Raw genomic sequence first — 67,537 nt, forward strand, 5'->3', positions numbered from 1 at the left:
GTGGTTCGGGATTATCACGCGGGTGTAGAAATCGTTCCGTTCGACTATTCGCGGGACGAGTTTTCTGAGTTTTTGTGTTATACTCACCTCCTACAATCATAAACAACCCATAACACCTTCACAAACCTCGTAAAATCCAGAAATCTAACCTGCATATTCATCGTGTTCATCAGGCGAAGTTGCCGTCACTGTTCGTAGGGTTTCAGCGAAGATATAAGGTTAAGCGAAGTTATCCACAACTTCGCCTACCTTCTCAAGTTCGCCTTTACTAGCGAAGTTACCCACAACTTCGCCTACTTCACAAGTTCGCTTACCTTAAGCGAAGTTATACACAACTTCGCCGAATCAGGCGAATTTAAAAAGGAAGCGAAGTTCAGAATCAGCGAAGTTCAGACTTAAGCGAAGTTATCCACAACTTCGCCTACAGTACTGTTAAAAATAAAATTTTTATTTTTCGGGTTTCTGTGTGTTTCGTGAAAGATGTCTTCAATCAACATTTCGGAACTAGTTAAGATGGAAGTGGAAGCTGGTTCTGCTACAAAGGCACCAAAGATGCTTAAGAAAACCGATTATGTAGCGTGGAAAGATCGTTTTGAACAATATGTCAAGTACCAAGATGCTAAGATGTGGGTATGAATACAAGATGGTTACATTCCACCTACTGCTGAGTATGAGGGTCGTGATCAGATAAAGAAATACAAAGAGATGGAAGAAGAAGAGAAGAAAATGTATGAGGCCGAAAGCAAAGCTCATGCAGCAATTACAATGGCTCTTCCACAAGAGATTCTGCACACTTTCAGAAAGTACAAAACTGCCAGAGAGCTTTGGGAAGCGCTTGAAAACCGTTTTGAGGGTAATGTGGGAATCCGTGCTTCAAAGATTAAACTACTTAAAACCCAGTTCTCGGTCTTCAAGTATCTGAAGAATGAATCACTTGATGATATCATCACTAGATATTATCATCTGATGACAGAACTCAGCAATTATTCGATTACTTACAAAGAAGATGAGATTGTTGAAAAGCTTCTTGATGCTCTCCCACCGAAATGGGAGATGTACACCGTGTTGATGAGAGAAGACAAAGACTTTGCCGACTATGATTTGGAAACGGCAGTAACAAGCTACGAACTTTTGAACTAAACATGGTTCGAAAAGAGACACCTACTGATCAGGTTCAAGATCCAGGAATGTATGGTGCCAAGGTTAATACAAGTTCAAGTTCGAAGTCTGATTCGTCTGCTTACTACTCAAAGGGAGAGTCGGGTGTTAACTCAACACATGAAGGTCATGTATCTCTCAACATGAATGGAGATGTATGCTTTGTAGCTGGAGGATCAAATGCTTCTAACCCTCAAGCAACCAAGAGTAGTTTTTCCCCAGGTGTTTCGAACAACAACTACTCAAGGATGCCCATGAGTGTTAAATCTGCTGAACAGCAGTTTGCTCTCTATGCATCCTTCATTGCTTCGTATGAAAATTACATTCAGGGTAAGATTGTTGATTCTGCGACTTTGGATGAAGATTATGATCAGATCGATGCTGATGATCTGGAAGAGATGGATCTGCAGTGGCAGATGGCGATGATTGTGAGAAGGGTTAAGAGGTTTATGAAGAAGACAGGAAGGAAGTTTGTTGGTGAGAGACCGGGTTTTGACAAGTCAAAGGTGCGCTGTTACAACTATCAGCAGAATGGCCACTTTGCGAAGGAGTGCACGAATGAGAGAGTTGAACGTAGTCAGAACAGGTCGACACACCAGAATGGGGGTGGTAATGATAATAGAACCATGATTTCCAGACAGAATGGGGAATATAACTGGAATCTGCACGTTGAAGAAGTGTTCGAACAGGCAAATGTGGCGAATATCGAAACTGCAGATACTGAGGAAGTGACTGGCGAAAGTGAAGCTTACATGGCTGAGGATCAAAATGAAGCTTGTATGGCAGATGTGAAAGATCAGCTCACCGAGGTAAGTACTAAACTCCCTTGCACTAAGTGTGAAAATCTGTCTGAACAATTGACAACTATAACTGATTAGTATGTTAGTTTGGATGCTCAATTTAAAACCTTAAAAGAAGAACATCATTTCACTAAAGCTAGAGAAAATAGTTATAAAGTAAAAATAAAAGCTAGTGAAAAAGATATTAGAAGTCTAAAAGCAAATCTAGCTGAAAAAATTAAAGTAATTGATCTGAGCTACGAAGTGTTAGAAGAAAAAACCAAACTAATAGCTGAAACGGATAAACAGATAGCTGATCATCAGGTGAGAGTGGTGGAACTAAACAGGAAACTTGAGAAATTCAGAAATTCCATCGCTATACTTGATCACCTCGTTAGTGATCAAGGTTCCCCAGTTAAAAGGGGAGGAATTGGTTATCATGAAGTTCCACCACCTTACAATCATAATTACACTTATGATCCTAGTAATCAGAAATCTGTTGATGTTGATTATAGTCAGACAATTCCGGTTAAGGTAACTATTAAAGATCCAGAAGTTAGTAAAGGCGAAACGAGTAAGCCTGTGTCTAATGTGAAAATTTCTGTGCCTAGTCCTGTCTCATCTAACTCGGACAAGTCTTCCGAGTCGAGTGAGACAAAACAAGAGGCAGTGTTACCAAAAAGTGGGGAGAAGCATAAAACAACTGAAAAGGAATCTCCACTAAACCCGTATGTCCCACCTTATGTGAGACAAACGGGCAGTAATACAGCCTCAACATCTAAAACAACTATGGAAAAGAAAATTGAACACAGGAGTTGTTTCAGATGTAATCGATTAGGACACCTAATTGCTGATTGCCCTCTGAAGCAGAAATTCAGAGGTGTGAGGCCTTCAAAATCTGAGAAAAGAAACAGTAATCAATATAATGGAAAAAATGAAAACCCATCAAAATTTAGAAATTGGTCTAATTCAGGTTTTCAAAGAAATAGATCTCAGTTTTTCACTGCTAACAACCAAACCATAAGTAATAATTCATTTAATTCACGACGGTTTGGATGGCCTCATAGTCAATCTCCAAGAAGGTATCCGCTCAGGACTTACAGAAATTATTCTGATGCTAACTTTGGACAGCCAAGGTACGGGATGTATCGACCCAAGACCAAGAGGTCTTGGGTCCCCAGATTTTAACCCTCTGCTTTAATCGTGCAGGAACAGTTGAACAGAGCTGCAAACAATCTATGGGTTGTGGATAGCGGCTGTTCCCGGCACATGACGGGTAACAAGAATTTGTTACACGAATGGAAACCTGTTCAAGGAGGAAGAGTGAGTTTCGCTGGAGAGAGCGGTGGAAGGATCACAGGAATTGGGACTGTGACGAATGGAAAGATGACTTTAGAGAAAGTGAACTTTGTTGAAGAATTGAAGCACAATCTGCTGAGTGTTTCGCAGATCTGTGACAAGGATTACACCATGCATTTTACCAAGAATGAGGCGATTGTGTTGCATCCTGGTTTTAAGATACTCGAGGATTGGATTGTTATGAGGGCTCCAAGAGAGAAGAATACGTATATCATGGACATGAGGTCGACTGAAATGGCCTCAGAAGAATCGTGCCTTTTGTCGAAAGCGACTGAATCGGAGTCCGAATTATGGCATAGGAGAATGGGGCATATTCATCTTCGGAAGATGAACTACATTGTCAAGAATGGGTTGGTGTTGGGTGTTCCCTTAAAGAATTTCAACTTCGAAGACCAATGCTTATCATGCAAGAAGGGAAAGCAACACAAGAAATCTCATCACACCAAGAAGATTAATTCTATAGTCAGCTCCCTAGAACTACTTCACATGGATCTCTTCGGTCCAGTGAATGTAAAAAGTCTAGGAGGAACATCTTACTGCTTGGTGATCACTGATGATTTCTCTAGATATTCCTGGGTATATTTCCTGAAGTCAAAGGATGAAACTGTTCAGATGGTAAAGAATTTGATTACCAAGGTTGAGAATATCATGGGAAAAAGGGTTAAGTACATCAGAAGTGACAATGGGACTGAGTTCAAGAACTATGAGATGGAGATCTTCTGCTTACAGAAGGGGATTGAACACCAGTACAGCACTCCGTATACACCGCAACAAAATGGAGTGGCTGAGAGGAAGAACAGAACTTTAATTGAAGGAGCCAGAACCATGCTGGCTGATTCAAAACTTCCCGTGGTGTTCTGGGCTGAAGCAGTTGCAACAGCCTGTTATATCCTTAATAGAGTGTTAACTGTTAAAAGATTAAATAAAACCTGTTATGAACTTATGCATGGGAGAAAGCCCAACTTGAGTGGTCTTGAACCATTCGGGTCACCGTGTTCGATATTAAAGACCAATTCTAAATTTGGTGAAGTAGCCGACGAAGGAATCTTAGTCGGATACGTTGTTGGGACTCCCAACAGACGGGTCTTTAATACATCGACCAGCAAGGTTGAGGTGGTGTGTAACACTGATATCACAAGTTACAAATCACCAAAACCAAGCACGGGACCCGCCGCGGTTTTCGACTATGATAGACTTTTTAAATCTTTTAACATGTCTTATTTGGATTTTGCAGAAGTTGAGGAAAGAATTGCTACGAAGATGATATGCGATGAGGAAGACACTTTGGTGCAACGACCACAGTATGATGAATGTCAGCCTTCCTCGTCAAATGCTGTCAATACCCCTGCTGCCTCTACTGAAGAGGAATTCATCAATCCGTTTCACTCTCAACATCATTCACCCATTGATGAACTATCTTCGAACTTGGAAGATAATCTGAATGTCAGTTCGGTTCCGACTACGAGAATTCACAAAAATCATCCTCTGGAAAATGTGATAGGTGATCTGTCCGATGGTGTACAAACAAGACAAAGCTTGAATGAGCACACCTGTGTTTACACAAGCATTAAAGAATCAGGCATAATCAACGAATGCTTGTACACCTGCTTTATCAGCCAGATTGAACCAAAGAACTATCAAATGGCTCTCAAGGACAGCTCGTGGGTCGAAGCCATGCAAGAAGAATTAGCCCAGTTTAAGAAGATGGAGGTATGGAACTTGGTTGCAAAACCAAGGAATGTGCATGCGATTGGCACAACATGGGTCTTCAAATGCAAGAGAGATGAGAAAGGGATTGTTATCAGGAACAAGGCGAGACTGGTTGTTAAAGGCTTTAATCAGCAAGAAGGGATTGATTACAATGAGGTGTTTGCTCCTGTGGCAAGATTGGAAGCCATTCGGCTGTTTTTGGCATTTGCTGCTCATAAGGAGATGAAGGTTTTTCAGTTAGATGTGAAGAGTGCGTTCCTAAATGGTAAAGTCGATGAGGTTGTGTACGTTGAGCAACCTCCTGGTTTTCCTGACCCTGACTTTCCCGATCACGTGTACAAGCTAAGTAAAGCACTGTATGGACTACATCAGGCACCTCGTGCCTGGTACTCAACGTTATCCGACTACTTACTTGAGAATGAGTTTGAAAGAGGTAAGATTGATAGCACATTGTTCTTCAAGAGAAAAGGGAGCAACTTTCTACTGGTGCAAGTCTACGTGGACGACATTATCTTTGCTGCATCAAAGGTTGCCATGTGTCAGGAGTTTGAGGCCGTCATGAAGAAGAGATTTGAAATGAGTGCTATGGGTGAACTAACTTTCTTTTTAGGACTGCAGGTTGATTAGAAGAAAGATGGTATGTTCATTCATCAGACGAAGTATGTCCATGATGTTCTCAAACGTTTCAAGATGGAGGACAACACTCCATACGATACTCCAGTCTGCGTCAACTACAAATTGGGTGCTGAGTCAGACAACGATGCAGACGTGGACCCAACCCAATATCGGGCTATAATAGGTTCTTTAATGTACTTAACTGCTTCTAGGCCTGATATAATGTTTGCAGTTTGTCTTTGTGCTCGCTTTCAGGCAAACCCAAAGGAACCTCACTTGAAGGGTGCGAAGAGGATTCTACGGTATCTCAAAGGCAAGCCTAAGCTGGGGTTGTGGTACACGAGAGGAGGAGACTTGGAGTTGGTCGCCTACACAGATTCTGATTATGGAGGGTGCAATCAGAGTCGGAAGTCTACAACTGGTGGATGTCAGTTTCTTGGTGGCAGACTAGTGTCCTGGCAATGCAAGAAGCAGACCTCAGTCGCAATTTCAACATGTGAAGCAGAATACATGGCAGCATCCAACTGCTGCTCCCAGGTTCTTTGGATTCAACAACAGTTGCGCGATTATGGTCTGAATTTTACTCTTACTCCTATTTGCATTGATAACACTGCTGCTATCTCAGTAACTAACAATCCCATTAAGCACAGTAAAACTAAACACATTGACACACGTCATCATTTTATACGGGATTGTGCTGAGAAGAAACTGATTGAGCTCGAAAAGGTTGATACGCTAGATAATTTCGCTGACTTGTTTACGAAAGCGTTTGACAAAACGAGATTTCAAAACCTTGTTGAGCTGAATGGGATGATCAATCCCGAGTAACCATGCTTTATGTTTTTGTTTTAAAAAAAAAATAAAAAAATAAAAAATAAAAAAAAACGTAACTATCGCTTAGAAGTATGTCGGTTGCCTCAGTTTGAAGAACATGTCTTCGGATATGTTTGGTCCTCATTTCTACTTGTAGAATATGAGGATAGCCATTAACCAGATGACTGAAAGTGACCGGGGCGGTTTATGATGTGTTTTCATTCTTTCGCTGAAAATTAGTCGATCATACTTAGTTAGAAGGACACATACTTGTATGTGGTCGGTCCAGCTGATCCATTGGATCTTCGGGACAGCCGTTTACCTGAAAACTTCAATTTGATCGGGGCGATTGAAGTTAAAAATTTTTTTTTTCTTCCGGGAGATGAAATTATTTTTCAAGTCTACTACTTCGTAAGAAGTACCTTTACTATGTTTAACAAAAAATTGATCTAACCTTGGAAAGTGATAGATATACTGATTCTGTGTGCTTAACTAGTGAAGTTGTAAGGCCTAAAAGACTTTAGAACAATCATTGTATGTCATTGTAGCTTTTTATGGTGCGTAAAAGTAGAAGTGATACTAACTAAATCTACTCGATTTTATGTGGAGACTTCTTATGAGTTGTGCATGTCTCCATATATATCTTTCCGAATGATAGGCAGAAAAGCGATTACCCAGTCATACACGAGCCCGTGAGTGTTCTGATTCCCGTGAAGATAACGTGTCAAGAAACTGCAGTGATCCAGATTCGGGACTTGCAGTAGTTTATCTGAAGTTGTGTAAATACTTAAAAAAAAAAATTGAGATATTCTAGAGTTCATAATATTTATACTTCTCAATCAAGGTGTAAGAAATAGAACGGGAAGCAAAATCTAAAGATCGAAGAGTACTTACTATTTAATCAGACACTACGGGTCGAGGTCAACTCGGGGTGACTTGGGGAAAGCCAAATACGCTTTGAGAATAGATAGGAGGTATCATAATATCTGAGTTGTTGCCCATTTAAAATTTTGAGCTTAATTGAACCTAACCCGTATCACAGAAACGATGAAAACCATTCTAAGTTATTTACCTGCTTACAACTTGTTTCTTTATGTCATAATACAGCTAAACACGGATCTGTGTGACAGTCACGTAGTTAGTATGATTCCTGTTCGGATCTTTTCTAAAACATGGTAGTCCCTATCGAGACTGAAATTTGATCCCGTGTATTTTATTTTTAAAATTTTTCTGCTTATGTAGTTGTTTGATTTTATACCTGGTTACTTGGTCTTAATCGTATCATTTAATTCTTTAAAGGTTATTTTAAAACTTAATTGCAAATTGTAGGGGTTTGTTTTGAAAATTTTCATATATAGGCGAACTTATCCATAACTTCGCCTGCAATAGGCGAAGTTATCCATAACTTCGCCTGTCAAATTTTGACCCTATATAAAGAAGTTTTAAGGTCAAACAGTATCATTATTTCAAAAACCAGCGAACTTAACTTTCTTGTCAACCGGCGAACTTATCGTTACTCTAACCGATCATATTTCATCGATCAATCTGTGTTCTCTTTTCAGATTCTAATCCGATTAAAGGTGTGTAGGGTTCTAATATCAATGTTTTTGAGGTTAATCATCGGTCGTTTCGACTCGATTATCTACCTCGTCTTTCGAAACCTTAAACACCCGATTTCAAACTTGTTATTACGTGTTCGTAATATACCTGAATGTCTAAAACTTCATAAAATCATGTGTTACGGAGTCCTCGATCTCCAATTTCATCATCTACACGTCGTTCGATAAACCTAACTGTTGCCGATTCGAATTCGGCGAAGTTACAGTTTAGGCGAAGTTATCCGTAACTTCGCCTGAGGTTTAACTTCGCCTGATTATAGATTTTGAAACAGTTTATGAGGCGATGTTGTGGTTAGGCGAAGTTATCATTAACTTCGCCTGGACCTTATTACTTAACAGTTAACAGACGAAGTTCAAGTTGAGGCGAAGTTGTTCCCAACTTCGCCCCACCTCTAACTTCGCCTATACAGAATAAATCACAACTTCGCTCATGGTAACAGGCGAACTTGTGATTTGCCTTGACGTGTATCTAACTTAGTCTGTTTGATGCAGATATGGCTGCTGTAGGCGGTGCAGGCGGAGATGACGGTGGTGATAACCAGAGACAGTTCTTCCCGGGTCACAACATGTATATAACATTGAGATTTCCTCAATGTATATAACATTGAGGATTTTTGGCAGACCGTGGAATATGACTGTAGAGTCGAGCCCCAGTGATGCGCGCAACAGTCAACAATCAGATTGTTCAGTTCTCTTCTGAACAGATCCGGGCGGCATTACGATTTGGAGATGAGACGAGGGATGACCCGACAGAGTTTGTGGCTCCTTTCCGTGATGGAGCGTTTTTGAGGATGGGATACTCTGGTCCCTTGGGGGATACGCAGAGAAGGAAAGGGTTTTTGCTTGACCAGTGGCGCTTTCTCATGCATGTCATGATAGTATGCATGTCAGGGAGAAAGGCTGGAACTGATGGCATGGGCGCGACCATGCAGTCGGCAATGACTGCTCTGACTTACAACAAGAGATACAGCTTTAGTCAGATGGTCTTCTATGAGATTGATCGTCAGAGAAGGGCGATGGCGCGTGAGAGATTCATCATGTATCCAAGATTCCTACAGATGATCTTGAATCATGTTGCTCCAATGCTACCTCAGCGCCGCCCAATAAGATACGTTGAAAGTGTGAATAAACGGATCTTCGCCCAATGTAGATCTTCGAGTGCGAGGAGCAAACCTGAGCTCCGTCCTCGCCATACTCCACTGTTTGGGTACTTAATCAACCCGGGGTATGTGCCTGCTCGAGGGGACGAGTTTCGGGACCCGGCACCACAACAGGCAGGAGCACCTCAAGCTATACCTGCTGCTCCTGTTGTGTCACCGGAGGAGAACGTTGATCTTGACGCAGAGTTTGGCGGTCAAGGATTTTTTGACATGGAGAGGGTTGATCCAGAGGAGTATGTGCAAGTCTCGGTTGAGAGGGTGTCGACTGTAAATGTTACTAGGACAGCTGCTGCGGTGGCTGGTTCTGATGAGGCAAGAAGGATTTTGGTAACACATGAACGGACTCATGGGAAGAGAAAGAGAACTGATGATGACAGCGAGTCAGACTATGAGGAAGAGGTACAACAGTTAATACGCAGATCAAGAAGGGAACGGATAGGTGCAGGTTCTGGAGCTGGTGAGAGCTCGAGGGTGGTACGTTTCACCCCACCCGCACTATCCGGTATGACAATGGTTCCCTCATCATTACAGGTTACAAGGCCAAGCGCCACGGACGTTCCCGTGGTGGCTACCTCATCTGCCTTTGGCCTCCCACCAACTTCATTCCAACTATCGACTCCGAAGATCGTTTCGTTGCCGCCTCCGACTGTTACTCCAACGGAGGTCGTGGCACACTTTATTGAGTCGACTGTTGTGGCCACTGCAGGGTTATCGGTGACGATACCACCTGCGGTTACGTCTTTGCCTACTTCTGAGGTCCCGGTTACATCAGAAATCCCTCCTCAGTACACTCAAGATATATCACATCTGAGGTTTGATTTCGATGCAACCTTATCAGACTCAGAACGAATAGCAGCACTTGAACGGGTCGTGGCAGAACAATCAAGGATAAATCTTATCCAGACCCAGGCTATTCAACGCCTAGTTGCAGAGAATCAGATGCAGTCGTCCCTGCTGGTAGAACATGGAAAAATCATAGATGCTCTGAAGGAGTTCTTGGCATCTCAGGGGGAGACGAGCTGTAAAGGCAATGAGTTAAGGACCAAGAGACGCAATGATAGAGACGATGATCCCAATGCATCGAAAGGTGCAGGTGGTGAGTTGCCAAGAACTGTACAAGCTCTTGTTACTTCCACAACTCAGGGGGAGTCGACAACTGCAGCTGGTGATGATGATGTGGTGGTAGTGGATGTAGAGGAGATGGATGATGAGTTGGTTGGTGATGATGATGTACTACTGAGTGATGGGATAGAGAAGATTGGTGCAGAGATAGTGATTGATAATGATATTGAAGAGGGAGAGATAGTAGAGGAGAATGTGGAGCATGAGATACCGCAAGTCGAGAACGTAGATAGGAGTCAAGAGATTGGGAATGATGAGACTGAATGAGAAGAGCAGCCTAGATGGAAAGAAGGCTATGCTCAGTGGTTCGTCAAAACGAAGAAACCAGCGGTCCCTACAATGTTCAAGAAGAGTTACAACATTAGAGGCTATGCTGAAGCGAGAAAAGGGATTATTTGCTGGATATACGATGAGCAGTTGAGGCTCTTTGTTATTAAGAGGTATGATGGTGTTCAGTACTTCAAAAGACTTTTAAGATCGTTGAATACACTGCCAGAATGTGAGGTGAAAGACTTAGCCAGATTGGGATTGATAAACCAAAGTGATGATAATATGGCTAGAGTTATTGGGAAGATTGTTTGGAAGGAAAGTATAAAAGAGAAGAAGTTTGAGCTGTTGAAACCACAAAAGGGAAAACTTATCGAAGACAAATATCGTGGATTGAGAGCAGATGGTAAACCTTGGATGATTATGAAGTATAAGCCGATCCGGTGCCTTAAAGAAGTGCCGATGAAACAGATTCCCAAGGATGTGCTCAAAGATCTAAAGTGGTGGTATGTTGATTGTGAAACAGCTGAAGCAGTGATGGAAGACGAAGATGAACAAGAGCTGCTAAGAGTTTATGATCCGATGCATCTAGTGAACTTGTCGCAAGCTGATCTGCAGGTGCTGAATGAGAAGAAAATCTTTTATATTCCTGCTTGGAAAGAAGAAGCGAAGAAATATCAAAGAATTATATCAGTTTGTGTACGCGAAGGAGTTCATGCTTGAAGATGAAGATGCAAGGTCGTTGAAGATTACAAGACACGTGTTTGAAGATAAAGAGATGAAGCTACTGCCAAGGGGGAGTCTGTTGGTACATGATGTCAGTAGTTCAGTGTCTAGTGTCTGTAATCGAGTCGTTTGGATTTGAGTTTGTATGTAAGCGAAGTTGCTAACAAGTTTGCTAATATAGGCGAACTTGTTAGACAAGCGAAGTTAGGGACAACTTCGCCTGAACATGCCAGGCGAAGTTGTCGTGATATATATGTCCTAGGTTACGGCTTAGATAGAATTGAACGAGTTCATTATTCAGAGAACGAGTTAGAGAGAGTCTGTATTTTGGTGATCTTTGTATCACGTGTTTACGGTTGCAATATAACGTGTTTGTGTTTATTGTAACGTGTATAATCGTTTTGTCTTCTACGCTCGTAACGTCTTACGTAGGGATTCCGCACCTACGTAGAACGCGATATATCGTGTAGATCCGGCTGGGAACCTACACTCCTAAGGGAAGTACACGAAGGCATCTGTGGAGTACACGCAGGTCCACGCGCAGTTGTAGCTAAGCTAAACAATGCGGGATACTTTTGGCCGGGGATGCACACGGATGCGCTGGCCTACATAAGAAAATGTAGATCCTGCCAGCTTTACGCACCCAACACGCATCGCCCGAAAAACGAACTTGTTCCAGTCACATCTTCATGGCCATTCCAGAAGTGGGCCATCGATGTGACAGGCCCATTTCCCACAGCAGCAGGGAACATTCAGTTCCTAGTGGTAGCCATCGACTACTTCACCAAGTGGATATAAGCAAAACCCTTAGCCCAAACAACCGCAAAACATATCAAAAAATTTATCTGGGAATTTATTATTTGTCGTTTTGGACTTCCACGGAATTTGGTGAGCGATAACGGCACCAACTTTGCTGATCAGAAGCTACAAAAGTGGCTGAAAGAGCTCCAAATCACCCATACCTTTACCTCAGTGGCACACCCGCAGGGTAATGGTGAGGTGGAAAGAGCAAACAAGAGCATCGTCGACGGCATAAAGAAAAGACTCTTGGAGCATAGATCCGGCTGGGTGGACGAAGTTCCACATGTCCTTTGGGTAAACAGAACGTTGAAAAAAGCAAGCACGGGCGAAACTCCGTTCAGCCTAACCTATGGCACTGAAGCCATGGTTCCAGTCGAGATTGGTCTACCCTCACCAAGAGTCATAACTCAACCAGAAGACAACGATGCGGAAAGACGGTTAGACCTTATGCTAACCGAAGAACGCAGAGACTTAGCCGCAGCGCGTGAAGAGAACTACAAGCGACAAATGCAAAAGTACTACAACATGCGGGTAAAACTCTGCAACTTCAATGTCGGAGACTACATACTGCGTAACAACGAGGCTTCGAACCAAGAACACCCAGGAAAGCTGGCCCCGGTCTGGGAAGGGCCATACATCATTAAAGAAGTTTTGGGAAAGGGCGCATACCGGCTCGAAACGCTCGATGGCACCCCCATCCCAAGAACATGGAATGGAGCTCAATTACGCAAATGTTACATGTAGATCAATTCCAAACTTGTAAAGAAAAGGCCTAGAGCCACTTCTAATGGAAATGATTCTCCTTTATCACATTGTGTTGATAGCCTTACCTTCATACTTATGAACTGACCACACTGATATGACGGTATTCACCGCATAAATAAGTGTGGGAGGAAGTAAGTCGTTGCGTGTGGAAAGCGGCACAACCCACATAAACACAAAAACAGTAAATATTTCTAAGGGGAAGATGAGGAAAACCTTCACGCAAGTCAGATATAGGCGAAGTTTGGTCATCCTACTAAGTGAAAGTGACGGTTCTACCCGCACAATCATGATAGAGGAAACAGAATATTAACCTATTATCCGACGCACGTCGAAAAGTTAACTTATTCAAAACACTTAGAAAATTGCTAAGTTAAACTAAAATATGCATGAGCAAAACATATAATGTTTACAAGGCAAGGCGTTAACAAAATATTTATATTCACAATAAAAATTCAAACATTACAAGAATGGCCAGGTATCTACCCGCCTACAAAAATACAAATCTATCCTAACGGTTGGAAGGGATCTCAAGGTTCAAGCTTCAGGACCACTCCCTCCAAACCCACTCGAACCCGCACCATCAGTTGTCTGCGGCGGTTCGAGGAAAGCCTTGAGAACAGCTAGCCCGTCATCAGCAGCCGCAATTTCGTTCACCTTCTCCACAACCGGATGCGGAAAGGCAGCATACTGGTTCACAGCTTGGTCGTAGGCAGCTTTAGTGTCTACATCGTGTAAAGGAAAGTTGGAAGGCGGGATGCCCTTCTCTGCAAATCCTAGACCAAGCAGGAAACCAGCCTTCTCCCCATCCTCATAAGAAGCGTTGAGGGCTGCACTCATGGCATCGTCATAAGATGTGTTCGCGAAAATCTGATGCACAACCTACAAAAAAAAATATATAAAAGAACTTTTCTAAGTATAAAGAAAAGCGTAAAGAAATTTTGGAGCTACGCGTACCTGCGGCAACGCTTCTCGTAGAAGCCACTCCTTAGTGATCAGAGCTTCTTGGAGGGCAGCTTGAGCTTGATCGCGGGCACGTTCGGCTTCATTTTTGTTGAGATTGGCAATCAACACATCCTTAGCAGCAGCCTCTTCAACGCCCCTAAGCTTACGCTCAGTGTGATCAAGCATACCCTTCTGATCCAAGAGCTCTTGGAGCTTCTTGGCATCTTCCAAAGCCAAAGCATCATGAGCCTGCTGAAGCTTCTCTAGTTTGGCTTTGAGCTCTTCGTTTTCAGTGCGCAGAGGCTCAGCAACGGCTTCAGCTTTGGTGGCCCTCTCGGTCGCATTACGCGCGGTTTCCTTGGCCAACATAAGCTGTTCGTTAACAGCTTGGGTAGCCTTGGAACGGGCCTCATGCCTGGCCTGAATCTCGACCTCGAGGTCCTTGAAGGCCTTCTCCTTCTCCGCAGCGGTGGCAGCGAGCCTCTTGTTCTCCTCCGGCAATGCTCGCCCCTGAGCCACTTCCAGGCTACGCGCCGTCTTTAACTTGTCGTTTTCACGACAGAGTAGCTCGACGCGCGGCTGCATCCGGGCAAGGAGGATTCGGAGCTCATTGGACAGCCTACCCTCCTGGTCTGGCCATTGCCTCCCCCAACGCACCGCTTGGGGTGGCATGGCGCGCCCACTCGACGCAGTCCGCAGCCGTTCGGAGGGTCGTTCCCCGGCGGATATTCCACCGTGGAGCGTACACCTCATTGGAATCCGAAACTGCAAAAACAAAAAACAGTTAGGAAAAAATGACAAAAATGGATAATAGGCCAAAATAACCCCACGCACCTGTAGGGTCGATAACAGGCCGGTAGCCGCCAAACCCATCACCCGAACCTAAGGGATATCCATCCAAGAGGTCAAGGAAATGGGCAGGAGGCAAAGATTGGCTAGAGGCCCCAACCCCAAACATACCTGAAGAACCGGCCATGGACGAGGTAGTCGCTGACACCGGAGGAGATGAAGTCATAACTGGAACAGTTGACTCAACAGTATGAGCAACTGAACCAACACCGGAAACAGGCGCAGCCGCCTGGGTCATCGCCTCGGATAGGTTGACCAAACCTATCGTCGTGGGTCCTGAACTGCTTCCTCCCGCACCGCTCTGGAAAGCGGATACGTCCACTCCTGCGTGAAGACAACAAAAAATATTAAAAACAATGGCGAAAAGAAATGCGGGAACGGTAAAAAATTATACTTACGGGTTTTCTTAATCTTGAAAGACCTGACGGGCGGAGACGAACCCGATGGAACTGGCCTCTTCACGCCAATCACCGTCGCAACGCTTGGTTGCTCGGAGGCGACAACCGTCTCAACCACCGAGACAATGGTCTCGCCACCACCAAGGTCCCCCGCCGCCTCCTCACTCTCAGTCTAGGAATCCGACTGATTCCCCAGGTCGACGACGGAAGCAACCTTCGCCTTGCCTTTCCCGCCAGCAACCTTCTTCTTCCTCACAAAGAAGGGCCCATCTGCGGATTCCTCATCAGAAGATGACAAAATCAGAGGAACTCCAGCAGAAGTTTGAGCATGAAGAGGATGAGGATTGAAGAACTTATTACCTGGCCGAGTGGCGCTTAAGATCTCATGACCTGCCGGATAGACTTCTACGAACCTATCCGCAGTTTGCTCCAAGATGGGCAACTCGTTCTCGTCAAGATCACGAGTACCCAACCGTGCGGGACCACCAGTCTCCCGCAGATACAGGAGCGATTGCAAGTCATTCCCCTCTGAAATAAGAAAAGACAAGTGTTAGTAGAAAAACCCTAAAACAACACAAAAAATGGGGCATACCGTAAGGAATAGAGCTCAAACCGTATTCAAGGACGATGGGTATTTGCGGCGTCCCAGACCCAGCATCCTTCCACACGCGGCTCATGCCGAGCATCACCATCCCAGACTCCGCGAAGCGATAAACCGGAGTCTGGATCTGGGAGATCTTGGCGAACCATTCCGCCTCCTGGTAATTGGAGGTGTGAAGGTTAGGGAGCGCCTTCCCGTTCTTGAACGTCATCGCGATGGGGACGACGCGAGCGGAGACGTAGAAAAACTCCCGCTTCCAAGACCGAAGACTGCGCTCGGTAGCGCAGATCTTCAACCCCTTGATCCGAGTGACCAGGGTATACCAACCCTGGATGCACCTCCAGGAGTAGAAGGTCATCAAGCGGTCGACGCGGGGCTCGATGCCCAGAATACGGCACACCCATTCGAAGTGGCGAACTTTAGCAATCGCCATCGGGTGCACCTCCGTCAAATGCACACCGTGTTTCTCCAAAACACGGTATACGAACTTCGTTAATGGGAATCAGAGATTCCCATATATGAAGAATGAGGCATAAACCCCTATCTTGCCCTTAGGGGCATCATACACCGTCTGGTGGGTCTCCGGAAACTCAGGCTCGTAAGGATCGAGCATGAACTTCTTGACGATATAGTGGTATAAATCGACAGAAAGAGTACACTGGCACTCGCCAGCAGTACTCTTATCGTCCTTATCATACGTGGACGTCGGGTTCTCGAGGTATACATCGGACTCCTCGACGTTAACCTCGGGATCATGTGTAGAATAAGACATTTTTTAGACGTTAAAGAGAGCGATTTCAGGAGAATGCTCGACGGAAAAGTTAGAGTATTCGCCGGAAATCGCTTAGAAGAAGAAGAGTGAAAGTGAAAGTATGGAATGAGATACACCCTCTCTCCCCTTATATACTCATCGCATAGAATGCGATGAATTTAATGCGGAGGAGAGAGAAAGCGCAGGTGCAATGAAACGGCGACACGTGGATAAAGCAAGCTGGCAACAGGCGTCAGAATGGCGCGTGACATGCGCCCACGCGCCTGAAAAAGCGTCCTGATTGACCACATGCTGTCACGTCGTCATAACTTCCTGCACGTCCTGAAACCGTCAGAAGACGCCAACGTCCCTTCAGCCGTTTGGATTGTCCTTATCCTTTCACCAACTCTTCGAATTTCAAAAAGATTCAAAAATAAGAGGGAATATACCCCCTTGGAAAACAAGAAACCATAGGACAAGTGCGGATACAGTGTCAAGGCGAAACCCTTCACGTACTTAGCACTTGCAGGGAATTGAAACCAAGAATACCTTGGAAACCAAGGAACCATAAGACAAGTGCGGGTACAGTGTCAAGGCGAAACCCTTCACATGCTTAGCACTTGCAGGGAATTGAAACCAAGAAGGATCATATGGGCCATGCTTGCGGAAAGAGAAATAACATCCCCGCATGACGGGAACGTTGAGAACTAGATTGTTTGAAGCTTCAAGGTGGAATTGGTTGTTTAACATAACTGATCACTATGTCAAACTACTAAAACCTCGTGGAGAATCTACACAAGTGAAACTCAACGCTCCCGACCTGCGAGGAGGTTACACACCTACCCGCATCATACCCAAAGATCAGGAAGAAAAGTCGGGAATTTCTGCAAGTGACATTAGGAAAACTGCGGGAAGAATCCCCATGGAAAACCTTAAAAAAACAAAAAAAAAAACAAAAACCCCTCTTTAAAACCCCTTGCTTAAAGTCCAAAAGTTCACCTCACTTATTAACAATTCATGAGAAGAACAATGGACTGGAGGGACTTGAAGAGGTAGGTCCCCGCAAAGCCCAGTTGGACTCGCAAGACACACCTTGAAAAGGTACGTCTGCGCAAAGACCAGCTGGTTCCGCAGGACCCACCGTGCTCAGAGATGAAGACCTTACACGCAGTAAGCCAGCTGTTCCCGCAGGAAAGCCTTCCTTGGTACAGTACCCTGCCTGTTCCCGCAGCTAGGGGTACAAGCCAAGAAGGAAGGCTACCCGCACTAACAGTAAGGCTACACGCACAAGGCACTAACTCTTATACTTCAGTAATGTCACCTGAAGAAGGAATGAGCAGGGCGGGAATATTTCAGCCCAAAAGAGCCAGTCCGTACGCTTCTGGAAGATCTTTTGTACTATACCTGCCAAGGTATGGACAAAATAGACAAGATCTGACCAAAGCAGCCCATGAATCAATCACAGGGTGACAGCTCACCGACAATAGTACGAGGAGGAGCACGCTCCAGTACAAAATGTCACTATCAGCCGCTGCCTACCCACCAACTCCCATCGTGGCACGTACATAGCCCGTAGTTGGTGGAAAAAGAATATTATACAGCTGGCCGTACCTGCTTGGAAACCTACCTTCGGCTATAAATACTCCAACACCTTGGAACGGTATCATCATCTCATATTATCTTATCTTCTCTAGCTATTTCTCTCAATATACACTTATATTCAGAGCAATCTAGTCTGATTCTCACGCCGGAGGGTGGTCACAAGGAGGAACCCCCCCCTTCTCAGTGACGAGCTTACGGTGTCTGTTTTGCAGGTCGAGAAGAATAACCATCTTTGCCGGACCTAACCCTCATGGGAAACATCTACTTAACCCTAAGATTATCCGTAATCTGCCGGGGTCATTTAGTGTTTCTTCACAAGTATTACTTTATATGATTATATACTTAAATTGGCAATGTATATACGCAACTATTTACATGTAAGATGCTCAAACAATATCTGAAATGATTATTCTTGTACTACATGTTGTCAACATCAACTTAAATCATATACCATGTTCCCCATCAATTATAATGTTCACATTAATACATAATAAAAAGAATAATGAATTTAATTTTCAAAGTAGTTATTTGTTTTGAGATTTTTCTCATTTTTTTGTTTTCGTTTATTAATTTTTTGCCCTGAATGCTTAGTTGATAATAAGGGTATAAGACCTACACTTATATACATGTACTTCTACAATTAGTACTTTGAACAATAACAGAAGAAAAAAATATATATTAAACATTCTTAATGATATAATCATTATATTTGTTATAGAATAAATAAAAATGTGATTAAAATAACTAATATCAGGATAAATGTTATTATTAATACTTTACTATAAATATAGCTAGACATAATGATTTGAAAATTTAACATGTCTCACATGAAAAAAAAAGAGTAAGTTATTTACTTAGCCTATAACATTATATTATATTAACACTTATATTATATAGTTTTTCTTTAAAGAAAAAAAAACATAAAATCTTTTTTTACGAATCCTTCAAATGCTACCGACTAAATAATCGGGACACGCTCATCTTTCGATCCAGAAAAACCCTCACCTAAGGCTAACGTCCGTGAACACTCGCCCGAAAACACGACAGTGTGGTGAGGTTAAACCTGTTCGGTTAGGAGTCCAATTTTTAAATGCCACCTACCCGCCTAGCATCCTATCATCACCTGATGCTGTAAAAACTAAACAGAGCAAGAATCATACCTGAGTCACATAAAATACCAAGTCTTTTCCTTATCATTCCATCACAAGCTCGTCGGCAAAAATACATAAAAAAATACATAAAACCTTAAGTTTTAATTAGATTAAATTTAGCAAAAAATGGTATTAGGTGAATGAAACATTTGGTAATTAATACTAATAAAATTAATAACAAAAAATAATAAAAAATATAATAAATAGAATAGAAGAAGAACAAGGTGTCTTTTATTGTATTAGTGCTGTCGTTTTCTATTACCATACGTTTCTATTTCTTTGTTTCTTACACTTAGTTTTGGGTTTACTCACACTTAATGGGCATCATCTTACTCCTTCAATCTCTCTCAACATTATTATTCTTCATTTCCTCTTCATCATCTTCTTCAACATCCACCCCATGAAGAGGCTAGTAAGTACGTTGTTTCTTTGTTTTTCTATTAATTTGCTTCACAAATCACCCAATTCCCACCTGGGTTTTCCTTCTTCATCACAAAGATTCAATCTTTTGATGTTAATTTTCATGGGTGTTACTCAAGATCCATTTTCTTGATCTCAATTTCACATTTTGGGTCTTTTAATGGATAAAGTTTGGGTTTTTTTTGGTGGGTTGTTTATTTTAAGGGATTTTGGAATCTGGGTGATGGGAAACATGGATCTGATCTTTGATTTTGATTTTGTGGTTCTACATTTTGATTTGATTTGCTCACATTGATCTGTATAGGACTTTGACTCAGATTGATTTGCTGGTTCTCACTTTTCACCTTGGTCAAATTATTATTATTATTATTATTATTATTATTATTATTTTGGGATTTACTTGATTATATCTAAGGGGAAAATGGATTTGAACACCATACACACAATGTGTTTGATCTATTTGTTTTGGATGATTTTGGTTTATACATACATTTTTTTGAGATTTGGTTTGTTATTAGTGTAATTAAGGTTGAATATAATTTTATATCAAGGGATTGACATAACATGATCAAATGTATATTCTTTTTCATGTATCTACAAGTTTGTTGATTATTTAGCTTCAATCAAAATTGATTAAAGTCTCAAAATTTGTTCTTTATCATATGATTTGATTGATTTCATCTTTTTATGCCATGGTACGCAAGAAAACCTCGGTGGGCCGTAAATTCTAGATAGATTTCGGTTTCTTTTATGTCTTTTTGACAGTTAGGGAATTATTTTTGCCTTAAGTTAATGTTTTTATATACTAAATTTATAAACTTTAGCTACTTTGGGTACTTTTTATTTTTGATGGGATGAGAATTCTTGAACATAAGAGATGAAACCTGCGGAACCCCGCTTTGTTTTCTTTATTTTTTTTAAAATATTTGAGGGTGTTTTTTAAAAGACACGTAGGATGTGATTTGCTGAAAGTGGCACAACAATTGGTACTAAAAAAGAAAGCAGATGCATCTTTCTTGAAGTAGAAAAAAACACTGTTGCATAGTTGAACTCTAAATGTGAATCTTTCTTTACCTTTTTGCTTTTGTTTCTTTTTTCAGGTGGTATTGCTTTTGCTTCTAACAGCAGCAAGTAATGCTATCGAACTCTATGGCAACGAACAAGGCGAATGTAATTCTGAAAAACATTTAGTTCCTCGACCACATAGCGTTTCCATATTAGAGTTTGGTGCTGTTGGTGATGGGAAGACTTTAAATACGGTTGCTTTTCAAAATGCGATTTTTTATCTTAAATCTTTCACCGATAAAGGCGGTGCCCAATTGTATGTGCCCTCGGGAAAATGGCTCACGGGAAGTTTTAACCTTACCAGCCATCTCACACTCTTTCTTGAAAAAGAAGCCATTATTCTTGGATCCCAGGTTTGTTTTTTTACTTGGTTTTATTTGTCCTTGGGTTAAAAATGGGCAGGTCGGGCGGATGGGTCAATGATATCATGACTATCTGTTTTGAATACACTTTTGATGAGTTTCAGCATTTTAGATTTTACCCAATTTAAAGTGATTATATGATATTGGATAGTATTTGTTATAACACTTGCTCTAGGAATTACTGTCTGGATGTTCTTCTGATGTTTAAAGGTGTAAAAATATTCACTTTTCACCGTGTTGAGTGTTAGACATATTCTGATTGTTAAGGGTCTAAATAAGCTGAGCCTGAGCTTGCGTAGGCTCAAGCTTGGCTCGTGAGTAATGTTTCAAGCTCAAGCGCAGCTTAAGCTTGATTCGTTTATAATCTATTTACTAATTTATTTATATATACTTATCATTATAATTTTATATATAGTATTTACTTATTTTTTAATTTTATATATAATAATAAATGTAAATATTTATTTTATACATACTCGAGCTCGATAAGTGAAGCCTGGGCTTGTGCTTGTTTATTAAACGAGCATATACATCGGCTTGATCCTGAGTGGCTTTGCTCATTTACACCTCTATTAGTTATCTAACAAATAAATAGATAAGTGTATATAATAAATTTTATTGATTATTTGACACCTAATAACCAACTACTAATAAAAGCAAATGCATGTTCTTAAACGCTAGAAACCGATTCAAACACCAACTGATATTTGTATTTACACTAAATCCGAAAGAACGTTATATTTATTTACATTGCTTTAAATTGCATAAAAATTTTAACTTTAAGATAACCTTTTTATTTATTTTTGTAGGATATTGATCATTGGAAGGCTGTTGATCCTTTACCTTCTTATGGTCGAGGAATTGATCTCCCGGGTCAAAGATACCGTAGTTTGATCACCGGAGAAAATCTTAACGATGTGGTTATTACAGGCACATAACTTCTCTCAATATATCCTTACCATTTTTTTAAAAATTGTTTTACAAAAGATTATTATATTATTATTATCTGTTAACAAATCTGGGAAACGCGTGCAGGTGACAATGGAACCATTGACGGGCAAGGTTCTATATGGTGGGATAGTTTCAATTCTAACACATTGAATCACAGCCGTCCTCATATTGTTGAGTTTGTTAACTCGAAGGACATTGTTATCTCCAATATAACATTCTTAAATCCGCCTGCGTGGACTATTCATCCTGCATATTGCAGGTATCAATTTTATTTTTTTTATCAATCACATAAAAGTTTTCCAGGATACAACTTAATAAGTTTGTTTTTGCGCTAATGTTACAGTAACATTCGTGTTCAAAATATAACCGCATTGTCCCCTGCTGAATCGCCTTACACAAGTGGCATAGTTCCAGGTACACCATAAATCTTTATTATATTTTTTTCTCATTTATTTTATTTTATGTATGATGATGATATTTTATGTAATTATTCAGATTCTTCGAATAGTGTTTGCATTGAAAATAGCAACATTAGCTCAGGCCACGATGCAATATCTTTAAAAAGTGGTTGGGACGAGTACGGAATCACATACGGTAAGCCAATTACAAATATACACGTCAGAGGGGTCCGTCTTCAATCTTTTACAGGCTCGGGTTTGGCTATCGGGAGTGAAATGTCAGGTGGCGTCTCTGAGATACTGCTCGAAAACCTTAAATTACACGGTTCCATGACCGGAATCTCACTCCTGACCTCAAAAGGCAGTGGCGGTTACATCAAAGACATATTTATTTCAGATATCGACTTCAAAAACGTCACTCTTGCAATCCAGTTAACGGGCGATGTTGACTCCCACCCGGATGACAAATACGACCCCGAAGCATTACCGGTTGTTAAAGACATCAGTTTTAAGAATATGGTCGGTGTGAATATCGGAAAAGCCGGGGAATTTTTCGGTATTTATGAATCTCCATTTACTTCAATCTGTCTTTCCAATATCTCATTCGCTTTAAACCCTGAAGTTTCGGGCTCGGGTTCGGTTTCACCTTGGGAGTGTTCTAATGTGTCGGGCTTTTCAGAAAACGTGTCACCGGTACCTTGTCTCGAACTCCAAACAATTCCTTCAAATTCTTCGGTTTGCTTTTCGTTATCATATCCTAAATCAAATAATCTTGTTGCTGTCTTATGATTATAAACATTTAAATTTAAACAAAAAAAATATATCATTTGTTGGTGGAACGCGTGTTCTGTTGATTTTCAAGTCGAATGAGGAATCTTTAAGATGATGCTACTGCTCGGGTTCAATTATTTAAGCGGTAGGATGGATTATTTCGGCACATGGAGGTCTGGTTTGTGTACAGCCTTGTTCGTTTTCGTTTTCATTTTTATTTTCGTGTGTAAGAAAAGTTTTGTAGCGGGCTTTCTTTTCTTATACATATTTCATCATTCATCATGTTATATCTTTCTTTTCGACTGCATTGCGAATGTAAATTTCATTATCGGATTTTGAATTCAAGATTGTTTAATGTTAGAAGAAGTTGCATAAAAGCTTTTAAATTATAATGTTTTGTGATCACTTGTTTACAAGACAATGTTATAAAGTTTCCAGAAATGGAAAGAATAAGATCCGCAGATGTTGCCAATGTTTGAGGATAATGGACCACAGTTACTTATAACTATTGTGTATAAGAGCAGTTGATTATAATTGGTACTTATCTAATGACTATACAGTTTATATTTATATATTACACAAGTTAAATGTGCAATGTGGTTTTTAAAAAATGGTGTATTAGTTTTTATTAACGAGTTGGCTGCTGACAGTAACATATTTTAACGTATTTGTTCCCAATGGTCCGCAACTAACAGAATTTTAACGCCGCCACTCGCAGGTCGTCAGAAAACGCTTTTGGTCGGAAAAATTATATTTTTTTTACCAGAAAACACCACCACCACCAACCAATTCCGGCGATGGTTCTAGAGTTCCGGCAACCTCAAAATAATTAGGTGCTTTTACTAGAAAAAGGTTTCTAAATGTTCGATCTAAGGGTACAAATATGTTTAGGACATAATGTTGAGTGTTCCGAAAAAATATAAGTTTTCCAACCAAAAAAGGTTTTTCTGGCGACCTGCAACTAACGGCGTTAGAATTATGTTAGTCACGAATCGTTGGGAACAAATATGATTAAATGTGAGATCATTATCATGCCAATTCATTAGTTGAAATCAACAACCAAAATTTGATAGTTGATATTAATAAAAATCAATACTAATTTGAAATATAAATAAAGCCAAGGGAACATTGTTTCTGAAAATGGGGTAGGTGTCACATGCAACCTTTTATTACAAAAGAAAATTATAGTTGTATTGATTGGACACTTGTTTATAAGTTCGGACCACTATATTCGTCGTCTATGTGTACCAACAAATATTCCTTCTTTCTCATATATTTGGATGTCACTCTTTTACCATATTATTATAACTTTGACCTGCCAAATGTAAGGTAGCCATTGTACATACCACCAAATATGTATCTTGACTTTATGTATAAAAACTTTACAAAACTAAAGTAAATGATTTTAGTCCTTACAAAAGATTCTTGAACCCTTTTCACTGTCATGTAAATTCTTTGCCCTTGAATTAAAGTAACATGTTCCAGCTCAATATCGTCACGAATTCTTGACTATTGTGACAAAACATGTCGTGTGTATGACAAAATAATAACACCTATCTTGTTTTTATTTGTTGATAAGAATGTTTGTACTTTGAAACTTTTTAAAAGCATTTTAATTACTAGCCGTGTTTTGTGATGAGCGAATCAGATGCATCATCTGTAAAAAACAATGATATAACAAATTTAAATTTAAATAAGATTTAAGGCTTAAAACATCATTATAAATGTAGTAAAACACAAAATCAAAATAAAAAATTCAACAAAAAGAGTCAAATTCATCACTAAATGAGATGAAAAAGAAAGCATACGACACGATTAGTAAAAAAATATAAAGAAAAATGAGATAATATGATCTTATAGTAAGTAAAAGAGAGAGTTTTGATTGAGATGTGAGCTGAACCCAAGCAAATTCTTCTTCGTATGCTAGACTTCCATCACAAGAAGCTTCACATGTATACACAACAATGGTTGCCCAATCAAGCGAGTTGGACTCGTTCTTAACATCAAAGTAGTAAAGCAACTGTGGCAAAATCTGCACAAGTCATGGAGATTGATTTAGTACATGCCAAAACAGCCAAGTTGGGTTAGGTTTATTACTAACAAAAAATGTAATGCACTTTCATGGTTTTGTCATTGTATGTGATTAACTATTTAAAAAAGAAAGAAAAAAAAAGATGAGAAGTCAACAGTTTTTCCAGGAATTAAAAAAATGATGTGTTAGTTAAGACTAGAAAAACTATATTATTTCAAGTTACATCTTAGGATAATGCAGTTCAAGAGATTGTATTCATTAAAAATATAATTTGAGATGACTCTCAGCCCATTTGCTATTTAGCTAATTTTGTTATTTGGTCCAGAAAGAACAAAGCCCAAATTGACACATTCATAAGCAAATGGGTCAACTTTCCCACATCTACAAAAAGCAAAAGAAACTGAAGTACAGCACCTGAAATTCAAAAGCCCGATCACCGCCACATGAACTGCATTTAGGTATATCAGCTTTTGATGGCTGGCCACTTAACATGGGCCACAAGGGTTCAGAAGTCTCGTGTCTAGAATACCTGCAACAGTAACAAAACAACAAATAAACCCACAAGACATCTCAAATGTTATTTTGTCTAACCATTATTCAATAATGAATATCCATATTAACTGAAAAGTTTGCTTTTTTTCATTTTGAGCTTCTAACCCTACAGTTGGCATGAACGTCTGTAGCCTCTTAGCTCGAAAACGGTAGCAATTTAATAACATACTGTTTTAATTCAATTATAGTAAGCAGATATAGCCCATTTACTAATAAGTTTGTTGATTCGGATTATGTTCCATTCCTAATAGGTCAAATGGGTTATTAAAATCAAGGGAACAAACAAGTTGAAAGTTGTCCTAAATGTGTTTTTAACGCATAATGTCTCCTGGATCATATTACTCAAAACATCAGATCACCTTAAAACTTGTTCTGGGGCTCGGGATATTCTTTGGGTAAAACATGCCCAACTCTTCATCCTTTAACAAAAAAGATGAAAATTTTGTAAGTAAGCCATATGCACATAATAAAGTACTCAATAAAAGTTTATACCTCTTTATCATTACGTAATGCGTTTCCATACGCTTTGACATTAGACACTTCAGAGTCAAACTCAGACTCATCCTCATTGACGATCTCAAATTCTGGCCAGGTAGCATTGCTTGAAGCTGTTTAGAATACATAATATGAATAAATAAAGAATTAGTCATGGTAACCATTCTAAGCACTTCACCACATTATGCTAACCAGTCAATTAATGATTTAAAATAATAAATAAGCAAAATGTACCCTAAAAAGAAAGAATACTAGCCTTTTGGTGTATCCTCTGAAGAGTCGGCGCTGCCAGAATTCGATGGCTGATACATAAGGTCTATTGTCCTACATTCCTTTTTATGAGCTGAACTCCAGTGAATGGCCTTCATAAAGAAAAAAACAGGGATAAATAACCAAAGTTATAAAAAAAAAGATTAATTAAATTAAATTCAAAAACCATAGAAGAAACTAGCATTGCAGTAACAACCTGGTGCGTCTTGGAACAGTAGAGTGCTCTTTTGCAGTTACTACAAACTTTATCTCCTTTCCAGGTACCGCACCAACTACAAAGTGGAGCTACAAAAACCATGAAACCATTATTTTAATTAATCATCCAGATACCCAAATGAAAATATAAAAGATTAAAAAAGTAGCAAAATGAAACCAACGCTATAAAATTTCTGTACCTCCTGTCCCTAAAGGCTTGTCACTGCCATCGTTATTAGGCGCTTCACTAGAGTAAAACTGATTGTCACGAGGAAGTTGGCAACGAAAGACCTTAATACTTTATACATATAAAAAAGTATCATTAATAAAGAGATCATAAAACAATCCGACATATTAAAAATATGATTCTAAGAATACCTCCTGGATCCCTTTTCAGGGTGGTGTTTCCATTGTTCATGTTGGTCTTGGAGAAGACATGACATTGATGTGCACATGAATACAAATAAGGTTCTATAAAATGTTGATTCCTTCTCAAAGAGTGGAGCATAAGCCTACAAAATAAAATAAACGATTACAAAAACCATTGCAGTTAAAGTTTCAAGTACTTAGGGGTGTCTGAGATTACTTTTTAAGCAGGCGACGTGCATAAAGTTTCGACAAATAAAAGCGTGTATGATTACATGTATATCTTAGGGTGAAATTAACAGTTCGAAACTGCTTATTTCAAAATTATTATTCTTGTTAATTCAAAGTTACGAGTTTACCCTTAGTAAAATAAACTGTTTTCAATAAACCAACTATCCGTTTCTACTAATGCGCCTAAGATATTCAATGAAGTAATCAATCCCAAACACAAATAAGCATTAGCTCACTAATCACCAATAAAATATATGTATGCCAATATCCTAATTGTTTCTTAAACAGAATTTATCCCTGTAATGCACAGTAAACTGAACTCTAGATTGCTTAAAGCTTCGATTAAGCGGAATGTGATCAAACACAAAAGTCGCAAACTCACAATTAATTTTGTATTAAAAAACAAACTAAAGTTTGAAACTTTAAAGCTTATAATGTATAAGTGTATAACACTATAAGAAAGAATGAAAATGTTAGAAGTTAATACCTGAAGCAGGAATCGAAGCGGCTCCCCACATATATCACAGAGACATGATTTACCAGAAGGCAAGTTAATTGGATTCAGCCATGCCTAAATAACATTAATTATATTAACAAACTACTGATATAATATGAACTGAAGTATAAACATTAATTAATGAGAGTGTGAATGAATGTACAGGTGTTCCGCCGGCTTTGCTCGGAAACAGATGGCGAAGAAGCGGCCACTGATGCTTCGGCTCTTCGACGAAACCTAAAGTGACAGGCGCCTGTTCTTCGTCGTCAAATTCCTCTTCATCGCCAAGTGATGAGATTTGCATATTGGTGAAATTGACTAAGGAACCGTCATTCGCACTGATTACTTCTTTAGACATTTTGAAATGAATCAGAATATCGATATGCAGCAGTCAGGGTTTAGGGTTTTGCAGCTGATTTTGAAATGAGTGGACTATATAATCACTTCTTATAGGGTTTCACCACCCGACCCGACCCGACCTGAAGGTACGATCCGGGTTTCGATTACCAAGAAAAATACATCCCACCTCTACCTGGACCCGAAACCCAATAAAAACCCGACCATCCACAAATCTGGTTCCTTCCGGACCGGTTCTTGACTTTTGTTGACAATATCCGAAACGAGTTTCTATCCGGTTCCGGTTTTTGAAATACATGATTGCGCACCTCAGGTGCCGACCATGTCTGTTAACTTAAGCGAAACCAGTGTCACTCTATGTTGCCCAAGAGTCAGGCAATTAGTTTAGTTTATGATTAAGGTCACTGGTTTCGTCATGTTTCAGAGTTATCAGACGAGCGCATACAAATTGTGACAGGTGAGTTTGATGTACTAGCACATGTTGGCATGTTAAAGTCTCTATCATGCCGAGGCCGTCCTCGATAAATTATGGAGTTATCCTAAAGTTTCAACAAATAAAAGGAAATAATGTTCGTAAAAGCAATAAAAATGACTTTGTATTTTGAACTGGACCATGATAGACAAGTATGGATGAACAAAACCACAACCATCAACGATATGCGCATCCTAAAAAACATATTACCTCGACAATGTAACCTACTCGGCCCTCAGTAAAGCGTGGGTACGATTACTTGTTTATATATAATTGGTAATCTAATTAGTGTAAGCAACTTATAAGTCATACCAATTCCAATTTGTTTTTTGTTTAATGTTTAGAAATTACACAACATGACTTCAGTTGTACCAATATATATTGTGAGCTTGCCACTCTTATTTTTTTGTTTACTTGTGTGAAGACTTCCTAAGAAGTTGTCTATGATGAAATTGTCTCAGTTCGAGTCTTTATATTGTGAAGTTCTTTCATCTACAACAATTGCGCTTAAAACGTGTTGTTGACGAGAATGTTCATGATCGATGTGTGATTTGGCTATGGTGTTGCACTAACTTCTTTTGCATGACTCTGCCTTCTAAATACACAAGCCAATAATTTTGACAATCTAATGATTGTAAATGAATCAGATAACTTATTTAAATTTGTACAAAGAACATTCCAAACACTTCAGTTTTGTATGCCTCCAAAATCCCGCTATCACATTATATCGAAAGCAGTGGTAAATCTAGGTACAAAGGTCAACGGTCAAGCAACCTCGAAGATTTTTTGTGGTTTTCAGTATCTAACAGTCATTTTTTTATGGCTAATATATGAAGAGTGACCTCGATTCGCAACACATTCGAAAAAATGACTATTAAAAAATCTTGTTATCTTGTACCCATAGAATTGTATTGACTGGACACTTGTTTATAAGTTCGGACCACTACATTCGTCGTCTATTTGTATTAACAAACATCCTTCTTACTCAACTAATAGCTCTTACATTCGTGTAAATCCTTTTGACCTTAAATCATTAGTTCAATGTTGTCAAGAAGTGACAGAAGCATACCAGATACATACTAAGAAGGTAATAATACACAGTCCCAAAAGACAATGGTAAAAACAAAATGCAAGTTTAAATAAGATTTAAAGTTTAAAGTATTTTAAAACATTAGTGGAATACAAAATCAAACAAATGGATAGAAATTCATCATATAATAATAATAATAATAATAATAATAATAATAATAATAATAATAATAATAATAATAATAATAATAATAATAATAATAATAATAAGAGTTATCTTGATTGAGATGTGAGCTGAACCCAAGCAAATTCTTCTTCATATGCCAGACTTCCATCACAAGAAGCTTCACATGTATGCACTGCAATGGTTCCCCAATCAAGCGAGTTCGACTTGTTCTTAACATCAAAGTAGTAAAGCAACTGTGGCATTATCTGCACAAGTCATGTATATTGTTACATCTTTAATCTAGGTAACCAACACCGCCCAAAATGACCCGTCTACAAAAAAGCCAAAACAAAACCAAGTACAACACCTGAATTTCAAAGGCCCGGTCGCTGCCACATGAGCTGCACATAGGTAAGGTATATCAGCATATGATGGCCGGCCACTTAACATGGGCCACAATGGTATAGTATCGTGTCTAGAATACCTGCAACAGTAACAAAACAAATATTTCAATCCCTGATGTAAACCAAATTATAAAGGTTTCGAAATCACCTTAATATTTGTTGTGGATCCCGAGCTATTCTTTTGGTAAAATATGCCCAACTCTTTGCCTCGCCGACATCCTTTAACGGAAAATATGAAAATTTTGTAAGGAGTGAGGCATATGCACTTATGCAGTTATGCACATGTTTAGTACTCAGTAAAACAGTTTATATATACCTCGGTATCATTACGCAATACCTAGCTACTACTAGACCCATTTGACCAAACATAGCCCGTTTGACCCATTAAAGATAAGGCATAACCCAAATTAGCCTTTTTATATGTAAATGACTTGAAACTACCACCTAACTACTACTCGGCCCATTTGACCATGCTTAGCCCGTTTTACTCGTTAAAGACAAGTTGCAAACAGTAACGAAAAGAAAAAGGATATCTTTTGTTTAAACCCTCAGTAGCAAGCAGATCCCGAACTTGTTCGTTATAAATCTCAATCATTTGAACAGACACATCATATTCAAAGGCATCCTTCCTCTGTTCCGCGAGAAAAAACAAGTCGCTTAACGCCCTATAGTTGACTCCTTGACTGTCCTCTGTAAGATCTTTAGGTCCAGTCTGGATAAAAAAGAAAAATAATTATATAAATTTAGATTTTGAGTTTCATCTTAATAATTTTAAGTAATTCCCAATACATCTTACCATTGTATGTGTTTTTCCTGATCCGGTTTGACCGTATGCAAAGATACAAACATTGTAACCATCAAGACCAGACCGAATGAGCGGCCTAGTATCCGCGAAAACCTCAGCTGCAGAACAAAAAACATAATTTCACAATTCAAAAATAATAATAATAATAACTTTAGAGACCAAAAAGCAGCTTTACAAACCTTGGGTTGCTGAAGGCCCAAACACTTTGTTGAAGTTAAATGATCTACATCCTTTTCCATATTTGGCAGGGGTATTTATGGTAATTGTTCCTTCTTCTATGCTATCCACACACTCTGCATATTCAACTTTCCGGGCCTAACCCGACAATAAACTCTGATGTTTCCTTTAAGATCTTGGACTTGATTGTATAGTTTTCGGTTTTCCTCAAGAACTCTGTGATTTCCAGAAGCAGCATCGGCCAAATCGTGAACATGCAGACCTACAACAACAAGGTTTTAGAATAAGTATTAAACACATAGCTCGTTTTCGTTTGAAATGTTATAAAACATACCGAAATTCTGAATCTCATCATGGAATTTCATTTGCATGAACTGCATCCCAGATTTTATAATTGAGAGAGTTTGTTTCAGATCCTGTAAAACAACACATCACATAAGATGTCACAAGATTTTAAAAGTTATGTAAAGTGATTGAATGTACTTCAAAATATATCATACCTTGATATCTTTTTCTTGTATATCAAAAAGCATTTGATATTTCATTTGCCTTCTTTTCTTTTCTTCATCAGGGATAGAGTTCTCATGAAAGTTTTGATTTTTCTTCACAACCGCGTGTTTCTTGTCTTCCACCTTGAATTTTTTTTAGTAAAAATTGAAAATAAAAATGTCAAATAATGCATTTTATAAGATTATGTCTTTTTAAAAGAACTATACTAGAAAGAGATAGAAAAAATATAACCTTTATTTCATCAGAAGTGTTTTTTACAAAAGTCTTGTTTTCGGTGGAGGTATCTTTAGCTGCAGCGTTTTTCTGTTAATAAAAAAGTTTAAAGATGTAAGAAAGTGTGATTATAAAGGCAACATGGAAGTTAATGAAACACCAAACATGAAAACAATATCATAGCTAAAAACCTTACCAATTCAAATTTGTTAGTGATTCGATTCTCAAATTCTTCCATGACCTTACTCAACACAGATTCCACAAGCTGCACAATCATTATGAGAGAAACAGAATTAATAAACATTCCCAAACACCCCCTAAATCCGTTAAATAGACAGTATTAATAACTAAATGACACTTACAATGGTTTCACTTTCCCACCAAATTTCCAAGCCCCATTCGCACCCGTTTGTTTCCACTCGTGGTAGGATTTAAGTGCTAGAATACAGTTCACGATTCTAGCCGATTTACCTCCCTAATAATTCAAAAAATAATAAAAAAATAAATAAACTTTACTGGAAACTAAACATAAACTATTCATTACATGATTTACATCATTCAAAGTTCAAACACATACTTGTTCCAAATCAGATGCTTCAAAGGTAGGTAATCCCATTTGTTCCACAGCAACCAGAAAGTTTCTAACATTTTCAAAACATTGATATATCGATAAAGCCGCTCCATCCGGTACGTAAGCCGAATCACACGGACCTTCAACCACCTGAATATATGAATATATGATCAAGAATTTCAAGATTTTAAACAATTTTGAATAAAGTTACAAACTTTAATAATATTATTACAAAATTTACAATTTTTATAAAAAGTAGTACCTTATTAACAGCTCCCGGGTCAACCTTGTTAATCACATAGCAAATAAAAACCGAAAAGAATGTACCTTGTATGGGCATTCGTTTGGTTTGTTACGGTTCACGAAAAGAATGTGATCTTTCTATCTCCACTTTTTGTCGGTGTGTGGTTTTGAATAGTAAAGCGAACTGCAATAGTCAACGCCAGAACATGTATACAACAATTGAACTAAAACATTTTTGTTGACCGAACCGTACCGTACCGACTCTAATGAAGACGGAAAAAAACCAAAAAATTACTCAAAACAAACGAACCATCGAATGACAGTAATGGGATTCATATAATCATACAAATATTGAAAGTAATGTTCAAATCATACACATATTAATGCACATCCTGATTATAGCCATATATGTAATGCCACTCCCATCATGGGTTATAATATCCCAAAAACACAATAACAATTCCATATAATTAGCAACAGTAATAAAGCCCACCAACAAATACTGCATTAATCATATGAACTTAAGGTTTATATCATTTATACATCAAGAAAAACCACCAGTCGATTACAAAAGAAATCTAAAATATTACTACATAATATCTATCATATGAAAATCAACATCGATCGATCTAAACCCTCAGTGCATGAGACCTGCACATGGGGCAAGTGTTTTTGGACAGTAACCAAGTCTTGATGCACGCGGCATGAAACTGATGCCCACAGTCGAGACGCCGGATCTTGTGGCTATTTTCACAGTTGCACAAACAAATAGAGCAGGTGATCACCTCTTTACCGACCTTCTTTCCTCCTCCTCGTGCCGTGTAGACAAGCAGATGCTTTGAAATTTCTTCTTAGGGTAAACCGGAGCCTGCACTTGGTTGCGGTGCAGAATCATCTGCCTCCATCAATAAAGTTTCTTCGAGTGAGTCATAGTCCGACATGTCTTGTGGTCTTGTATACGCGGGTATGTAGTGGTTTTGCGTTGGTTGTCGATTGGTGTTGGGGATGTCGAGAATGAATACGTCGTCAAGAAACGAAACAAATCGAAGTGGAATACTGACTTGAACCGGGCGTGGAGCAGGAACGGGGGCGTAAGCGTAGCGCGGAATGGTGTGGTACTGATAATAAGAAGGATTCATCGTGACTGATCGATGATTTTTGTATGAACACGTACAGGAGGTTGATATATAAGAGAAACTATGGAGGAGTAATATGAAGAATGGAGTAATATGATCGATAAACTGATCGATGCTGCCCTTATATATAGTTAAGTTTTATTAGGTAACTTGCTCCACAAGGTTATACTTCTAACGGTAACTACTAACTACCACTTCAAGACTTAATTAGTATTTGTTGATTTAGTTACTTAACATATATATTTTGTTTCCTATTTTAATGTTTCACCGATTTATGATTAAAAAAAGTATATTTTGTTTCCTATTCTATATTTTCTTATCTTTGTTTGTTGAATCTTAAGTTTGTTTATAAACAATTTTTATTAAACTTTTTTAAATTTTATCTTCAAGATTTGATTTTGTCTTTACAGGCACGAGATAAATGATGACACAAATAACAAACACATTGAACACAAGGATTTTGAAATGATCAAAACACCCATCTTACCCAAATCACATGATGACAATTGACGGCTCTTTCTTAGCACACGACCCGCTCAAGGGACTTGGGCACGATAACTGGTACACTAGAGGTTCGTCCTTCCCAATCATCTTGTACTAGGGAAAGGTCCTCTCAATGCTCTACACCGGATATGGACCGAACTATCTCATAATATTCTGAACCCAACTCATGTACCGCTTTAATGGGTGAACCCAACCCAGCCCTTGGAACATACTACAACCCCACGTGGTGAAGAGCCGATATCAAGGTGCCAAACCTTCCTGTCGATGTCAGCTCTTGGGGAAGATCAGTGTGTTACCCCTAGAGTAACTTTTATCCGTTGAGCAGCAGCCCTTCCACTGGACTCCGTCTGATCACCAAGACCAACTTTCGTCCCTGCTCAACGGGTGAGTCTTGCAGTCAATCTCCCTTCTGGCTTTGAACTCGAGGGCCGATCTTCGTCTGGCCCAAGGAAACCTTTGCACACGTCCATTAAAAGTGTAACCAATAGCGGAAAGTGTAACTAATAATGTTGAACACGGAGAACTATCTTTGTAATTTAGTCACAAAACAAATAATGTGCCGGAACGTTTGCTCATTAGATTCACATAAAACAAAGGTTTCAAAAGTACTAACCATCAATGTCATTTTCTCATACATATTAATTTCCAAGGTCCACATGGTGGGTCCCTCAATATAACAAGCAACCAAAAAAAAAATAAAAAAAAATTGACATAAAAATTCATCATCATCATCATCAAGGCATTTCTCCACCATTCATCTAACCACAAAATAAAAAATAAATAAATCAGAAAAATAAACACAAACATTATAATACACTTGAAAAAATTTATGAAAAAAAGTTAATGAAATAAAATAGAATGAAATTTTACCAGTTACACCATCCTCCATCCTCAAGGCTGCATTAAGTATTTCTTTAATGATTTCTATCACTGCTAAATCTAATCTAACTCCATTATATACAAAACAATCAACTACAATCCAAACCAAACTGACAGTTAATATTTTACAACAGAAAGTCAAAGAATGTAAAAAAGTCAACATACCTCAAAAGACAAACTTGATGTCAATGCTTCCAAACAAGATAACAATTTAACAACCTTCACTAATCTCATCAAAATCTTTAATCTGCAACTTTATTTGATCAGAATTGGATCGCGGGTCCTTATTCGTATCACAAAAGTAACGCAGTTTTAACTAATACTGTACACTTGTACAAAAACTAATCCACCATTTGTTTGCAAATCCCCAACATCTAATATAATCAATAAACACGCGATTAATAGTTGATATATCCATTTAATTTGTTGTCATCCCACCCGAGATCATGTGCTAATTACTTCCATTGCCATGCGTACGAGTTGCAACAATCCTTCGACGTCTTGGAAATGGAAATCAAGAGCCGGTTTGATTATTTCTTGATGGTGGGAATGTTCTGGTTGCGAGCCGCAAGCTGCATATGCATTCTGAGATCTTCTAGAAGCTTCCATTGCAAAGTTGACATCTTGCGCCTGCCAAGATTTCAGATGTGAAACGTCGGATAAAGGGTCAAAACAAAATATTGTTCAAAACGGGTCAGTTTGATATCGATTGACCAGTTTGACCTATTGAACTCATTGGAGATAAACTATTAAATAAATTATAATCCAAATTGACGCATTTTAAGGTAATTTAGTGGAAAATGCCATCTTTAGTCAAGCCGGATAACTAACTAAGTATCGGGAGTGCACTTACGAAGTTAAGAATCCGCAAAAAGTTAGGTTTAATCCGAGCAGCAATAACATGATTTCCAGCAACTTGAGGATCATTAACACCCTTGGCAGGGGCATTTTTGTCAACAGCAGCTGGGTTGTTCAGGTTATCAATATCAGAAGCAGATGAAGACGGAGATTCGCCTACAAATACAAATACGGATTATAAACATGTAATTATTGCAAATATATATTAAAAAGAAAAAAAAAGTAAATATACCTGTAGGGCCTATTTGGAGAGATGTTTGCAACTCCTGCCTATCTTTTGAAGCATTTGTATGTGAAGAATAAACCACCTTTAAGTATGCCACCTCAGCTAATTTGTAGGCCAGCACTGCGGCTGCCATTTCTTTTACCTTCTCATATTCATGAGCAACATACCTAGTAATTAATCACACAATTTAGTATGTTTGATTTGATAAGATAACTTAATTAGGGTTAACTAGAGCATCATTATATTACCGTCATCATGTCCTTTATTTTCAATTAAAATCTATTAAATTGGAATTGAATTACCGATATCACTTACTCGCAAAGTTTTGCGGTGCTACCATACATGCTCATTGACTGAATCATATCACCGTGTTTGCCACTTTCGGTATAACTAGATTCTAATAAAGATGACCCATAAAGAAACTTTAACACTGCTTGAAAATAAAGCGAGTTACTCTCCTGATTTTCTCCAGAAATCTGCAAAAAAACACCGAGTTTAAATCAACCATCACCTAAATAATAAAATTATGATAACCGAAACAAGGAAGGCTAAAAACCTTGAGACGATCAGCCATGTGTTTAAGAGCTTTGGCCTCTTTTATAGCACTTGCAGCCTGACTCGATGATTCCCGTCTGAGTGGACTTGGTATTCCTTTATGTACAGTCGGTGTAGGATGTCTTATACTCACCGACTGATTCCCGTTCTGGTTTTCATCTTTCTTTTTCTGTTTGATAGATTTCAATGCGTCACTACCTTCAACGCCATCATTTAGTAACCTATTTCCCACATTATCTTTCTGAGAACCTACAACAGGTTGGGGAGGACGTGTTGACTCACTTTGGCTTTTACCAGATGGTGGTAGCGAGTGCGGTTTTCCTTTTCCCATAACATCCCATTTTGAAACCTTTTCACCTTCCCGTCCAATTGGCGTATTATTCTGCTTAACATCTTGAATTGAGACCGGTTTTCCAGAAGATTCTTTTTTTAAAGCAGACCCTTTTTCAGCTTTAATGGGATTAACAGATGGTTTATTATCAAGTTTATCTAGAGGTCTATTTTGTACCCCCTTTGACTTTTCAACATCTGAAGCTTCAGTCAAACGTTCAGAAAGATTGATCTTCTCAATATCAGATTTAGAACTCCGATTTTTTTCTTTAGATCTTGAAGAAGATTCTTTCCCGTTTTTCCGTGAAAGGGATCCGTTGGAGGGAGATGGATCATCATTCTTTCTTTCTCCTTGAATTGACGGTTTTGTCCCTGGTGATTCAAATTCAAGCGAAGGTACACCCTTATCTAAGGATTCTGCTACATCTAATTCCTTCTTGAATATGCTTGATTTGTAATTTCCTCTATCATTCTCAGAATCTTTTTTAAGATCTTGAGAATTATCGACACTTCCGATATTTCTTCTAGAAGGTGTAAGTTTATCGGGATTCAAAATCCTTAAAGGAGATGAAGAAACCGACTCCACAGGTGACCCTTTTGCTTCATGGTTGTTGGCTTTAGTTTTATGAGAACCAGAAACCTTGGAAGAGCTTGAAGTAGCAGCAGCCAATAATCTACCTTTTTCTTCCTCCCAGGGGTCGGGTATTTTTACCTTTTTACCTTTTCTCTGCCCATTTTCGCTCGTTTCTTCTACTTGTGCATTGTCATCAAATTCATTAGATTTCCTTTTCTTTACAAGATCTCTTTCATGTGAAGTTTCATTTAGATGCTTGAGATTTACACCCGAAACTTTTGAGTTAGATTTGGAATCTTTCGAGTTGTCATCAAATTTCTGGAGGTCTTTTCTTGAAGGTAAATCATTAACGGAGGTGTTAATTGTTTTAGGGGCTGCTCCATCATGGTCAAAAACCCGATCTTTGTGGGCCCCCTGATTATCATCCGTTTTCACTTTTTTGGTATCTCTAGAATTATCTTGACTAGTCTCTCGCTTGTTCTTAGACTTTAACTGAAGAGAGTTATTGCCTGTGCAAGGATAGAACCATTAAATTAGACATTATACACTTGAAGAAACTCAATAAATACACATACAGATGGCAAATTTGGAGGTGGTCAAAATGAGTCATTTTTAACACAAGTCAATCGGGCTGCTCCGACCCACAAACCCCTTCTTTAATTTTATAATAACCAATGTGTAATATATGAATGGAACTATTCGACACGTTTCTTTTTTCCTCAAATCTTAAAGCTTAACTCATTTAACATATTAAAGATGAAAAAAAACCTTATAATAACCTACATCAACCCATTTGTAGGTAAAGGGGTCAAAGTTTCTACTTTTAACATACAAAAAAAGGTCAAAGTCAACTGCAAAAAGAATACCTTCATCCACAAAATTTTCAAGTATTTTCTTCTTCTCTTTGTGCTTTAATCTGTTTTTTTCTGCCATCAAGCTACTAGAATGGCCCGAATCTTGAAATTCTACTTCATTTACAACAGCGGACTGGTTTGCATCATTCACGCTCCTAGTTTTACTCGATGTTTGAAGATTTCTTTTTGTAGAACTAGAAGACAATGAGGGTCTCTCTTGCTTCACTTCATTCGATAAATCTTTTATTCCATGTTTTTTCTTTACACCAGATTGTGGACCAAAAAGTTGGTGTCTTTGATCAGGGTGCAACGGCTCAACCGACACCAGTCCTGGTTGCGGTCCACCAGGTTGAATACCATGAACCGTAGGTGCAGGCCAAGGAAAATGGGTGGTCATAGCCTTTGTTGTCTCTTCTTGACTGATACTGCACCGATTCATTCCGGGCCTATGGATTTGACAAAACAATAAATATCAGGAAATGAAAGATTTTGATTAAAAGGTGCTTATTTAGACTCTTGAAAAATTTTAAGAAAAATGGATAATTAGTTACATAGTATTGTCTTCATAATCCTATTTAATAAAATAATCATTTATAACAATCAACAGAAAATGGAAAAGAAAAGGTGTTGACCAATCAACATATACTGTTTTGACCCGCACTAATAAAACAAAAGAAAAGGTGTTGACCACTCAAAATCTCACTTTACCAAAAAAAAAAAAGAAACTTACAGCCAATCAAGCATGCTACAGAGCCACTTCTCAGGAAGGCTGCCCGGATTAACACCAAGTGGAAGAAGCCTCCATTTCTCACATTTGTCACAACAAACCCAATCTTCATTAACTACAGCAGGTACTGTGGCAGCAGCTGTATCAGTTACAGGCCCACCGTTTCCTATTGTAGGTGGGCCCAGGCCCGTCGGGCCCACTGCTGGATTAACCAACGAAGATGGTTTCGGATCCTTTTTTCCATTTATTCTCTCTTTTGAAAAGACGTCACTTTCTTGAGTAACCTTTTCAGTATCTCTGAAGTCCTTTGGTTTGTTCCCAAAAGGCTTGTCCTCCAATGCCACATCATCACCCTCTTCAATTTCCGGATCAAGTTCACCAAAGAAATCTTTATATGTTTCTCTCACCTTCCCATTAGTGCTTTTAGGGCCTTCTGACTTGGACCCGTAACTGTTTTTATTTTTAGATGAGGAATTATCATTCTTTAGACCATTTCCATTCTCCAAACTCTGGCTTCCTTTTGATTTCTTTTTGCTTCCGGAAGATGATGTCACCATCTTCACACCATCTTTTTCATGTGATGTAGCTTTTTGAGCAAGCATCTGCTTTGAAGGAAGAACTTTACTACTTTTTGAAACATTTGAATCAGCTTTTGCAGAAAACGCTACAAACTTTTCATCAGAACTTGCATCTCCAACCAGATTATCCTTTTTAATAGGCTTCTCGACCCGAATGTTATCATCGATGAAAACCGAACCCAAACGTTCTTCTTTTGGTATATCAGATGATTCACCCTTATAGGTATCACCTTTTCTGAAATCCAAATATTCTTCTTTCTTTACACTGCTAATGCCATTTATTTGTTGCACCGATACAAAATTATCTTCAGCTGTTGGCTTTTTCTCATTTTGATCAGTTTTAGAATCTGACTTATTGACTTTAAGGGTACTTTCCTGGCTTCTTTTATGTACGGACCCACAACTACTATCCTCCCGTTTTTCTTTTTCAGTCAAGTGCAAGAGATCATATGGAAGGGGAGATAACAGTAAACCCCCAAGAACTGGAAATGATGTCATCATCTGTTACAAGATCAAAATAGATTTCTTATCTTTAAGAAATTTCACATAATAAAAACAAGACTCAGAAATTTTGAAGCGTTAACCTAAGAATGGGTCATCTGAGTTGCATTGTGTTCAAACGGGCCAAACAAGTAAAAAATACGCCTTTAAAGTACTTTAGTTAAGGGGAAAAAATCACATTATTATTTTAAGAGTGAGTTGTCATTTGGTCAATGTGGTTTGGTCACTTTCACCACTTTCATCTAAAAAATTCTTGTTCCCTTGGCTATCGTTCTGGTTTCTAAAACTTGTCATTTTCATCAACTTCGTTAATGCGATCCAAATTTTACTGTTAAATTAGGGATATTTATTTCTTTTTATACATTTTGTATGAAAACAAAATAAAAAATAATAAGTTTAAAAATACCAACACAAAGTGAAAAAGATGTTGAGTGTTAACCCAGCCCGGCCCGTTTCATCACGATAGGTATAACAAATGGCATGCCAGTTTTGACCAGGATATGTTTGACGCGTTACTCAGACCACCCAACAAAGTCTATTTCATCATTTCTAGAGTAAAATAAATAAAAAAACATAAAAACAATTACCAACCTCAAGAATACTAGTAGGGGATTCCTCACAAGGGACGTCATTAGGCACATGACATAAATCATCACTATTTACAGGACTGGCTTCAAATGAAGATGAAGGAGATACATCAAGTCCAAGTCCACTGTAAATTTCAGCATTTTTTCTAGCTGACAAGTTATCAGAGCCGACTTTGATTCGGAGCTTTAGTGACTTTTGGTCGCAAGTGGTACCAAAGTTGTTGTTAATGGATTGTTGACCATTAGAGATGAATTTATCAGCAGCCCTAGCAGAGGACCTGTGCACGTCCTGTTTCAGTTTACCGTTCACTGGCGGACCCCTTAGTGACGGAGTTGCCGGTGGTGCACCGCTAGTCAAAGCCGGTCCATGTCTTGTTGTTTGAGATGCATTTGGTATGGAAACAGATTGCTGTCGACCACCCTGTGTAGCAATATTATTAAATCTTTGTGCAATATATCAAATATAACAATAATTCCCACTTTACCCTTGAAAACCTCACATACATTTATTAAGAATCACCATAGCAAATTGGTGGATCCAAGTTTTTGAAATTAGAGTATGCGCCAACAATTATTTAAGGAAACACTAGAAAAACGATTTTATTTTTATGTTTGACGCAAAAGGTATAATTAATATCTAACTATCATTAATATATATACAAATTTAACGAAATGTGATTACTGGAAACGTCGCTAACACGTAAAAGCGGTCATTAACTATAGTATTAATGGAGTTATTAATACGATAACAATTACGGATTATCAAAAACAAACTACCTCTAGATGCAGATTATTAGGGGATGCATTGTTGATATGAACTTTTGGAGGCGTTTTTGAAGGAGGGCCAGCAGGAGAACGCTGATAAGTAGGCAAAAACGAACCGTATCCACCAAACTTTGCCCCTGCAAATAAGTACACATGCTAGAATCAGCATTCCAGCATTTTTAGTTCGGGAGGTGCCAACAATCCGTGATTTCTTACCCAAATTTTCAGCCGAAACACCACCTTCAAAATCTTTTTGAAAATGTCCCAATACATCTTGAAGTTTTTCGTCCTTAAAAGATAGAAATAAGAAGTATACATAAGTAGAAAGAAGCATATGTTTCGATAGGGCAATAAGAAAAAAGCAACATGAACGTAAAAATCATTTATTGAGAGTTCAAATACGGTAAACGAAAATTAGGAAAGCCGACAAAAACAATTTGTCATTAAATACCCCTATCTAGGACTCTAGGTCAATCAACCACCCATAAACCTATTTTACAGAGGTAAATATGGAACAGCATTTCACGATAGCTACCAATTAGACTTGCATGTCGTAATTAACATGGGAAAACAATATAGGATTAACCTTCCTGAAGAACAATGTTAACTCAAATAAGATAGCAATAATCCATGTCTAGAGTTTCTACTTTAATATGCAAATCAAATTGAAAAGGTGCAAACCGTTTGGACGTTAAAAATATCACCAAAATGTTGACCACAAAGAACGGATACAGTATCTCATAGAAGAGGATCAAACTTTATCTTAAAATGGATACATGAAAGCTAGAAATTATTGCTAGTTATGACTAATAAGTAAAGGATGCCGAGGTGCTTCAATTCATATATGTTTAGTTAACATGTTAATTAATACAATTATAGATAACTATTTTTAGACTTCATGCAACCATCAACTGTGACATATATATGTGTCATGTGTGTATATCCCTGCACATGTATCCTTGCAAACATACATCCACATTTACTGGAGCAAATCCAACATCAACAAATATCGAACGTCAGTCAAAGTTGTTACATATCCTAAAACAAAGCAATAATGACAAGGTGCTTCATACACACACCAACCGAAACACAACTGTATGTATACAACTACACAAGCACACATATGTATCATAATCCACATACATGTATCCTTAAACACATACATCCACATTTACTGGAAACAAATCCAGCATCCACAAACAACAAATATCAAGTCAAGCTGTCACACATCCAAAAAAAAAGGAAACTACACACAACACATAGATCTAATAATGCACATTCACTATCCAACAATAACCAACCAACACAATTCAAACCCTAAACATTAAACAATCAAACCAACAACTTATATATAAATTAAAAAAAAAAAAAAATCCTTACAAGATAAGAGAGAGCAACATCAGGGTCAATTGCATCATCATCATCATCATCATCATCATAACCAGCACCATCATGATTAATATTATTATTATTTTGAAAACAAGCCTCTCCTTCTTCAAGCTCCATATCTCCTCCACCTTCAACATCAACACCATACCTTAAACTCAACCCCCCCTTCCTACCACCATCCCTACTCCCAACAGAAATCATCCAAAACAAAACCCCACGAATTATTTAATTAATCAATTAAACCAACCAACGAACCAGTATCAATCAATATCACAATTAACTTTACAAAACCGCAACGAAACTCGAAAAACTCATCGACCCATTTCAGATAATCGAAAACCCATCAAAACCCAGAAAGGAATTGGCCCAAAACATCGAGATCGGAAACCAACGGAAACACAAAACGATTGAAATTGGCGCATAAGGGGGTGAAATTGGGGCAGCTGAGTTACCGATCTACGATCAATTTGGGTTGAATTTGGTTGATTTGGATCGTGACAAATAATATTATTTGATGATCTTGTGTTTGTGATTTAGCTCAAATCGATGAGCGATGAAAGAAACAAATAACGGAGGAGACTCTGGTTTTGGGTACAGCTGCCGCTTTTTTTTCTTTTATTTATTTTATTTATTTTTCATTCATAATTATTAATTACATTACCATCATTAATTATTAGGTGTTTGGGAGTGGGGTTTTGTATTATTTTATTTAATCTAATTTGATTTTTATCTTCTTACTTAAATGGTATTAAATGCGTATTTTTTTTTAATTATGGTAATGGTTTTTTACAATTAATTATGTCCACTAAAAATTCTGGTATTAAATTTTTAAAATCAATAGAGCTTTTATTTGAAGATTTGAACATGAGATTAGTTATGTAAATTAAAAATCTTTAATAAAAAATATAGTTTGAATGGTAAAACAATATTATATTAGATAAAAGATAAATGAAGGATGAACATGACTTTTGAAAGGGACATATTGGGCATGGTTATTTAAGAGTGTTTGGATAGTTTAATACGTTAATATATTAAAGTTTTCAGTTCTTTTTTGTTCGTATTGTGTTTTCATAGCCTAAAAGAATTGACCTAGATAATGATATTCATTTAATAAAGTCACTGAAGTTTTAAATTTGGAAAACTTTTTATTAGACATAAGTAAAATTAGCTGTCTAATACATAATATTAACTGTTTAGAATTTTTTTAAAACTTTTCTTAACATTAATAGTCTACTATTATGACACATTTATGTGTTAACTTTCAAGGTATTAATATAAAAAGATATTTTCATAACATAGTGTTATAATTGTGTTTCAACTTTTTTAGAGAGTATTAGAGCATTCACATCTAATTCTTTTCGAATTCAAAGTTACAATAAATATCAATATATTTTCTCTTTTTTTCAACTAAATAATACTATTTTATACATTTATCAATATATTTTTTTCTATACTACACTCACAGCCACTTTCAATATATATTAAAAAATTTATAGGGTGCAACAGTATATTTTCAAATATACAGAAAAATCAATGCATTTTCTCTCTCATTCACTCACAACACTCTAAACCAATCTCTAAATAATAAAAACCACTCTCACAAAATTTGATGGTTGAATGAGAATGTTCTTATCTTTGATTTTTTATATGATTTAAACAAATACTTTTTTACTTCCGGCATTTCCATTTTATTAGTTCTAACTGTCATGTTATTTAATTCATTTGTTCTTAACTTGAGTTAAATATGTGAACTTAAGTTTGTTAATTGAGATTGAGAGATAAATACACATTAACAATTAGATTTATCACAAAATATTTACAAGTTTTATATGACTAAGAGTAATTAATTGTTTAAATCATTACTAAGTCAATAAATATTGCTCATATTCGTATATGAACATAAAATGAGTTGGCCCAAAACACAACCTGGACACGACACGAATTTAAATTGGTCGACACAACATGACACGAAGAAAAATATTGGTTGGGTTTGGATTGAATAATCTCAATACGCTAACCCACAAACCCGATACTCCTCAACTTGTCAACCTGTCATGATTGACACCCCTAATATAAACAAAAAAATATCCACCAAATTATAACACATCATGAGTTTTTCTAAAGTCTTAAACATGAACTGAACATTAAACCCATCACCAATTAAAACAAAAACTTTATGTAACAAAACAAAAAGTAAAACTTTTCTTATTTGAACTAATGTTTTATAGCAAATCATTCGCATGTACGGATTCTTACCCCTCCACTTATCGAATTAATGTTCAATTGATTAAACTGTAACATCACGAAATATCAGATCAAAAATGCCAAGTTTTCAAAGTACAAGGACCAATTTTGAAAATCTGCTTTCTTAACCCATCGCTATACGCGATGCCATAACCACAACGTCATCGCGCATCGCGATGACGTGGTCTGACAGGCTATGACACGTGCCTCCACGTGTCCCCACGTGGCACGTGTCTAGACACATGGCAAGTCTACTAGGTTACACGACAAGACTAGTCGCGATACGCGATGTCCTCCAAATTGGCTTATCGCGTATCGCCACCCAATAAAATATAATTAAAGGATCCGTTAACCCATCGCTATACGCGATGGATCCTTTGCAAGACCTATCGCGTATCGCGATAGGTCAGCTGATCAACACCTATAAATAGGGCTATTAGCCCTTCATTTTGTTCATCACATCTCACTCTCTCTCTCTATATCACTCTCTTACTACCTCGTAAAGCGTGCCACTGACCCTCCTTGTAATCCGCGCCCAAAACCGAAATTTTCTCGAAGTTCGTGCCACACACCAACGGCATTGCCTCGAAGTGTGTTCCACCAAGAGACGAGTCGGCGTCCACCTCGAAGTGTGTGCCGACGAAGTTCGACGACCGATGTGCCTCGATTTACGTACAAGAAGGTGTTGATCAAGATTATTTGAGAAACGAGAAAGCGTCGAAGTGTTGCTGGAGAGCCTAGGAATATAAGCCAACCAAGGTAACGATAATGCCCGAATAAATATTAATATAATATTAAAAGGCTTAGACCTTAGTCAAGGATATACTCAATAACTCGAAAATAAATAAAAGAAAATATAAACAAAATATAACAAAGAAAATATAAATAAGAAATATGAATATAAAGTAATTCTTTGTAATTAATATTATTTAAGTTTCTTAAATAATAAGTAAAGAAATAAAGTATATGTTTCTTTGAGAAGAAGAAACGTAGTTTTAAGAAAAGTAAACAAGTAAAACTAAAGGTTTAAACTTGTTAAATAAAGAAATGTTGTTTTGAACTAAAGGTTCGAATAGAAAATATAATCGAGGTAAAGATTATACAAAAAGAGACTAAAGATCTTAAGCTAGATTAAAGATCTAGTAATAACAAAAGGTTATACTCGCACTATAGGTCTGAGATAGCTAAAGAAAGACAACACGATCAATGAAGTGAAGCTGATCCTTTCAAAGGTGAATACGCCCCAAACTTTTATAACTTGTTTAAACGAGTCAAAGTAAATTGATTACATGAGATTACGTATCTCTAAAACATTATAAATAAAAGTAATCGTTGGCCCTCAGGCTGTCGTGTACGTTTGTTTGGATCTTTACATATGCGGTTAGACAGTAGGCACACCGCGCTACACTTGGTTATATGCATCCGCCATGACAGGCCAGACCTAAGTTACGTCCGAGAGTGGGTAATCATGTGTATACTGATGGTAGCTAAGTAATCTCGAATGTTGCGGTGTTTTGTAACACCTCGGCTAAAACGGAATACGTCAGAGTGTGACGTACAGATTGCTCAAAACATATGTGACACTATTAAGTGACAATAATATCTTTAATTAATTTAAACATCAGGTACACAAGTTTGTAACAGTAACTACAAGAAAAATACAAAGAAATACACATTTAAAATTTCGTCCATTTAAGTTGAATGTCCTAAGTACTAATGTTTTTTTCACGGCATCATCCTCTAAATAAGGTACATGTAGCATATGTATAAAATAATGTCAACTAAATGAATAGTTGGTGAGTTCATACAGATTTTGATATAAGTACATAAAAATTATACAATTCCATGAACAAATGTAAATGAGCAAGTAAGGTCGTTTCCAACTGGGATTGTGCACCAGCGTACTCAGATAAGCGCGAGTAAGGTCATTTCCAGTTAGGATTGTGCACCAATGTACTCGGATAATAAGGCCCTTTTCCACTCAAAACAAAAAATGTCTTGAGTGCAAAGAGGGGAGTATGATCATACTATATTGAAGTAATCCATGCACGTAATCTTTGAGCAAGTAAGCAAATAAACACACAAGTCCATGTAACGAATTGTAGTTTGTAAATAAAGAATAAACGAAATTGAATTGTTGATAGGATATATATGCTACCCCCAAAATAGTTAAAAAGGATAAAAGGGGGTGTGAGAAACTCACCTTAAAGTTGAAGACAAACTTGAAATATAACCAAAAGCGCGTAAATGAAACCCAAGCAATTGAACTTCACGAACTAAAATTGAAAATACAAAATTAAAGACTAACCAATGACTTATAAAGTAAATAAATCGGTTTACAAGATTTGAAATGTTTAATGCATGTTTTATTATTTTTGAAGTTTGATATTACGATATTATAATATTTTAACGGAATATTATTCAAATTACGAGGTTAATATCAATTTAGAACGTTACAGAATTTTAAGTGTTATTAGTGTATTTTATTTTGAAAGCGAACACGTTAATGAATTTTTAAAGTTTAACGAACGAAATATATATGTTAAACTAGTTTTAAACGAACTTGCCAGTTTGAGATTTATAATATTTATGCATTATGAATCTTAGCTTTGAAAAATAATTATATTATCGTGATATAAAGTTTAACGAAATAATGTTTATTAATATAATATTAATCAGGTTTCTAATGAAAATTTAACGGAAACGAAAGTTGGGTTTATAGGTGAAAAGAGATTAGAACTGTGTTAATTTAACTTAACATGATTTTTATTGATTTAATATAATTTCTATAAATTTTATTTGGTTAATATATATTAAAGAAAAAATTTTGAAAAACAAAAACAAAACAAAACAACAAGTCAACAACAATGCTTTGACCCGGGTCCTCTAATTGACATATTCATGAACTAACCAGTTGAGTTGGACCAGGTTTGTTTGCTGTTTAAAGGGTGGAAACAAATATATATATAAACACGTACAAGATCATCTTCTTCATTCAAACCTCTACAAAAACGCGATTACAGCGGGTAGATTATATTAGTTTGATGTTAGGGACATGTTTAGATGCAGATTTCAAGCTTATTTACAAGATCAATTGGAGCGTATAAAGTTAAATGCGAGTTATTAAGATTTTAAGTATAATCCGATGATTTGGGTATTTAATTAGAGTTAATAGGGTTGATAATGACGAAATAAATCGTATATTAATGTTTAACAATTATGGAAAAGTCGTTTAGGATGAATTAACGGATCAAACGACGAGTAAATGAAGTTTTTGGGTCTCATCGGCGCCGGTTTTCCGGCGGCCGGAGTTGTTGGACGGAAAAACGGGCGGCGGCGGAGGGTTGGGGGGGGGGGGGGGTTGGGTTTTTTTTATTATATTTTGAATAATTTATTCAAATAACCCCTCAACTTTCATATTTCTTTTAAATAGAATTTAGAATATAATTACGAGTTAAACCCTGAACTTTTAAATGTTATATAAATAAAATAAAAGTTAATGATTTGGAATTATGTTTGTATTATACCCGGATAGTTCGGAACTCGCTTAAGTAAATCTTTAAATGCCGGAGTTTTGTAAATTAAACGAATCCAATTGAAAATGAACGATCGATAACTTAAACTATCGAGAATATTGTATGGATACTAAAAGAATGATACGATCACATCAAAACAACAAAATGTGTCGCTTAACGAACATAATAAAAATACATGAGACGAAACTTGAAATATATATTTATATTTATACATACATTTATAAATAAAACCGAAAATTTAAAACGGGTTGGATTTTCAGGTTTGAAAAGTAACGAATGTTACATGTTTGCTAAACGGTTTCGAGTAGAGCTTAAGTTTGTAATTGTGATTTTGCTTTTAACTTGATTATTCCTAAGCCACGATGGTCGAGACCTAAGTTATGTCTCGAGGGGTAATTAAGTAAATAAAAATATTTTGCTTCAGCTTATTCACCAGCATATGTTGCTGACGTATTTTCAAACTGTTATTCAGGTAACGATTAAGTGCCTGAAGAATCGAAGTCTTCAATAGGCGATCTGATGGCTCAGATCATTTTGTAATATTAAAACTGGAATGGTGGTTTTGTTAAACAAGTGATCTTTTGTAAATATTAACCGAAAACTTTTATTCCCGTGTTTTGATGATATGTAAATATTAATATTTTAATCCACACAAATATTTCTGCATTAACTCGTAACTCTAACTTATTTACAAAAACGGTATCAACTGTTGGTCACACGCCCAGGCCTAAGATGGGGGTGTGACATAAACCCCTCTGATTATCACATTTATTTGAAAATCCTAAATGTCTTTGAAATGTCTATATGGTTTATTGGTTGTCCATTCATGTTATGATTTGATATTATTGTTGGTACCGCGTAGCATGCGATATAAATATGTTGTTGTTTTCATTATTGCATGGTTCCGAGAATTAGTGTACCGTTATGATATTATGTTGTCTATAAGTGACGCACGACCAAGATTTACATGTGCTCATTGTTACACTCCAACCTACGGCGGAAATGCCGGGGCGTGAGCTGATTGCTCACAGCTCTCAAGGTACTATCATGCAATATTAAACGTGACAATATCTATTACATTTAATTAAATAATCATATACATCAAAGTAACCAAAGTTTATAAATTAAATTAAATCAGATAAAACAAAATTCAATATTCTAATACTTGTGTTTTCTTCTCTAGTATGCAACCCTAAGTTCTCTTCAAAACAAGCTTGAGAATCACATCACACGACAACCTGCATATGCGCTAAAAATAAAATAGATTTGTCAACACAAGGTTGAGTGAGTAAATCACCATATTTTCATGATTATAAAATAATAAATAAAATGCAAATTGTGTCAAATGAGATAAGAAAATTAACCAATGAGCAAGTGTATAATGATGTCGGTAAGCTCGATGTTAGATGAACTGAATGATGGCTAACACGACGGACGTATGATCATACTAGACTGAGAATATGTTGGATCTCTCCGACATGTATTCAAGTAAAGCATACAAGCAAATAGCGCGTTAGGTATAAACTGTTAAAAACACACATTACTAATAGTTGCAAGTTGAGTAATATATAGTAATAAAATAAACAGAATGTATATGTCCCCAAAACGGTTAAAAATGAGTTAAAATGTGGAGTTAGATGCTCACCATAGTAAATAAGCGAGACGATAAAGATTTGATAAGATATAAGGGTAGATCAAGCTCTTCGGGAAAATACCGACGAGATATCCTAATAAAGAATAATTTCGGCAATAAATATAATTTGAATAACAGAACTAAGATTAGATAAGGTTCGGGATTCGACGATCGAGTACATTCTAATGAAAGCTTAATATTCTTTAAATTCATTATTAATTTTATTATCGAAGTTTTATCGTAAATAATATGATTTAATTATATAAAATACTTAAAAATCTTAAACAAATAATTATAGAGATTTTTATAGGTTTTTTATAAAGAAATTTGTGGTAATTAATTATTTTAAACCAAAATACATTTAATGTATCTAATTATATACTCCCTCCGTCCCAATTTAAATGTCCTAGTTTGACATTTTCGGTCTTTCTTGTTTAACTTTGACCGACAATATTTTTGTTTGTGTTACATAATAATTGATGTAAAATATATGAATGGATTGGGTTTTAAATATATTTTACATTGATATAATTTTCATCAAGTATTATATAACACGAATAAAAATATTTACGGTCAAAGTTACAAAAGAAATACTTGAAAAATCAAACTAAGACATTTAAATTGGGAGAGAGGGAGTATTTACTATTAATAACGATTCCTCTTTAAATAGATATTGTAAATAATATATAGTAAAATATAAGTAATAATATGTGATAGTTGGTTAATTTGTATATAATTAAGTTCGTTTATTTATTAGTTTTAACTGTTTATTGTGGGAACTCCGATACTTCATACGTGTTTATTGTATTTCAGGTCATATACGTTAAAGTACCTAATTTGGACCTGTACGAGCACGAGATGAAGACCCGGGATGATGTGTGATTGTGTATGATCAAAACTGATGAATCTTGGTAAAAGTTGGTTTAGCATATCATTTGCTGAAAACAGAGTATCATACGCTGAGCATAAGAGGGAGCGTACATCAGGTGTCTTTAAAATATGGTATGTTGAAATAGAGTATCATACTCTAAAGTTAGAGTACCATTTGCTGAGCCAGAGTACCATTTGCTGAAACTAGATTACCATATGCTAGACCAAAATAAACTACGGGATTCACATTTTTAAAACCCTATATAAGGATAAAGTTAGGGTTTCATTAGGGGACTCCTGGCTGGCAGTTACCAGAGCTACAAGAGGGTGATTCCACCATTCCGATTCATACCGGGATCACATACATGTTCCATATAATCATAATTGAAGATTCCATGATGTCGATGCTCGGCTAACTTCTCCGAATCGTACCCGGGATGTAAAGTTTGTATTATTTTCAGTTTTCTCATGTAACTAAGAACGTTTATGTATAATTGTTTATGGTTAATCTATGATTATTGATGTTTGGTATTTCTGTGTGTTCAATTGGTTTAGGTTTACGTTGATCTGAACGATTAGTTACCAGTTGCTATAATAATTGATCATAGGACTGCTTGATTAGGTTGAATACGATAAAACATATGATTGCCCTTAACCGAGTCACACTGGCAGGGACTGTTTGATAACCAGTGCCGTGTGTAAAGCGATTATTGATGTCTAAGGTTTTGTCTAGTTGATCAGTCTGTAGTTAACCGTTAATGATTAATCTGTTAGGTTGCATGAGATTACTGTAAGTTACTTACTTGAAGTCCCGGGTGTGATTTGCTTTTATTAATTGATTGAAACTTGTTCACTTGTTCGTTGCTTAATTATAAACTAAACTAATTGCTTGTGTGATCAGCACTAAAATCTGCTACTTCATAATATTATAAATCTGTTATACGATTACATTGACCACATACTCCTGGTGGATACGATACCTTATTTACCCTATCTACTTAGGTTATTTAGGTTTTTGCATGACTCGAACGACGGTCATCAATATGATCTTTTATAAAATACATAAACTATATTTTTAATATGTGATACATTATATATATATATATATATATATATTAAATTAAACCCATTTTTAAATATCAAAGTCTTTATAAATTTTTGTTTAAATAATCTATTATATATATATAGAGAAAGGTTAAAATAAAAAGTTATCTTTTCCTAAAAAGTGTAGGAAGCATTTTCCACCATTAGATTAAAAGGGTAGGATTGTAATCTTAATTTATTTTCTTTTTATGGTATGTAAATTTCTAATTGATAAAATTATTATACATCCAGTATTTGAGTGTTATTTGTAACACACTTAATAAAACCACAACTCTCAATCACCAACAGAAAACACATCAACTTAAATACTCAAACACACGAAATTGTTCATTTTAATCACCAACATCAGACACACTATAACATAACACACACTGATACACTCGGTCATCGACGACTGTGTATTACAAAAAACACAACAGACCAGGAACTGAAACCGTAGAAATTGGGGGTTTCAACTAAAAACAATTACATCATTAAAAACACACTTGCATTCTTCGTTTACCCGCGCGTGCGTTCAATTGAGTGTTCTTCTTCTCCATTATTCTTCAACTGCAACTTCAATTAAACACACCATTTTAAAATCCGAAGTTAGCCGATGATAAGACACACCGCCGATTACATAAAGACACACCAGACGAGGTTACCTAAAGGAATTGAATGACGAAAACAAATTTCTAACCTTCGTCTGCTTTCTTTTGAACAACGGTGGAGAGAGATAGAGAAGCAATTTGACGGTGGTTGTAAATTGTGGACTACAATCGTTTATGGGTTGAATAATAAAAGAATTTTATTCTTGGGTGTTATTTGGAAGGTCCATCAACTGATTGCATAAAAATAGGAGCTTCCCCGATTAATAAGTTGACTATCTGCATGATATAAATACCTAATATACCTAAAATACCCTTTAACACACCAATTTCATGAGGTAAAATTAGACACTCCTTAATTTATTCCATTTTCTCATCTTGACAATTGATTAACAAGATCTAACCACCCAGATTGCTTCTTACACTTTTAGACACACTCCTCTTTTTACAATAACCCCTCCCTATATATATATATATATATATTTATGATGAATATCATTACATAACTATTAAATTATTTAAGAACTTGAAGGAACCCTTAAAAACTAATGTTTTCTATAAAGTATTTTGTATGTTAATGCTATTTGAGTGTAGTTTTATCATTTTTGATATCTATATTTACGATTACAATTTTAAAAAATAGCTTTTATACATATCTATGTTTTGTTTTACACCTATGTAAATTTATTAGTACATAAATTTTACACATATGTAAACTTGTGATTAATATATGTAATTAATTTTTTTTATATAAAGTATGATAAAACAACTCTTAAATAATGTTAATATATATAAAAAAATTTAAAAATGTTTTGTTGTTTAGAGTTCCTAAGAGTTCTTAACTTTTTTAGAGTTCTTAAATGATACCAACCATATATATATATATATATATATATATATATATATATATATATATATATATACATATATATATATATATATATATAGTTTCAACAAATGTTCGGAAAAGTGGCTAGTTAACATGTCGGTTTCTTAAAAAAATACCGATTAATATATTTGTAATATTTTTAATATAATTAAATTGGTTAAATATATTTATATTATGTTAAAATAGATTAAAACCCAAACAAAAAACACAAAATAAGGGTTGGTGAGGGGTGTTCGAACCGGCGCCCCCACGTCCAGAGTCTTATACACAATGCCACCAGCCAACTGGGTTGGTGGCTAATTCAAGTTATGATCAGAAACGATTGTTTAAATATTACCAGATTAAAAATCCCAATTAGTATAAACCCTAGGATTAGCAATTGAATAAATTCGTTGATGTTAGGGTTATTGATAATCAGACAAACGCGAAGACAAAGCTGTACACAATTACCTCGAATTACGTTACGGGATGGGTTAATCTCAACGAATACTAGCCGGCTTAAAGGGGATCAAGAACACCAATCAAAACATCACGATAATATAATTAAGTTTAGGGTTAAGGACAATGAAGGTTTGATGATACTAACTGGAAGTTTAATTGGATTTATAATGTTGTTTGCTTGCATTACAAGTCTAAATTAGTGTCGGCTAGGTTTATTAGAAATTGCAGATCTGTTTAGATTAACTAACATAATAAAAACGTCGGTTAGGCCGTAATTAATAGGATCGGATCTGGGTTAACCAAATTTGAGTGGGTTAAGATAATTAAATAAATAAAATTTGCATTTTAGTCCTTGTAATATGAGGAGGGAAATAATTGGGGTTAAAGTTTGGTTTTTGGGTGATTTTTGCCAAAGTAAGAAAGTTATATATATGTTTTATATAATTAATTAAATAATAATATAATAATAATTAATCTTCTCGATAAATGCGATAAAAATAACCCCGAACGTCAAAACAAGTCGGGTATTTAATATAAAATATTAAATCGAAAAGCCCGAGTCGTTACACACATCTACCCTTCTAGCTTTATGTGGAATTTCCTATACTCCTACAGGCACGACATTGCTGCATCGATGGCGTGTGCACCCACCACGACAGTTGTAATATCCCAAAAATTTCGATCAAGATTTGACAACTTAGGAAAGTTGAAGGATCAAAAATAATATCAAGACAAGTTATGAGAAAATATTAAATAAGGAAATATAAGAAAAAATAAGGAAATAAAAATATTTCCAAAGATAAGTATTCTTAAATAAAGGAAATAAGTAAAACGAAACTCCATCCCACATGGAAGGATGTAAGAAAGTGGAAGCACTTTACTTGGGTATATATGAGGAATATAAATCCCATCCTACATGGAAAGTGGTAAAGAAATGGAAGCTCTTTATAAGAAAGAGATTTTCCATAGTAATATTATTTTATGGATATCATGCACCAAGTGGTCCTAGCGGAGGGTGCGTAGCACCCGACGCGCACGCGCTCGGGCTCAGGCGAAGACGATGGCGACGGCGAAGGGCGTGGGCGCAATGTGGCGCTTTGATGGCGCACTTTGCACGCTCGTATCGCCGCGAGCCGCTTTGAGAGTCGCCTTAGTATTTTTGGACAACGAGAGTTAAACCCAGACGTGACAAGCTACCAAAAATCAAGGGACTAAAAATGAAAAATAATATTCAGGGACCCATCACGATACGCGATGGGTCCAATAAGACGGGCATCGCGTACAGCGATGACCCATGATGACTCACGGACACGTGTCACGCTCTGGCGACACGTGGCAGCAGGCCATGACACGTGGCGAACGTGTCAGGCCACGTGGTGAGACCTCAGAAATGTGGGTGTCGCGATACGCGACGCAGTCAGGGAAGAGCCCATCGCGTACCGCGATGGGACACAAATTCAGCTATAAATAGGAGGGGGTCACGGCTCATTTGCATGCACACCTCTCCCCTCTCTCTCTAGAATTTCACTCTCTACCTCGGTTTGCGTGACTAACACCGTTTTACGTGCCACCGACCCAACAAATATTACCTCGTAATCCGTGCCAAAACCCGACGTTTCCTCGATGTACGTACACGACCCGGCAACCCCGGATTTCACCTCGATTTGCGTGCGAGTCACGTAGTACATGTCAAGCTCCGAAGTTCTTACGGTTTATGCTCAATACGCGATATAGAGTAGAAGTGATGCCGTATAAACTTAGGAATATTTAACTCCGAATACTCGTGCGAGGTAGGGTTCTGCCTAAGTTATTATTTTATTATTATTATAAATGGCTTAAGACCGTAGTCGGGGTATAGCCCGAACCTTGATTACGATTAAGAATAGAATAACTTTTCCTAAGCGAAGGTTATAGTTAAAATAGTATTTCTTTATTATTAAGAAATATAATATTCAAATAGAAAGATTATAAAGTTAATGTTTCTTCTTGAAGAAGAAACATAGTATATAAATGATAAACAAACAAAAAGACTTAAGGTCCAAATGTTTTGAATAAACAAATGTTTTTATCAAGGTTAAAGCTATACAAAACAAACTAAAGGTTTGAAGCTAGATCAATGATCTAGTTATTTATATAAAGGTTATTCTCGTACTATAAGTTCGAGGTAACAAGACAAGAAGAAGGAAACAGAAAACAGGAATCGGTAACAGAAACTGATTATAAACAGAAAAGGTGAATACGCCCCCAAACCTTTTTATACTGAGTCAGAATGTTAGCATAGGATTTACGAATCCTTAAAACTTTGTGTTACAATGATAAGAAACGGACACTCTGATTAAGAGTATACATGTGTCTGGATCCAAACATACATGGTGACTCGGCATTCCCCCAAGGCCATGCATATCATCAACATGCCTCTGAAGGTCTACGAGACTGTTCAGAGAAATGATATTGTGTATATAATTAATTGTACATGGTACTTAGGGTAATTTGATCCCAATTTAGTTAGGTGCCTAATGAGTAGTCACAAAGGTATTATTGTTGGTTTAGCGTCATTCACCAGCTGCGTGCTGACGTATTTTCAACCCATTTTACAGGAAAACAAGAAAGGTTAAACTATACAAGCAAGAAGGAATAGAATATTGGAGTTATAGTCATTAGATGCTATCTGATGGCTTAGATATTTTATTTCAATGTATTATAAAAGAATTATGTTTTTCAAAGAAATGTATTTGAAATATCAAACAGGTATTTTAACCCGAGAGTTTAATAAGTTTTCAATATAAGAATATTTTATTAAAGACTTCCGCTAAAACTAAATTGCAACTCTGATGTATTTACAAAACAAGTACCAACTATTGGTCACACGCCTAGGCCCTAAGATGGGGGTGTGACAACAGTGAGATCAACTTGTAGTGTCTCCTTAGTACTAGTGAGGTGTATGAGGCCATTAGGAGACGTGTGAATCAATCCTACGTTATATATGTGTTATGTTTGTGGATGGTTTGTGCATGACAATTGACAACTCCCCATCGCACTATAAGGTACATAGTATGCAGTTTATGTAGCCCCAATGGTATGTTATATATGTATCGGCTCATAGTATTATACATATGATACGATTTACCTTATTGGCTTGCTTACTTTACAAAGTATCATTGTATGTTATGTTATATTTGATATTGTTATATTTATTTTTACTTGAGCCATTTATTCTTACCGGGCATTCAACTCATTCCGTAAATTTTATTTATATAGCAGGTTCACATGTTACTCTAGAGTCTAGACAATGTGTGAATATAGAAGAATTAAGCTCTATGATTGTTGGGCTGAAAAAGTTATTTACTTTGTAGCTTAAGCTAGTTTATCTAGATTTGCCATAAAAAAATAATTAATCATAGGGATCTTGAAAGTCCGTTTGGTATTATACTCTTAACGAGTCTTATGTTTTGAGTACTATGATGGTGACACGTCACCCTTTCAAGGTGGGTTGTTACAATGACATTTTTTGTTATGCCACTCTTTAATTAAATAAGATAAAATATAATATTGTTTTTTATTAAACCCGAAACCAACACAAGTGGGTAGGTAGAGAATACTTAGGGGCGCGAGACAACTCTTAATTCATGGCTCTTAGCAAGCCCAAAAACATACACAAGTATTTCCAAAAAAGCACTTGCCGGTCATCACCCCTCTTCTTTCATAGCATTGATCATTACAATCATCTGTATGACACGGATTAAGGTTCCAGTGTTCATTACATGTTCTGTTCATTACATGTTCTGGCCATCACCACTGGGCTCCCTAATTTAGTTACACATATACAAAGCAATAAAAATAAGTAATATGTCGACAAAAGTGTTAATTATATGTAAGAAGGTTAGAAGTAAAAACATGAACGATCAATAAGCAATACATAACTTACCAACAATTGTGAATATGAATAAAACTACAAAACAAAACTCTATAGAAGACATGCTTATGATATTTTGGTTTGCTGAAATGAAAGGATTGCATAGAGAAATATTAATTTATACTCAAAAGTAATATATTTGATATTAAGCTATAATAAATACATGATATTAATTACCTTACCATCATTAGTTATTTGGTGTTTGGTAGTGGGGTTTTGTATTATTATTATTTTTTTTAATCATTTTACTTAAATGGTATTAAATGCGTATTTTTTTTTAATTATACCGGGAACGCCAAGCCAAACTTGGATGCTAGCGTGGATCCCGATCATGTTAACATAGCTGGTCTGAGTGGGGTGGTGGGGCGGGACTTGGTCGCGTAGTGCTAGCTTAAGTGTGAAAGTCACCGTTTGATAACAAAAAATAGTAATGGTTTTTTACAATTAATTATGTCCACTTAAAATTCTGGTATTAAATTTTTAAGATCAATAGAGCTTTTATTTAAAGATTTGAACATGAGATTAGTTATGTAAAATAAATATTTTTAACAAAAAATATAGTTTTGAAATATAAAACAATATTATATTAGTTAAAAGATAAATGAAGGATGAATATGACTCTCTTGAAAGGAACATGCTGAGCATGGTTATTTAAGAGTGTTTGGATAGTTTAATACGTTAATATATTTAAAGTTTTTTTTCGTTTGTATTGATTGTCATAGCCTAAAGAAATTAACCTTGACAATGATATTCATTTAATAAAATCACTAGAGTTAAATTTGAAAAACGTTTTACTAGACATAAGTAAAATTAGCTTTCTGATACAAAATATTAATTTTTTAGCATTTTTTTTTTCACTTTTTTGAAACATTAAGTGTCTAGTATTATTCTATTATTATGACATATTTATGTGTTAACTGTATTAATTTAAAAAGATATTTTCAAATAACATAGTATTACAATTGTGTTTCAACTTTTTCTATAGCGTGTTATCTTTGATTTTATTATATGATTTAACAAATATTTTAATATCTTAAAGATATTTGAATTGTATAATAAAATAAATGAAGAGAGATAATACGAACGTATGATGACAATGCATGAAACCATAGATCATTCGACAAAATAATAACGGAAAGTGTTCCTTATTTAAGGGTGTTCATGAGCGTTTAACTATTCAAATTGTTTAAATCGAATTATATAAGCCACCTAGCCTGATTTCGATGTTTTTACGGTTTGACTCATGGTTTATAGTTTAGAATTTGGGGTTAATAGTCTAGCCAATGATTTAAGTATTTGAACAAGTCTTGTTAACAAACCAACCCACTTTAACTAGGTCTCTTGTATGTTTTTTTTCAAGTTTTATATACACAATTATGTGAACCGAATTAACGGAGTTACTCTGTCTTTATTCTATTATTTTTTTTAATAATGTAAAAATTATCAAGAGGAAAAATATAAAAGAATTAAAAAATGTATAAAAGGACTCAAACCGCAAAATCAAATTGTTTTCATCGACCAAGTTGATTCGGCTTACCCATCCAACCTATTCTGGTTAGTTTTTGATTTTTCGAAAATGTTGTTACTAGTTTGACATGTAAATTTTTTGTTGTTGTCAAAACCGAACCTTGCATATTGTCTCTTCTTATTTGACAAAGTTAAAGGGAGGTTTACTATCAAAATATTATTTTTTCTCTTTCTTCTTTATCCATAGTAAAATGTTTTGAGAAGATATATACTTTGTGCCAGTTTCTCTAACTGTAGCTTATAAGATTATCCTCTATGGTGAGGGGCTTCGAAGCCCCTCCCCGTGTCACGTCAGCGTCACGTGGCCACGTGGGCACTGGGGGCTTCGAAGCCCCACCCCAAAGATGTCTCTCTATGATGAGGGGGCTTCGAAGCCCCTTTAAATATGTTTTTTTAAATAAAACTAAAAAACCAACAAATTTATTAAACTTAAAATATAATAAAAATCAAACTAAATTAAGCTGAAAAACATAAAAAAAACGTACAGATAGAAAAAAAATAGAACTAATATTCGGCGTCCTCGTCCTCGTTTGCGTATTTTGCTATTATCCTTGCTTTTTTTTTTTCTCCAAAAACGCCCGCGTGGCCGGATCTAGATGTGAGAGATCCTTTGCGAGGAGTTTGAAGTTCTTATCTCGTTGCCGCTGGAGTTAGCCTTCTTTCTTTCTCCATGCATGGCTTATCTTGAGTTCATCTTTCGAGTGTTTTCTGTCCTCGCGAAACTCTTTAAGTGCAAGCTCCAAGTTGTCAAACCGCGCACTCACGTCGGAACTCATCGAGGATGTCGTTCTAGACGAAGATCCCCACCTCTAGCCGCCGCCTTGGCCTTGTCTCTTTCTACCGGACGTGATACTCATTCGGTTCATCAAAAAGAAAATCGAGATCAATCTCGTTTAAGTTAAATTGAGAACGAGCATCCGACCCTGCTTGAGACAGCGATTGATTGGCCGAAGTAGACGTTGTTTTTGACCGTTTGGACGGTCATGGTGAAGATGCCGGGATCAAATGCAACTTTCGCGAGCTCGTGCATTTCTTCCAAATTTCAAACATGCCCATGCCGAAGTGGTGGCCATGAAGTCCCTTGTATTGTTTCAACATAGCCTTAAGAAGGTCGACGTCGTTCGTGCTACTTGGTTTGTTGTTCGTAAGACGAGTGTGAATTATGGAGAAGTGGTTCATTTTTAAAACAATTTCCTTCCATTTGTTGGAGACGGAATCATCCTCGCGGTAGCGACCTCGACCCATTATCTCAAAGAACATATCACGTATGTCTGCCCAAAATATCGCTCTGCGCTTACCGTCACCTATGACTGAGTCTTCGGATGAGTCGATCCACGATTGCGCCAACTCCGCTTCCTCATCGTCTTCCCACTTTTTCCTGTCAACATTTTCAGTTGGTGTTTGATCGACATCAACCTTCTTTTTTTGGCTTTGTTTGCGACGAACTTGGGTTTCAGGGACTTGGGTTTCGGGTGTTTGGGTTTGGGGTGGCGGAGGCATAAACGACATTGACATTCGATACAGCATATCGTTGGGAAACGGTTGTACGGTTGGAGGCATTACGAGTAGATGCTGATTGGCATAGAAAGGGTTGGTAGGGTCATTGTTGTTTGCGAGCATACTAGCCCACCACCTTTGAGGGATTTTTATAATGAAATTTGAGGATTTATTTGAGTGAAATTTGGTATTAGTTTGAGTAAAATTTGATAAAATTGTTTGGTATTTATATAGAAAATAATTAGTTTTTTTTTTTATTTTAAGAGCCGTTGTATATAGCCGTTGGAGGGGGGGTGGACCTTTTTTTCTCCATCCGTGCCGGCCGTTGCATTGCTGGGCATCACCGCGCCCCTTACCCGACGGTGCCCCTCTACGCTGTTTGCCGCCCACCACGCCCCAAAAAACCCCCTATCCACGCCCCATAGCGTATCGTCTAATTACACGAAGCCCGATTTCTTGAACATGTTGTGGGTAAGAACATCATGACACTTACTAGATTAACATTGAAACATTGCAGTTAGAATGGACTCGGGTTAACACCAAATGGCCTAGCCTAAATATTTAGTTTATATGGTTTGATGGGCCACTATAAAATATTTATTTTTTTCAAACATTCACTACCTGGTAGACGAAACATGTGCTTATTCTTTTACGACTTTGAAATGAACATGTGCATATCCATCCAAAAGATTTATTTATTTTTTTTAATTGATAGCAACACCTTATTTTTTACCTGGTGGCACACCTCTTACATGATTTTAGGTAACTTCTTGTAGCCAAGAGTGATAATTTTTTGATTTGTAGCATGTTTTGACAAAAATTATCCACAAGTGTGACAACAACAGAAAAATTCACACTTTATGACCATACACGATAACTTGAGGTGAATAATTTAGACAAGTTGTATTCTAACGAGGTTGCTTGATCAAGGCTCAAGTTGCCATAATAGTAATCTTAACCGGATATATAGTCGTTTTAGATATCTTTACGATAAAATGTTTTCAATAAGAGTTATGAACAAAGGTGGAATTGCATATATGATACCATCAATAAACAAATGGTGAAGTGAGAGAATCGGTCGTTCCAATTCCACATAGTATCTTAATGTTTTGTCATATCTATTTGAAAAACGAATACGGATTGTCGTTTGCCATATTTTATGGAGTCCTCTAACATTAGATATCACTCAAGCATTGTCATGCCACCTTTTAAGGTGTTATTAAAATAATAAAATCCATTGTGTTTGTCGTAAGAATGTAAAACAAACTGCGGATTTAAAGATCATTAGAAATACTATAAGTGAGATAAAATGAGACTGAGAGATAGTAAAAACGGATTAATGTTGACAAAAAACTTATGCCAGCCAGAAAATGAAACATAGAGTTCTAGAGTGGGAGAGTGCATAACGTTATCATATCAGCACCGTACATGAATTCTCTAATTTAAAAAAAAAACACGAGAAACTTAGTTGCAAATATTTTATTAGTTTATATGGAATCTTAGGTTGGATTATAAAACAATGCTACATGCTAGACTTTCATATGAGTTGAACGATGTGTACAACACGTTCCACGTGTATACCTTGCCTAGTGTCTTATGTACAAGAAAAATGTAATATCATAATCCAAGATTTGGAGTCGGTGATAAGAACCACTATACGCAAGAGCCTCACACCATTTTAGAGAGAAAGAGGACTAGAAGATTTTACTAAAAGATTGAACTAATAAAAGTCTAATATGTCAAAAATGATAGATTATATAATAAAGTTTTATCCTTGTTTATTTACTTAATGCTATAGATTAAAAGACGTAATCTTTTATATTTGCAAGGATTGTAACACCCTTTTGTTTTTCCTGATTCGTATTAAATAGACGAAAACACTTGAAATATAATATGATACGTGGCACCCAAGTCCACTACCCAATGATTTTTAAGATTGTTTTTACCCATTGACTTGGTTGTTCGGGATGTTTAGGCCATGTTTTCGGTTGGTCTAATTTTCGGCCAACTAGATAACAACTTCAAACCCGACAGTGGACTTCTTTCGACTTCTATACATGCAACAACCTTGGTTTTTCCTTTTTCTTTCTTTCCCGGCCACCACGGGTTAGCCGATTTGTTTGAAATAGGCATCCGAGTTGTGACCATTACCATAAAACATACAATCTTCTTCAAAGCCACCCGTATTTCTTTTTCTTTATTTGTGAACGGACTTTCGAATCTTTTGGCTATGATCTTTTATGTTCCCAATGGAAGCTTGAAAAGCGTTTATGTTCCATAAACCATTCATCCTCAGAAATGAGGTAGTATGCAGCCCTAGCGTCGGTTAGGACTCATGGCTAGTATCCGAGTTTTGATAATATGAAAGCCTACATCCAACCCTAACAAAAATTCATAGAGTCTAACTTTCTCCTTTAACTCTACCATCTTCTTTCCCACGTTACACGAGCAATCGTTACATGTGCACCTAGGAAAAGGAAGAACTGCTTGTAACTTATTCAACAAAACCCTAAGTTTCGTGAAATAGGTTAATATAGAGACACCAACTTGTCGTATGGCTATAAGGTTTTATTTTTCAACTCATAGACTCTTGGTGCACTTTGTTTAAAGAACGTTTCCTAGATCCGACCACATCTCTTTTAATGTTCCAACATACTTGACAATCTTCCTTATCTCTTTCTCCATTGCGGTATCTTGTCATTCTTTTATCATGGTGTCACATTTGATCCACGCTATATATTCCGATGAGTTTGCTTCTAGTTTCTTGATGGTCTTGTCAATGAACCCATCCTATTTTTGGCGAAAAGAAAACTAACCATCTCTTGTGACCAGTCTATGTAGTTATTGTCGGTTAACATGTCATTTATGTGCATTTGTCAGGGTGAAGATTGTGACATCTGCCCGATCCGACCCGACCCAGGTACCCGTTTCTCTGACCCGATCTCTTTCTTTTATTATTTAATATTTATACTTATATTTTATTTTTAATAATAATAATATATATTTCCTTCCCGCCTCTTTCTCTCTCTTTCTTTCCGCCGTCCCCTCCCTCTTCCTTCTCTCTTTCCGCCTTGTTTCCCTCTTCTAACTCTTTGCTTGTCCTTTGGTTCTTCCCGCCTAAGGATGTCTGCAGCTCCACGCGCCAGACTCCTTTCATGGAAGCCTGCGTGAAGACATCTTGTTCCTGCGATGCGTGAAGAGAACTCTTCTCGCAGCGCGCTAAGAATGCATGTTCTTCCCGCAATGCGCTAAGAATGTATGTTCTTCCCGCGATGCGCTTAGAATTCTAGTTCTTCACGCAGCACGCTAAGGATTTGTGATTCTTCCCGCAGTGCGCTAAGGATTGTTGTGCCAGCCTTCGCGCTCGCGCACTCAGCCTTCCCGCGCTTAACCCTTGTATCTTCTGTTTATTCTAGCCGTTTGCTTTTGTAATGTCTTTTCTTCTGAGCTGTTGACCTAACCTATCTAATGTCTGAATAGTTACTTTCGGCGCAGCATGCGTACCAACCCCATTGGTTGGTAGAAAAAGTGACTGACATTATCTTTTGAGATCTGCTTTTCCATGCTTTAACCAGTAACTTTATCTGTCCTCTCCCATGCCTTTTTACTGTTCCCTGTCAGCCTTTTTCTCTTTTTCCTTGCTGCCATATCTTTTGATATCTTTTGCTTTTGGAATCTTTTGCTTTTTGAGATCTTTTCCCCTTTTTCTAGGGATTGTGTTCCCTAGGGTTTCCCTATAAATAATAATGTTAATTTCCTAACACTACACACACAAAGCACTTAATCTCTCTTATTCTCTCTTGCTCCTTGCTCTCTCTGCCGTCCTCCTCTCTGCCTCCGTCTTCCTCCCTGTTCTGCCCTGCTTTTCCGGTAATATATATATATATATATAATAATTTACTTATTAATTATGCTAACTTATAATCAAGACTTAAAACCCAATCATTAAAACAATAATCTTGTTTATAGGTTAACTTGTGCTTGTTTAAAGTTGGTTCTTGCTTTATCTATCATCGCATCTTTATCAAGTGAGTAATCTCGTACCTAATCCCTTTTTGCTTTTAATGTTTTGGGATGTTCATGTGTTCATACAAACTTGGAGTCTTAAACTTGTTTATGAACTTTAGTCGCGCAGTATCCCATGTGTTGAGGACGTAGACTTGGCTGTTATTTGTATGTGTGGATCATTAACCGTCTTGTCGGTCTATTCCGCAGTTTTCATGGTACCATTAGATGAACACGGGAGAACTATCGTTTATGATTTTCTCTTTTGTTACACTTGCACAGTTAGTCTTGTTTGTGAGCTCAATTGTGAGCACTGGCAGTCTTGTCTCTTAGAGTTGGTCCCGATCTGATTACACCCTTGTTGAAACCCAGACATACACATGTTGCGCGCAGATTTATTGTTATCTATGTATTGTATTAAACTTGATTTCTCACCAACACGCAAGTGTTTGACGTTTATTTTAACACATGTTCAGGTTTGCAGTAGCTGTTTTGGAGCTTATGGACACGTAGGAAGTTTTCTTTATTTTTGACCTAGATTAAAATGTATCAAGACAAGTTATTGCTGTTCGGATATTATGATTTATAATATATTGATTTATGATGATTTATATTATTTGTGTTTGCTTTGCGCGTGCGCGAATGAATGTATTTATTAAATATTGACACCCAATAGTGTCACGAGTAATGAAACAATATGTGGCGCCCCGATGTATAATCCGCCTTTGGTCGGGGTGTTACAGATTGGTATCAGAGCTCGTTGACTTTAGGATAGGTGGTTAGACGTAACGGCCTAGAATACCTAAGAGTCCCTTCTCGCGCATGAGAGAAATCTCATGTTTGCGCGCTTATTGTTAATTATTCGTTATTTATGAATATGCTCGCGCTTGCGCAGTATATGATTTTATGTTTTATTCCGCGATATTTCGATTTTTGTTGAATTTCGATTTTTATTGATTTTTCTTACATATTCGTTTGTTGGGTTTGAAAATCCGAAAAGTCATGGTGATACATGAATAGTTGATTTTCAATTTCCATTTACGATTATGTTCTGAGGTTGGAGACTTGAAAAGTCATGGTGATACATGAATTGTCAACCTCCAATACTCATTTTCTTGTGTATTTTATATTGAAGATTGAAAAGTCATGGTGATACATGAATCGTCAATCTCCAATACTCGTTTGCTCGTATATTTTAAATTGGGAATTCGGAAAGTCATGGTGATACATGAATTGTCGATTCTTGATTCGAATTTGTTACCTTTATTAAGTCTGCATTTAGGGTCATTTATTTTACTCTAACTTTTGACTGTAACTGACTCCGTGAAACCAAGCTTTATAAGATTAAAACTTTGCGCTAAAACCAAGATATTAACTAAAATTAAAATTTTTATAGAATGCCTCCGCTATCTCGCCGATTTCAGAGAAGAGAAGCCTCGCGCATGCGTAGACAGCAACGTTCCCAGGAAATGGCCGCCGCGATAGCCCAAGCCTTGAGCCAAAACAATACCTCCAGCTACAACATTAAGTCCTTTAACGCGGGTAACCCTCCAAAGTTCACAGGTCTTGAAGGAGCCACCGTGATGCTCCAATGGCTTGAGAAAATAGAAAACACTTTCCTTCACACCCAATGCCCCTCAGACAGACGAACCCTGTATGCTTCCAGTGTCCTGGAATCCAGAGCGCTTACATGGTGGAATGGAGTAGCTCATGCGCGTGGCGCAGAGGCTGCTTCTAGCATGACATGGGAGGAATTCAAGGAAATTCTTACGCGAGAATTCTGCCCTCCCAACGAAGTTAAGCGCCTGGAGGAGGAATTTTGGAATCTTAAGCAGTACAGCGGTGAAGCGCGCGAGTACGCGACGCGCTTCCATGAACTAAGCCTGCTGGTCCCTCACCTTGTTACCCCTTCACGCCGAGCAATCGAGAAATTCCTTGGGGGTCTCCCCATGGAAATTCAAGATTCTGTATGGGCCAGAAACCCAGTTACCCTCTCTGACGCCATCGAGTTGGCCGCTGTGCTCAGCGACAACCATGTCAGAGCAGGAACCCTGTTCCTGCGGGGAACTGAGAAGACCAAACTCACCAA

The 67,537-nt window shown here is 37.1% G+C and overlaps 2 protein-coding genes and 2 pseudogenes across 3 annotated transcripts; 1 reads left to right on the forward strand and 3 right to left on the reverse strand.

Annotated features, from left to right (window-relative positions):
* Window positions 1-19,441: 19,441 nt before the first annotated feature.
* On the forward strand, window positions 19,442-23,539 carry LOC143539060 (putative polygalacturonase). The gene is made up of 6 exons (XM_077032477.1): window positions 19,442-19,600; window positions 20,709-21,026; window positions 21,845-21,965; window positions 22,071-22,245; window positions 22,330-22,400; window positions 22,482-23,539. Exons 1-6 carry the CDS (start codon window positions 19,589-19,591, stop codon window positions 23,171-23,173), a joined length of 1,389 nt encoding a protein of 462 aa, XP_076888592.1. The 5' UTR covers window positions 19,442-19,588; the 3' UTR covers window positions 23,174-23,539.
* Window positions 23,540-24,774: 1,235 nt separating this feature from the next.
* Window positions 24,775-28,258, reverse strand: LOC143539083 (uncharacterized; annotated as a pseudogene). Its single transcript, XR_013136372.1, has 11 exons — window positions 27,956-28,258; window positions 27,784-27,867; window positions 27,078-27,211; window positions 26,900-26,997; window positions 26,701-26,789; window positions 26,491-26,596; window positions 26,215-26,347; window positions 26,099-26,158; window positions 25,602-25,716; window positions 24,917-25,187; window positions 24,775-24,812 (listed from the first exon to the last, which is right to left on the reverse strand). The product of XR_013136372.1 is annotated as an uncharacterized LOC143539083 (transcript).
* A 1,665-nt stretch (window positions 28,259-29,923) lies between these two features.
* On the reverse strand, window positions 29,924-33,878 carry LOC143539084 (kinesin-like protein KIN-14I; annotated as a pseudogene).
* Window positions 33,879-35,013: 1,135 nt separating this feature from the next.
* Window positions 35,014-43,918, reverse strand: LOC143539061 (cysteine-tryptophan domain-containing zinc finger protein 3-like). The gene is made up of 13 exons (XM_077032478.1): window positions 43,194-43,918; window positions 42,030-42,102; window positions 41,826-41,950; window positions 41,053-41,469; window positions 39,386-40,461; window positions 38,668-39,101; window positions 36,899-38,310; window positions 36,658-36,818; window positions 36,349-36,509; window positions 36,112-36,272; window positions 35,424-35,888; window positions 35,257-35,351; window positions 35,014-35,137 (listed from the first exon to the last, which is right to left on the reverse strand). Exons 1-11 carry the CDS (start codon window positions 43,401-43,403, stop codon window positions 35,703-35,705), a joined length of 4,416 nt encoding a protein of 1,471 aa, XP_076888593.1. The 5' UTR covers window positions 43,404-43,918; the 3' UTR covers window positions 35,014-35,137; window positions 35,257-35,351; window positions 35,424-35,702.
* Between the last annotated feature and the right edge of the window lie 23,619 nt (window positions 43,919-67,537).

The sequence above is a fragment of the Bidens hawaiensis genome, unplaced genomic scaffold (genome assembly GCF_021521415.1).
Source record: "Bidens hawaiensis isolate Kalapana, Puna unplaced genomic scaffold, B.hawaiensis_p1.1 tig00011793_1, whole genome shotgun sequence".
Classification (NCBI taxonomy): domain Eukaryota; kingdom Viridiplantae; phylum Streptophyta; class Magnoliopsida; order Asterales; family Asteraceae; genus Bidens; species Bidens hawaiensis.

Coding starts and splice junctions, on each gene's coding strand:
- LOC143539060 (XM_077032477.1), top strand. Junction 21,027..21,844: donor CCATTATTCTTGGATCCCAG/GTTTGTTTTTTT, acceptor TTATTTTTGTAG/GATATTGATCATTGGAAGGC. Junction 22,401..22,481: donor CACAAGTGGCATAGTTCCAG/GTACACCATAAA, acceptor GTAATTATTCAG/ATTCTTCGAATAGTGTTTGC.
- LOC143539061 (XM_077032478.1), bottom strand. CDS start 43,403: ATGATTTCTGTTGGGAGTAGGGATGGTGGTAGGAAGGGGGGGTTGAGT. Junction 36,819..36,898: donor ACATGGCTGATCGTCTCAAG/GTTTTTAGCCTT, acceptor GTTTTTTTGCAG/ATTTCTGGAGAAAATCAGGA. Junction 36,510..36,657: donor AGCACCGCAAAACTTTGCGA/GTAAGTGATATC, acceptor ATTAATTACTAG/GTATGTTGCTCATGAATATG.